Source organism: Chanodichthys erythropterus, chromosome 16 (genome assembly GCF_024489055.1).
Source record: "Chanodichthys erythropterus isolate Z2021 chromosome 16, ASM2448905v1, whole genome shotgun sequence".
NCBI classification, from domain to species: Eukaryota; Metazoa; Chordata; class Actinopteri; order Cypriniformes; family Xenocyprididae; genus Chanodichthys; species Chanodichthys erythropterus.
Genome location: NC_090236.1, coordinates 11,136,182 through 11,191,730, shown reverse-complemented (window position 1 = coordinate 11,191,730; position 55,549 = coordinate 11,136,182). Strand labels below are relative to the sequence as shown.

The 55,549-nt window shown below is 36.4% G+C and overlaps 3 protein-coding genes across 3 annotated transcripts; all 3 read left to right on the top strand.

Annotated features, from left to right (window-relative positions):
• The first annotated feature begins 6,327 nt into the window (after window positions 1-6,327).
• Window positions 6,328-20,699, top strand: ralbp1 (ralA binding protein 1). The gene is made up of 10 exons (XM_067364260.1): window positions 6,328-6,380; window positions 8,340-8,674; window positions 10,853-11,287; window positions 11,978-12,327; window positions 13,505-13,666; window positions 14,929-15,060; window positions 17,495-17,605; window positions 17,974-18,095; window positions 18,277-18,397; window positions 19,853-20,699. The coding sequence occupies exons 2-10, from the start codon at window positions 8,428-8,430 to the stop codon at window positions 20,165-20,167; spliced, it is 1,995 nt and encodes a 664-aa protein (XP_067220361.1). The 5' UTR covers window positions 6,328-6,380; window positions 8,340-8,427; the 3' UTR covers window positions 20,168-20,699.
• A 112-nt stretch (window positions 20,700-20,811) lies between these two features.
• Window positions 20,812-36,344, top strand: rab31 (RAB31, member RAS oncogene family). Its single transcript, XM_067364261.1, has 7 exons — window positions 20,812-23,354; window positions 24,304-24,383; window positions 25,038-25,119; window positions 29,211-29,282; window positions 31,799-31,905; window positions 32,578-32,687; window positions 34,190-36,344. The coding sequence occupies exons 1-7, from the start codon at window positions 23,319-23,321 to the stop codon at window positions 34,285-34,287; spliced, it is 585 nt and encodes a 194-aa protein (XP_067220362.1). The 5' UTR covers window positions 20,812-23,318; the 3' UTR covers window positions 34,288-36,344.
• A 14,044-nt stretch (window positions 36,345-50,388) lies between these two features.
• LOC137003503 (C2 calcium-dependent domain-containing protein 4C) lies at window positions 50,389-54,058 on the top strand. The gene is made up of 2 exons (XM_067363687.1): window positions 50,389-50,481; window positions 52,073-54,058. The coding sequence occupies exon 2, from the start codon at window positions 52,110-52,112 to the stop codon at window positions 53,373-53,375; it is 1,266 nt and encodes a 421-aa protein (XP_067219788.1). The 5' UTR covers window positions 50,389-50,481; window positions 52,073-52,109; the 3' UTR covers window positions 53,376-54,058.
• Window positions 54,059-55,549: the final 1,491 nt, after the last annotated feature.

The following is a 55,549-nucleotide window of genomic DNA, read 5'->3' as shown; positions in this document are numbered from 1 at the left end:
CGCAAAATTTGCTGGTTCACTATTTGTAGATTTTATGGTATACTGGAAAACAATGAAAAGCATTTCATAAATTCTAAAGGTTTTTATTGGCAAAAACATTCACAGAGTTAATATTTACAGTGTTGACACTTTTTCTCCATAACCTCTGCAATTCGCTGTGGCATGCTGGATATCGGCCTGATCCTGACTGATGGCGATCCATTCTTGCCTTTTATTGTTCGTAGTTGATCACAATTTGTGGGCTTCTGCTTGTCCAATCGCCTTTTGAGGATTGTGACCACAGGTTCTCTATGGGATTAAGATCTGGGGAGTTGCCTGGTCACAGATCCAAAATTTCAATGCAATGATCTCCGAGCAACTTCATTATCACTCTTATCTTAAGACATGGTGCTCCATCATGTTGAAAATGCACGGATCATCACCAAATTGCTCCTGGGCTGGGTTGTTGGGAGAAGTTGCTCTTGTATTCATGGCATTGAAAAGCAACCCCACACATGGATGGTCTCATGATGCTTCACTGTTGGCCTCATTGTAACGTTCACCTTTTCTTCTTTCGGAGAGTCGATTTTCCATATATCCCAAAAAGTAGGAAGAAAGTTTCATCAGAGAAAATACCTTTGCACCAGTCTTCTTTTGTCCCATCCTTGTACTCTCTGCAGAATTTCAGTCTGTCCTTGATATTTTCCTTGGAGAGAAGTGGCTTCTTTGCTGCCCTTCTTGACACCGGGTCATTGTCCAAAAGTCTTGGTTTCTCTGTGCGTGCAGATGCACTGACTCCCACCAGCTGTCAATACTGAGCAAGCTCTGCACTGGTGGTGACACGATTTCATAGTTGACTCCTCAGGAGGAGATGGTCCTCTCACATCCTTCATTGTCGTCACTCCTCCTTTTATCCTTCTGGAGCTCCTCCGTGAGACTCGAGGCCGGTGTGGCACGCAGGTGACACTCATTAGCAATCGCGCCACGGGCCTCGCTCCGTTCCCATGGCTTTCGGCCCCGCTTTCCACACAATAGCTCTTTCTTTGTAACCATTGCTAACACAAGAACACAATAATTGGAATCATTTCTTATAATCCAGTCAGGATGACAGAGTGATTTCACCTGACTCGTTCACACTTTCCCATGCACTGATGATATGATTAGTGAAATGATGTTAGCTGGTCATTTTGTGCCAGGGCCAAAAAAAGTAAAATTTGAGATAAAGTTCATTTTTTTGGCCACTGAAGTCTTTTGCAATTATTTAAAATGCATCTGATCAGTCTGCACAATAATCTAGAGTTAAACTTTGCAAAACACAACATTTATGTCACTGCCAATACTTTTGGCCATGGCTATAGAGGAGACTTGTGAGAGCTCTTTTGGGAGAAAACCTCTATGCTCGATCTTGTTGCATTTTCATTGCATTGCATTGCAAGAGATTTCACTTTTATTGCATGAGGTTTGTGTAGACTTGCAGTGTGTATTTACATACTTGAAATCTGCAATAATATAACATGTGTATTGTGCATAGACCTGTGCATTCCTAGAATCCATTATTCTTAACTTGAGGCTTGGCACACAGATAAAGCGAAACCTTAAACTAAATAAGTCTGAACTGTGCAATCAGTGCATGCTTATCCTTTATTTGTCCCAGCTGTTATCACAGAGGATAAGGAAAATATTGGGAACTGCACATACTCATCAGAAAAAAAGAAGAAAGGGTTACATAACTCATGCACAAACTCCAGACATGATTTAGCGGTTATTTATGTTGGCTTGACAAAATCAGCATACTTTTATTGTGCAAATTCTATCTATCTAAATCAACAGCCTAACTTTCGACCACATTTAGCAACACATTAGCAAATAAACAGTTGAACAGCTGAATATTTATATTCATACAGTTTATACAGAAATTAATAATTATTACAGCTGGAGCTCTAACTACAGGATCTATGACAAAGAAAAATTAAGTCTTTGGTAAATCTTATCCAATGATGTTTATTGTCAGCCTATTTACCTATTTAATGAAATGAAGCTAAATTTAACCTAAATAGCAATATTTAAAAATAAATAAATAAATAAATAAAAAAATAAAAAATAAAAAAACGTAGCAAAATGACTAAACATTAAACTGAAATGAAAATGAAAACTAAAAATATGAAAATAAAAACTAATATAAAATATTATTTAAAAATTAAAATAAAAACTAAAATAACAGAATTCTTTATGCCTCCCAGACATGCCTGCAAACAAGCCCGGGGGGACCATGCTGGGAGCTCACATTCAAGGGCAAAGGTCATATTGACTATGTCAAACAGACAGTGAGGCTTTGCGTTTTTCTTTTTTTTTTTTTTTTTTTACCGAATGGTATTAGGATCTTTGATGTTATTGACTACGGGAGTGTGTGTGAGTGGTAAAGGTGGAACGTCTGCAGGTTAAGCAGTTAAAGTCTCACACCGTCTCACAATTCTTTACAAAAATGGTTCCGATAGAATCTACCACAAAAAAAAAAAGGCCAAGAAAACCAATTACCTCGCTGTTCCCAATGCCTGGATGCACAAAAGAGGAATTCAGAGTAAAAAAGAAAAGGACAAAAGGATTTAGATTTTATCTATTTGTGAGTCAAGTGTTGCCTTCATTTTGATGACCAAATGTCCCCATAAAGGATAGTAAAACCTGGGAAACGGATTACTAAACACACTATATAATGTTCTAATGAAAGTCTAAAATGCACAAATGCATTTATTTGAACAAAAATACAATAACAAAAACAGTATTCTATTTGTTTGAATATTTTTAAAAATGTAATTTATTCCTGTGATCATTTTAATATGCTGATTTGCTACTCATGTTGCTAAACATTTCTGATTGTTATCAATGTTGAAATCAGTTGTGCTGCTTCATATTTTTGTGGAAACCGTGACAAACTTTTCTTTTCTTTTTTTTTTTTTTGATGATGATGAAAAGAGTTAAAAAGTACATAATTTATTTAAAATAAAATATTTTATAATAATCCACTACATTTATATAGCGCTTTTCTGGGTACTCAAAGCGCTTTACACTACCGTTCAAACATTTGGGATTGGTAAAAGTTTTAATGTTTTTAAAAGAAGTTTCGTCTGCATTTATTTAATTAAAAATACAGTAAAAATGGTAATATTGTGAAATATTATTACAATTTAAAATAACTGTTTACTATTTGAATATATTTTACAAAGTAATTTATTCCTGTGATCAAAGCTGAATTTTCAACATCATTACTCCAGTCTACAGTGTCACATGATCCTTCAGAAATCACTCTAATATGCCAATTTGCTGCTAGTGTACATATGGAAGGGGGAATCTCCTTAATTACCACCAATGTGCAGCTTCCACCTTGATAATGCGACGGGAGCCATACTGTGCAAGAACGCCCACCACACACCAGCTTATTGGTGGAGAGGAGACAGAGTGATGAAGCCAATCAGTATATGGAGATGATTAGGAGGACATGATGGACAGAGTCCAATGGGCAAATTTGGCCAGGATGCCGGGGTTACATCCCTACTCTTTTCAAAGGACATCCTGGGATTTTTATGACCACAGAGAGTCCGAAGGATGGATTTTGTAAGGTTATAAATGTCCTTACTGTGTTGGCTCAAATCTAAAATCCATGCATCTGTCACCATCTATCCACCCTCATGTTGCTCCAAACTCATGCAACCTTTCCTGTCAAACATGAAAGAATTTATCAAAATCTCAAAGCTGCTCTAATCCATACAAAAATGTATGCTGACAACTGGCTGTCAAGTTTCACTTTTGCCATTCTTTTTTCTTTTCTTTTTTTGTGTGTATTTGCCTTTGGAGATGTCCAGGACCACCAGTGGTTCCCCCTCAAAAAAGGTACATGACGCTCTGTATGAAAACAACAGAAGTCAATGGAATGTCCTCACTATGATAGAAAAAACAAATGTGTGTGTGATCCTGGTATTCTCTAAGTTATGGTGACCAAATGTCCCCAGAAGTATTGTTGGGGAAAGTAACTTTTCCAAGTAATGCATTATAATATTGCATTACTCCCTAAAAAAAAGTAACTCATTGCGTTAGTTACTTTTATGAAAAGTAATGCCTTACATTACTTTTGCGTTACTTATTCTCATCTGGCTGGGCTTGCTTGTTTGTTTTTAACAATAAAAAAGTTATTCTATTTTTGGCAAATAAGGCCCTGTCACACCAAAAGTGAAATGAATAAGCCTCAGGCTGACGGAAATGCAAATTCACACCTGAACAGTAGAAGGTGCAGCTCACTCAATTCAAGTTCGCACTCTTCAACAATAAAAACAAAAAATGAAACACAACTGTGATGTCTGTCTAAAGTCATTTTTGCTCATTAGTATGGTTGAATTAGGTCAATGAAGGTCAGCAGCAAAGACATTGGTTAATAAAGTAGATTAAATACATAAAGTATATTTGTGTTATTTAACATATTTAATTAGTGCAGGTTTGTGTAATTTTCTGAGTTTGCATTTCACTGTTTTTATTCATTTTGAGGAATACTGAATGTTTTTGTGCAAGTTAAATGAGTAAATGTATGTTCATATTTAGTGTAGAACTGCAATAACCATCATGTTCAGACAGCACACACAACACCTCTATGCTTTATTTCTCTCGACATGGGGACAGGTGCATTGCTTTACTACTTGGAAACTGTAATCTGATTACGTAACTTGCATTACTTGTAATGCGTTACCCCCCATAGTAATACCAATAAGCTGGTGGGGACATTTTTTGGTCCCCATGAGGAAACAAGCTTATAAATCATAGAGAATGATCTTTTTTTTTTTTTTTTTTTAATCTAAAATAGCATAAAGTTTTCTGTGATGGGTAATATTAGGGGTAGGGTTAGTTTAGGGGGACAGAAAATATGGAATATCCACATAAAACATGAAAACCCAGCGTGTGTGTGTGTGTGTGTGTGTGTGTGTGTGTGTGTGTGTGTGTGTGTGTGTGTGTGTGTGTGTGTGTGTGTGTGTGTGTGTGTGTGTGGTTTTAGAACAGAAACCATTTTAAACAGCATTGGCAGTCTGCGGATGTAATGCTCTGGCTGTGGCATCAAATAAATCCAATGAAGAAAGAAACAAAAGTTTTAAAATTGAAACAATAACGTTCATATATTTCCAGGTATTTGTTACAATACACACAGTCCTCGTCTCCCACCAGAGCTGTCATGTTTGGCCAAATGCAGTAAAGAAACACACAGATTCTCTGAAAGCGTTTTATTATCATGTGGTTTTATCAAGATAAGGAGGTTCAAAGGTCAAGTAAGATTATTTCAGTCAAAAAACAGTCAACAATTAAATACTTTAATCGAAAGTTAGTTCTATTTTAGGATTGCTTTTACTTGATTAATCATTTTATTTGTTCTATTTCTTTGATGGATATTTTTTTGTATTTAAAGTGTGTTGTTTTCTCTGTTATGTTTTCTTGTAAAGCGCTTTGAGAAAGCAAATTTTAAAGGCGCTATATAAAATAAAGGTATTATTATTATTAGTTAGCTAAAGAAAGTTATAGTTGCATACATTTTGCAGTTTCATTTAGTTTATCTTGATGTACTAAAATAACTAAAACGGAAATAAATAAATAAATACTAATTAAAAACTATATACAAAAACAGTAACTTACAATAATGACAAAACACACACACAAAAAAAACTAAAATGGAAAATATAAAAAATAAAAACGAATTAAAAATAATAATAATAAACTCTATTAGTGTCTCATTTGTATGAAATAAGTCTGGTACCTGTTTTCACTAACTGTAAGCACTGACTCATACAGCTGCATTTATCAGTTAAGCATGTTCTGCTGAGGTTTTATGATGGATGTCATAAAATGTGTCCAAACTCTTATCTGGCATCTTAGATAATGATTCTCAGACCCATAAACAAAATGATAATGCCTGAATCATGAATGTTATTTCATGGCAATCCCTTAAATGACATAACCAGAGGAAGAACAACTAGGAAGGTCTATTTTCTGTTACTAGGGAACAGTTTTTCCCCCATCATAAACATGAATGAACTCACCTAACATTCATTGAGCTGTAACGCTGCACTGCTGGTCTGTTGCTCAACAGCTTCATCTGCTGGCCTCATAGAAAATACTGAAAATAATGTATGGAAGAAAATGTAGAACAAAATCCTTATATCTTCTTTTTTATTTTGTAATATAAATGAATATCCTGATAAATAATGTCAAATTTATCTATATATCAGATTAAAACAAAACAAAAAATTGAGAGAACTCAAACTAGAGCTCCCATAATTCAAGAAGGCTTCAACTGCGCATGCGCGCGTGTCAGATGGGACGTAAACAAGCTAACGTTACAGGAAGTGCAGCTGTTACATTGATCATAGCAGGTTTGTACACGGATTATTTTTCGTAATATATTTATACTTGTTCTCTAATATTTTATTAGTATTATGGCTTATTTTCTCTATTATGCAGTGTATTTGTCTTTTGATAATTTTTAATGTTGAATTTGTACATTAAATTCGAGGTTCGTTAGCAAACATGCTAAGCTATGAATCTCCCTTTACGTACTATTGAATATTTAGTTATTATCATTGTTGTTATTATACGTTTTCTTGGTTGAAAAGCATATTTTAAGTGCGGTTCATTAATTGTTGTTAAGATGTCATATGGTCTGGCTTGTTTTCCATTCAACGAAACAGCTGCTGTCAGGAGAGATTTATTCTGCTCGTCAGTGGAGAAAATCTTTAATTCATAATCTGTCGGAATGCCTTTAAATCATTATGGTTGTGTGAGTTAAATCCGAGTAACGTTAGCTCTTTTGAATGTAATATGATTTCTTTCTTACGGTGCTTTTGGATGTGGCAGGGGCAGGGCCCGCAGATACAATACACTTATATATATATATATATATATATATATATAGTGTCCCACTTTATATTAAATGGCCTTAACTACTATGCACTTACATTTAAATTAATCTCTTGATACAATGCACTTATTGTGCCGAATATGTTTTTATGTTGTACTTATATTTGAAAAACATCTGCATGTAATTACATATGTAATTAATTTCTGTAATTACATTTGTAATTACACTGTTGACCCATCCCTTACACCTTACACCTTACCCCTACCCTTAAACCTACCCATACTACCAAAGCTTTCCCTATACACACACACACACACACACACACACACACACATATATATATATATATATATATATATATATATATATATATATATATATATATATATATATATATATATATATATATGACACTTCAAGAGTGTGGCATAATAAAACCAATCTAAAAGATTATTTATTGTATGATCATGTTACATGCACTTTTTAATTGTCTTAAAATCTTAATATTTTGTTTAAATGAACAACAACAACAAAAACATTCCCTTATGCAGATTTTATACAAAAAAAAAAAACATTTTGTCTGTTGTTCCAAATCTGTATACATTTCTTTGTTCTGTTGGACACAAAGGAAGATATTTTGAAGAATGTTTTTAACTAGGCCACTTTGGGGAAAAAAACTACTATAGAAGTCAAAACGGTTCAGTTTAACACATTCTTCAAAATATCATCCTTTGTGTTCAACAGAACAAAGAAAATTATACAGATTTTGAACAACTTGAGGGTGAGTAAATGATGATACAAATTTCATTTTTGGGTGAACTATACCTTTAATCAAATAAGGTAAGATGACTTTTCATGAAAGATTCTAGCTCAAAGTGCTACTAGTTGGTACTATATTTTAGTGTTTGCAATATGAGACTGAGAGAGTTTATTTAAAGCCTTGTCTAATTTCTGTTTTTGTGCTGTTGTTGGGTCTTTAATAATAATAATTGTTCAATCATTCAATAAATGATCAAACATATTGTTTGATATAAAGAAGAAGGTTTTTTTTTTGACCCCTAAACCCTTTTTATTTTAGTGACATAATTCATAAATCATTTTATAGCACTTTAGAGCATTGCAAAGAGCATTATGGCCGCTAGAGGGCAGTGGCATCTGTGTTAAAGACTTATGCTAGCAGATTTGAACATTTAGTCACACATATAGTCACACAGTTTACAGAATGGGTTTTTAGAGATGTCCTGATCATGTATTTGAAGGTTATCTGTTCATCTGATGTAAGAAAACTGCTGTTTACAAAACAGACTGAAGGGTTCATGTGCTCAAAATGTGTTTCAACAAACAGAGTGTAGATTTTTTTTGTGCAGTTCTTACATTTCATATTCATCAGAAAGTGTCATTTGAAAATGCCATCTTGAAATTGTACTTAAAGTAAGAGAATCTGAAATAACTTGTCTGTTTTTCCCCTTTACAGGTGACATGGAGAGGTAATGCGTCACCAGAGCGAACAGCCAATCCCAGGGCATCGTGCTGCAAGGAGCCAATAGCAGGGCAGCGCAGAGATGACGGAGTGCTTCCTGCCACCCAGTAGCAGCCCTGCGGAACAAAGGAGGGCGGAGCATCCTGGGGGCGTGGCTCGTACCCCGAGCTCCGAAGAGATCAGCCCTACTAAGTTCCCAGGTCTGTACCGTACGGGCGACCCTTCACCCCCTCACGACGGACACCACCATGAGCCGCCTGACGCGGTGTCTGATGACGAGAAGGAGCACAACAAGAAGAAGAACAAGTTTAAGAAGAAGGAGAAACGCAGTAAGATAAACATACACACACTGTATTTACACTCAACAATGACTTATACTGATGCCCACATCTAAATAAAGACTTGAATGTTATTGCATAAAAGAAAGGGAATAGAGAAAGCACAGGCACACTTTTTATACAAAACTTTTAACAAAAAGATCTTTATTTGGTTTGAATATTACAGCATTTGTGACCCTGGACCACAAAACCATTCATAAGTCGCACGGGTATATTTGTAGCAATAACCAACAATATACTGATGGGTCAAAATTATTGATTTTTCTTTTATACCAAAAATCATTAGGATATTAAGCAAAGATCATGTTCCATGAAAATATTTTGTAAGTTTCCTACCGTAAATATATCACAAATGTATTTTTGTGAGTGGATATGCATTGCTAAGGACTTCATTTGGACAACTTCAAATGCGATTTTCTCAATATTTTGATTTTTTTTTTTTTTGCACCCTCAGTTTCCAGATTTGCAAATAGTTGTATCTAGGCCAGATATTGTCATAACAAACCATACATCAATGGAAAGCTTATTTATTCAGCTTTCAGATAATGTATGAGTCTCAATTTAAAAAAATTGACCCTTATAACTGGCTTTGTGGGCCAGGGTCACATTTATTCTTGATTTATTCACATGATTTTAATATTTTATTATTTAATGCAATCATATTCAGACATTTTAAGTGTCTGAATGCCTTTTAGAGCCTCTGTAGATCTTTGCTTTTCAAGTCATTAGATTGTGTTTGAATTTTAGTAGCAAACATGCTGTTAGATACTTATGTTTTGTTTCTGTGAATCAGTTCAAACTGTTGTTTCAGTCAATCAAATCAATATTAGGATTGAGTTATTCATTTGCGTCATCACAATCACAAATGCTACTGTTAATGTTAATTAGCACAAATTTTAATAATTAGCATACTCCTTTTTTAAAACTATACGTGCATAAATATTAATATAAATGAAAATGCGGAAATATATTTCTTTCATGTGCTCATTTGTTCGTGGGAAAAATGCCTGGATAATTTTTAGCAATACATTTTTGGTTGAATTTATGGTTCCTACACTACCATTCAAAAGTTTTTTTTTTAATAATTAATACTTTTATTTAGCAAGGATGCATTAAATTGATCAAAAATTACAGAAAAGAGAATATTTAAATAATTTATTTATCAAAGAGAAAATCCTGATTAAAAAAGGAATTAAATCACAACTTCCACAAAATTATTAAGCAGCACAACTGTTTTCAACATTTAAAATGATAACCATAAATGTTTCTTGAGCAGCAAATCATCATATTAGAATAGTTTCTGAAGGATCATGTGACACTGAAGACTGGAGTAATGATGATTCAGCTTTGATCACAGGAATAAATTACATTTTAAAATATATTCAAATAGAAAACACTTATTTTAAATTGTAATAACATTTCATAATATTACTGTTTTTACTGTAATTTTGATCAAAAAATTGCAGCCTTGGTGAGTAACATAAGAAATCTTAGCAACCCCTTTTGAATGGTACTCTATCTAATATCATCAAAATGCTTTTATAGTTAAATAAACCAGCTGTAGTTTGTAGTATGGACTTCTGCCCTCAATGTGCAAATGTTCCAGTTTCTGTGCAGCTTCAGAGTGAATTCTTTATTTTCACTCTGACACTATATTTAGCCCCCCTACAGCAACCTATTGCACACAAGCAGGAAGTGATGGAGCTTTAAGGACACACCCTGTAGGTGTGTTATAGTGGCTGAGGAGGGGCGTCACAAATACTGTCTGATGGGGTCAGAACTGTGTTAGTTAGCTGCCGAATACTATTCTGCTCAGGGTGAAGTCGGTGTCAGGACAAGGAAATGGATCACTAAAAAAAGAACTGGCATAAGGGGATATTGCTAAATTGTAAGCTGACCTCTTTAGAGCAGTTTTCTGTGCCTTTCTCTCGGTCTTGTTTCGTTCTGCTCTTTTCAGTCTCACCTAACCTTGAGAGAGACAGATGGTGGGACAGTAAATTTTGCACAGCAGTTAATAGGACATATTCTGTTTAGCATCAGGTAGAAAGATGTCCTCTTCTCTTCTCTTCTCTTCTCTTCTCTTCTCTTCTCTTCTCTTCTCTTCTCTTCTCTTCTCTTCTCTTCATTAATTCTCTTTATCTCTTCTTTTTTTATCTCCTCTCCCTGTAGCCGAGGGATACGCTGCTTTCCAGGAGGACAGCTCTGCCGATGAGGCCGAGAGCCCATCTAAGATGAAGCGCTCTAAGGGCATCCACGTCTTCAAGAAGCCCAGTTTCTCCAAGAAGAAAGAAAAGGATTTCAAAGTGAAGGAGAAGGGACCTAAAGAGGAGAAGGCCAAGGACAAGAAGTCCAAAGACCTCACGGCAGCGGACGTCGTGAAACAGTGGAAAGAGAAGAAAAAGAAGAAAAAGCCAAGCACTGAGCCTGAACCTGTCATCACAGAGACAACAACGACATTCCGGCCGATCTTCGGAGCGCCTTTAGGGGAAGCGGTGAGGAGAACGGCGCTGTATGATGGGATACAGCTCCCGGCAATCTTCAGAGAGTGTGTGGACTACATCGAGAGCTACGGCATGAAATGTGAAGGCATCTATCGTGTCTCTGGTATGTCGTGTTGACATATATAACGGAGTATCATCGGCTTAACAGTAGAAACTAATTCCATGTTTTCTTATAATATTACCAAGTGGCAACATATATATTGAAAACAACAGGGGGCCTAACACAGATCCTTGCGGCACTCCTTAATTTACGGATGTTATCTTAGATTTTTCCCCGTTTAAATAGACAAAATGGTCACAGTCTGATAGGTACGATCTGAACCACTTTAATGCATTAATATTTATTATTTATATAATATTTATAATAATATTTATTTATAAGATTTATTATATATACATTTATAATATATACATTATATATACATTTATTTAAAGGAATATTCTGGGTTGTTTTCAAATTTCAAGTCAATTATTACAGATGATAATTTTAACTTCTATCATCACTAGCTCAAAAGTGGGCTTGAATCTCTTTTTGGTCCACTTGTGATAAAAGAGTATTAGTCCACTTTACATTTATGATGTTTAATGCAACACTAGACTCCTGAAATGAAGCGAATGTGATATAAGTCACATGCATAGGTGCACTGGCACTGTTAGGAATATCTGAGCGGACAGTGAACACGTGCCTCAGCAGCTTTTCTTTTGTCTGCTCTTTTCAAAGACATAAAAAGTCAAAATCAAATGTGCCTTGCCGCTTTTGACTGTTGTCTTCACTCTCGTGTTGTTTCTGTAGGTATGAAGTCTAAGGTTGACGAGTTAAAAGCAGCGTACGACCGCGAGGAGTGTCCATGTCTGGAGGAGTATGATCCACACACAGTGGCCAGCCTGTTGAAGCAGTACCTGCGAGAGCTGCCCGATAACCTGCTGGGTAAAGAACTGACCCCACGCTTCGAGGAGGCCTGCGGGCGGCCCAGCGAGGCAGAGAAGCTGCAGGAGTTTCAGAGGCTCCTGGGGGAGGTGCCCACGGGGAGCAGACTCCTCCTGGCCTGGCTCATCACTCACATGGACCATGTCATCGCCCGTGAAATCGACACCAAGATGAACATCCAGAACATCTCTATTGTACTTAATCCCACCGTACAGGTGAGCTTATAATCTTCAGGTGATGTTCTGAACTACAGTTTTAGATGTGATACAGATCATTCTATAGTTTTAGTGGCATGTTCATCTGATAATATATCGAAAATTAAACTAGATATATTGTTCTTTCATTTCATACAAGGTGATGCTAAATAATTGTAACTGATCAATTAGCATTGCTTGCCTGTAGGTCATGGATAGGTGCGTTCGAGACAAGACCAATAAAGTCAAAATTCAGAAAAAACAAAATTATAAAAAATTATAAAAGTTATTATAAAAAATTACTATTATTATTTTAATAAATTTGTTTGTATTATTATATATATATATATATATATATATATATATATATATATATATATATATATATATATATATATTATATAATTCTAATTTAATTACAATTATTTAGACTTGTATGAAATGAAAGAGATTTCATATATTTAGTATATTTTTATATTTATATAAATATATAGTACATACATAATATATTTAGTTTAATTTTTATAATTTTTTTATATAGCGTCATTTTGACCCGCGAAGGAAGTGTTTGTAACTCGGAAAGGTTAAGAGTTTAATATATTTTACTAAATTATATATAATGTGTTAAATCTCTACAAAATATTGCATATGCCTATGGAAGAGCGGTTATCCTAATTGGATTTGATTGAGGTTTTTATTTATTATTATTATTATTATTATTAAATATAATTTAAAACAACATTTCTAGTTTCTTATATTACTCAATAATCTTTCTTCTCAAATGGGTAACATTTTGTAAATTTTCAAGACATATCCAGGTGTGACAAAAAGTGGATATATGTACAGTAAAGATTCTCTGATGGGAAGTTTAGTATAGTAAAATCATAATATACACTCACTCTTACAGTAGAGAGTTCTGGATGTGTTTCTGCTCTCAGATTGAAGGTTGTCCTACTTTAGAGTCTCACAGGGCACATGCAGGATGGAGGTGCCCTCATACTGCTAATGAGGTCTTTGTTTGGGGTCAATTTATTTGAGAGACGACTGCAAATGATTTGGAGAATGGGGGGTGGAACGTTATTTGGCAATAACATCATAAATTCAACTCCCATAAACAGTGGTTCCATATTTTTTTAAGGTTCACGATGACTGCATATGCCTAAATGACACACAATCCATTTTTTGCTCTGGTTTCTAGATCAGTAACCGTGTGCTTTACGTGTTTTTCACACACGTCCGTGAGATGTTCGGTGATGTGGTTCTGAAGCCGGTCGTCCATCCACTGCGTTGGTCCAATATGGCCACCATGCCAACCCTACCTGAGACCCAGGAGAGCATTAAAGAGGAGATCCGCAGACAGGTGAGTCACAGGACTGAAACACACAGAATTTTGCTCTGTACAGTGTATTTTCAAAATCTCTTCAAGCGTGTAAAACCTGTCAACGGGTCACAGTTCACCCCAAAAATTAGGTGGTATTTGTTGTAGTGCTTTTAATTTATGCTTAAAGACATTTAGTACTGAAAGCAATGTACTTAATTTCATTAGATTATCTTCTATCTGGAAGAGGAACCTGTATGACGTTTTGTTTTATGCTTTACATATAATGAATAGTTTTAATGTGTCAAAGGCAAATGTGTCCTTAGAACAAGGAAATGCATGTGATATTCAAAACAGGAGATGAATCCAAACTGTGTGAGTGTGGAGAGACTGGAAACAAAAACAGTTGAAACGGCGTAAACAGCTCTGATGTGTGACTCTATAGCTGCTGTCACATGACTTCAAAAAGGAATGTTATTGCTCAGAGGTTGCTCTTGCATATCTCTGAAAACGTAATGTTTTTTTTTTTAAGTTATGTTTGTTAGAGTTATCAACTTTGTCTCAGATGTTTTTACTAAATTCTGTTGGAGAAATAAGCAGTGACGCAAATGAGTCGTTGGTTTTCATACAGTTAGAATTTAGAGCTATAAAATGTGCATATCACCATATTGGATCGTTAGAAAAAAAATGTATTAGTTCATACTGAAATCTCTAACTTTTGATTGAAACTTGATTACTAATGTGTTTTTCTCAGGAGGAAAGAGACACAGGAAACACAACATGAGAAATACAACATCCCTATTTGCTCCAGGACAACTGAGATTTTAAAGAGATCTTATTTGTAATTTGTAGTGATGCACCTAAATTTCAGAAACCAAAAGTATCCTGCCAAAAAAGCAAATTGTATATAGTTTTAGAAGGCAGAAACAGTGGCGTTTAACTGGCGCCTCTCCGATGGCATGTGTTACATTTGTACTAAATCTGTTAGTGATTTCTCATTTAAAGTGTGTTTGAATAAATCTGTTTTTATTATAGCCTCTGTTTAAATGTTTATATTTCAACTACAAATTGGAGTAGAAACAAAATGCTAGTCTTATGTGCAATTTAAATGTTTGTATACAACTTAGTTTTTATTTGAGCATTGATTATTAGATAAATTAGATTAATTGATTATTAAATAAACTATTTTTGGTTTTGGATTTCAGCTAAATGAAACCTTTAATTTCGGTTTCGGCGTTTCAGTAAAAAGTGATTTTATGTTTGTTCTTACGGGTCTTCACATCTGTCCACGTGTCTTTCTGCAGGAGTTCCTCTTGAACCGTCTGCACAGAGATCTACAGGCTGGTGTGAAGGATCTGTCCAAGGAGGAGAGACTCTGGGAGGTGCAGCGGATCGTCACCGCGCTGAAACGTAAACTCCGCGAGGCCAAGAGACAGGCAAGAGCTGTGGCACTCTGACCCTTGCTTTACTGTACATCAGAACACATAGAATCTCAGAATGAGTTTGACTTAGTAAGAGAAGCATCAAATACAACTGATGAAGGGTTTAAACATAGAACTAGATTTGCGTCACGATTTGCATTAAGAATATTGTTGATGTTTTAGATAAAACTTAGTTAGAACATAGTTAGAAAACTTATGAACCCAAATACAGATAGCAAGAGAGAGATTGGGTAGAAATTAAGGAAATGTACAATATGGAAGAACTGACTTTTATTTTGAGACGTAAAAAGGATCTATTTCAATCTTATTGGGAGAAATGGATGGAGTACTGTAATATAAACAATAATTAATGATTGTTTAAATGTAGACCTATACAAACTCCTGGGCCAAAAAAATGGGCCAAGCCAAAATTGGCAAAATATTTAGTGGTCTTTTAATGTTTTTAAAGGGTTAGTTCACATGAAAATGATGTTATTTATTACTCACCCTCATGTTGTTCTACATACGTAAGACCTTCGTTCATCTTCAGATCACAAATTAAGATATTTTTGATAAATTCTGATGGCTCAGTGAGGACTACATTGCCAGCAGGTTAATTTACACTTTCAAATGCCCAGAAAGCTGCTAAAAACATATTTAAAACACTTCATGTGACTACATTGGTTCAACCTTAATGTTATAAAGCGATGAGAATACTTTTTGTGCACCAAAAAAAAAAAAAGACTTTATTCCACAATATCTAGTGATGGGCAATTTCAAAACACTGCTTCATAAAGCTTTCGAAGCTTTACAAATATTTGTTTCGAAACAGTGATTCGGAGCATGTATCAAACTGCCAAAGTTACGTGAACTATTGAAATTTTGAAACACTCATGATGTAACAAAGCCTCGTTTATTGAAATCACATGACTTTGGCGCTCCGAACCACTGAGTGTTTTGAAATCGGCCATCACTAGATATTGCTGAATAAAGTGATTATTTTGTTTTTTTTGGCACACAAAAAGTATTCTCATCGCTTCATAACATTAAAGTTGAACCACTGTAGTCACAAATGTTTTAAATATGTCTTTAGTAGCTTTTGGGCATCTGAAATTGTTAATTATCTTGCTGGCAATGGAGGTCTCACTGAGCCATCGGATTTCATCAAAACTATCTTAATTTGTGTTCTGAAGATGAATGAAGGTCTTATGGGTGTAGAACGACATGAGGGTGAGTAATAAATGACATAATTTTAATTTTTTGGGTGAACTTACCCTTTAAACATTTCAATCACAAATCACAGCATTGAATGGCTTTTCACAGTGAAGTAGCTCACCTATACCAGCAGTGGTAGAGATGCATTTATTATTATATTTCTTACCCGATTTTCAAAGGCACCGCTCTGGAGCATCACTTCATTCTGTCTTTGATGTTTTTCTGAGACAGCAATGGTTTTTAATTAAGTAGTGCATTTGCTTAAATTCTGCTAATTTCCTGACCAAAAATTTCCGGTTAAGACAAATAAAACAATTTAAGCCATTTTGGGCTTGGCCCATTTTTTGCCCAGGAGTATACTTCAAAAACAGAATGTATACCCTGTGTTCTGTTGTTTTATTTATTTTATTTTGCCCCTATATTTCTTTAATATATTTTTTGTAATAAAAATAATGTTAAAAAAAGAAAGAACGACAGAGATTGAGACTAATGCACTATACTACACTACTATTCAAATGTTTGGGGTCAGTAGGGTTGTTTTTTTTTTTTAAAGAAATTAATACTTTTATTCAGCAAGGATGCATTAAATTGATCAAAAGTGACACTAAAATGTTTATAATATTACAAAAGATTTCTATTTCAAATAAATGCTTTTCTTTTGAAAAAACCTCATCGAAACCTCAGAAAACATTCATCAAAAACACACACACAAAAAAAATTTGACCAAATTTTTATGTTTCCACAAAAATATTAAGCAGCAACTGTTTTCAACATTGATAATAGTTATAAATGTTTCTTAAGCAGCAAATCAGCATATTATGATTCCTAAAGGATCATGTGACACTGAAGACTGGAGTAATGATGCTGAAAATTCAGCTTTGAATCACAGGAATAAATTACATTTTAAAATATATTCACATAGAAAACAGTTATTTTAATTTGTAATAATATATTTCATAATACTACTTTTTTCCTGTATTTTCGATCACATAAATTAAGTCTTGTTGAGCATGGAAGAATTTCAAAAACATAATTCTTAACGACCCAAACTTTGGCACAGTAGTGTATATGAATGAACAGATCACAACTCACAACAAACTTTATAATAGTCCACTTCTCTAAGAAACTGGCCAGTTGAAACATTACACATTATTTTATGCCACATTATTTATCATGCCACACTTCCAGAAACGTCCTGATATGTCATTTCTTCTCTGTCCTCCTGAATCTGTAGGAGTGCGAGACTAAAATTGCACAGGAAATCGCCAGCCTGTCTAAAGAGGACGTATCAAAGGAGGAGATGTCTGAGAACGAGGAGGAAGTCATTAATCTTCTCCTGGCTCAGGTAAGTCCACCTTCTCAGACGCTAATGCCACTTTCACTGCGTTTCTGATGCTGGTTCGACTCTTAGATGGCTCTGACAGATAAACAAATTAGCGGGTCAGTGATAAGCAAATGGTTGCATTGTACTTTGCGTATTACACAGCCATTTGTTACATATGAACCTACAATAAGTAACAGAAAATGTACAGATGACTGCGTGCAAGCAGCATGTGACAAGAGTCTTTTTTCTGTCATGCGGCATGTCCATATTCTACCCTACTGTTGTGCTGCATACTCAAAAGCATGCACCAGCAAAGTGTAGGATGTGAATCAGGATTCAGCTGAAGATTCTTTGTGATGTTTGATTTGTTTCTCTGCCGCCCCCTACAGGAGAACGAGATCCTAACAGAGCAGGAGGAACTGATATCACTGGAGCAGGTGCTGCGGCGGCAAATCGCCACAGAGAAAGAAGAAATTGAACGACTACGTGCGGAGATTGCAGATATACAAAGGTGAGAGTTCACTCACAGGGAAAATGATCAGATATGTTGCTAACTATGATTATTCATGATTGTATTCATGTGATTTCTATAGGAAGCAACATTTTTTTTAATAGTTATGGCTGCTGTACAGCAGATCTGGTCATCATTACTGTTTATCTTCCATTTTCTGCTTGAAATGACACACACACAGCCGTCAGCAGGGCCGCAGTGAAACAGAGGAGTATTCATCAGATAGCGAGAGCGAGAGTGAAGATGAAGAGGAACTGCAGATGATTCTAGAAGACCTGCAGAAACAGAACGAAGAACTAGAGGTGAGAAGATTCACATTTAATTGATCATTTGCTGAGCTCTGCCCGCTTTATTTACTGTTGCTAACTTTAAGCTTTCCTATAGAGTGGTGCAGGGAGGATGTATTTTTGTAGGCCAACTCGTAAGTTAGCATGACCCTGGTTCCCATAAAAAAAAAAACAATAGGATTCTTCCATTGGCTTTTGGATTATTGCAGAAAATAATGTCTTGTGTGTGAAAAGCTTGTAGTTAATGCACGTTTTGTTCATAATGATTATCACAAATGAACACAACATCTATGAATTTTTAATATTATATACCAGGGGTGGCGAACTCCAGTCCTGGAGAGCCTCAGTCCTGCGAAGTTTAGCTCCAACCCTGATTAAAATCTCACCTGCCTATAGCTTTCTAGCAACCCTTCAGACATTGGTTAGCTTGTTCAGGTGTGTTTGATTAGGATTGGAGCTGAACTCTGCAGGACTGTGGGTGAGTAAATTATGAGGAAATTTTAAAGGGATAGTTCACCAAAAAATGAAAATTTGATGTTTATCTGCTTACCCCCAGTGCATCCAAGATTTAGGTGAATTTTTTTCTTCAGTCGAACGCAAATTATGATTTTTAACTGCAACCGCTGCCGTCTGTCAGTCAAATAATAGCAGTAGATGGGAACTTCATCTATAAGAGTGAATAAACCTTGCTTAGACAAATCAAAATGAAACCCTGCGGCTCGTGACAACACATTAATGTCCTAAGACACGAAACGATCGGTTTGTGCGAGAACCCGAACATTATTTATATAATTTTTTACCTCTAATACACCACTATGTCCAACTCCGTTTAGCTTCCTGTTAGTGAGGTCAAAAAACGCGTTGTGATGACGGAAGTGATGTCTCGCCCATATACTTCAATGAGCGCGAGACATCACTTCCGTTGTCAGAGCGCGATCTGACCTCACTAGCCGGAAGCTGAACAAAGTTGGACATAGTGGTGTATTAGAGGTAAAAAATTATATAAATACTGTTCGGTTTCTCGCACAAACCGATCGTTTCGTGTCTTAGGACATTAATGTGCCGTCACGAGCCGCAGGGTTTAATCTGGATTTGTTTATGGAAGTTTTTTCGACTCTTATTGTTCAAGTTCACAATCACTGCTATTATTTGACTGACAGACGGCAGCGGTTGCAGTTAAAAATCATAATTTGTGTTCAACTGAAGAAAAAAAGTCCTCTACATCTTGGATGCACTGGGGGTAAGCAGATAAACATCAAATTTTCATTTTTGGGTGAACTATCCCTTTAATTCTGAAGTGAACTAATCCTATAAGTTACCAACAACCTTTTCATTCAGCCACTTGTTAGAAACCTCCTTCAAGAGAAGTAAAAGCTTTAACAAAACAATAGGATTTGTATGGCTCCAGGGGCCTAAACTACCCATCAAGTCTCATTATGAGAGCTGTATGTTTTTGATTTTTCTCTCCAGAATAAAAACACTCATCTGAATCAGGCCATTCATGAGGAACAGGAGGCCATATTGGAACTGCGTGTTCAACTCCGCCTCCTTCAGAGTCACAAGCTACAGCAGCAGGAGCTCACAGCCCCGCCTTCTGCCGAACAGGCCCCGCCCTGCCAGCCCAGCCCAGAGGAACGATCCAGAGGGGATGAGCCAATCAAACGTGCCGCAGCAGTCGCCATGGAATCCACTGCCTCTACGGTTGCCGCCTCAACCAATGGAAAGCCTGGAAAAGATGCTATGAAGCCATCGCCCAGCAAAGACAAGAGAGAGGCCAACCTGTAAATCATCTGACCCTCACTACATCCATTAAACACTTCACCTGTGCTTGTGTTTGCGTATCACATAACTGTGACATCTTGGGTCAAGGGTCAGCAAGGTGAAGTGAGATGTTCATTACACTGGGAGAAAACTGGACAGCAGAGAACAGAGGCTAGATGTGATCGGACTCAATGTGTGAAACGTAGGTCAGTAGGTCTAAAAAGAGGCGAGTGTAGGAAACATTTCTGATTGGTCATTATCACAATGGACTGAGATTGGTTTCTTTTGACACGTTTAAGTTTGTATGTGAAGTTGCAACAGCACAATCAGATCTTTGTGAGTGCTCGGATTTATCAGATCTGCCCTTTGACCCGTGCCTAAAAGGACAGGGTAATTCTCTTCAGTTTTTTCCCAAACAGTTAAGAGTATTAGGGGTTTTTGTTTAAAAATTCTACGTTTGAAAAAAAGTGAACATCATCTGTCCAGGTCACATTGCACCCCATGATCCAAAGAAAAAAATATTAAATTATTATTAAATTATTATCGGACTATATATATATATATATATATATATATATATATATATATATATATATATATATATATATATATATATATATATATATATAATATAATATAATATAAAATATTGCATTATAAAATTATTAGCATGACAATTAAGCACAATTCATATAATGCTCATTACTGAAATGTGAAAAAGTAATTGATGTATTATTTAAATTAGAAAGTATACATAAGCATTATTTGTTGTAGTGCCTTTATGCAGATTTAAATTTAAACATGATTCAATTATAGTAATTTAGGGGCAAATTGTTCTTAATAGTTATGGAAATAATGCCGTAATGCAAAAAAAAATCTTAATGGTCCTAAAACTAGTTTGTATGAAGCGCCACACATGACATGCAGGAAAAAAAATGTTCCCTCGATTCACTAAATTGTTCCCTCTATTTACCATTTTGTTCCCTTGATTCACTAAATCTTGTGCATGATTTAGTAACTTTTTTTCTTGTGTGTTATGTGCGGGGCTCCATAAGTTTGCATTTTCTTCATGCAAAAATATTTTTCCGTTTCAATTTGGATTATGTAACCTCTGGACATCTTTTCTTATTATTCACCTAAGCATTTCAAGAAACTAAGCCATGAAATGTTAAGCATAATAGGATGTTATGATGCAGCAAATGTAATTGCAACCTGTGTGAAAGCGACAAACATCCGTATCTTCATATGACATTCAATGCAAAAACTGCAATCATCATTTTAGACGCCTGGCTTAGCATGCAATTTTACCTTATTGGTTATTATTAACAAAGACTTCAGTTTTTATTTATGCAGTTTAGCTCATAATTAAATTGCAAATGGGAAAGTATGCCGGGAAGTATCCTGGATGCCTATTACCAATGCGGAAAAAATCATAGTTGGCTGCCAGTTCTCCTGTTGTAGGTCAAGGTCTAGAACCGAGATCAGTGTAAATGAAGTCGTGTGTGTTCTGAAACCACTGTGCCATAGGTGACTGTGTGTGCTGCTGCACAGAAGAATTACTTTGAAGACATTGTAATACAACCAGATTGTATTTTTTACCTATTAAGATATTCAAAAGAATCGGTTTTGAACGTTTATTCTAAATTTCCCTATTTAATAGTCGACATGAATATACATCTAAACTGTAACTGCACTAAAACGTGCAGATGTGCACTTATAGAGCGTTTGTTGTGGAATTGGTAACATTTTTGTTAGTTTCCATACTTTCACGTAATGTCACACTATGTTTTTAAAGACATAATTCATGAAGCACAAGAATATTTTTGATTAACGATGAATTTTGAGGGGTATTATGGGATGCTTTAGTAAGTGTAGGTGATGCGGTGAATCTCGTGAAGAAATGTTTAACCACAAAATCAAAAGAAATACTTTGAAGTATATAAAATGAAGCTTATTTTGACATTATTTGCCATTAGAATGATGAAAAAAAAAAAAGGCTTTGTTTTCTTCCTGCAAAAGGTCTAATTTTTCTTTTGATTCGGGGTGAAATATTAACATTATTTTTTGTGAGATCAACCCAACCGGTCCTGAAGTTTTGGCACAGTTGTTACAGATGTTCTGACACACTGATAGATGTTTTATTGGAAACTTGCACTAGATTGTTACCAATTCTTTTCTTTTTAATACCGTTATTCTGTCAATTTCACTTTATTTTGTGATTATTCTTATTATTATTTTTGTCTAAAGTGCTTGTTGAATGCTACTGGATGATTGTGTATTATTATTCTCTTTCAGATATAACACATTTCTATCCTCTTTTTCCTTTTTGTTTGTTTTCCCCTCTTTTGTGTCATGATGTCAAGTAAGTGAGATGCATTTCAATACTGTATAATTCTATTGACAGACTGATTGTCAACTATATCAGATGGAGAAAAAAAAGCCCCCCCATAAAATGTCTCTGCTAGAATTTATCTCAAAGAGATACATACCTTCTCATCTACTTTTGGAAATGATAGTTTTTCATATTATAGACAAAGCTTTTGTAGCTCATGATCATTGCAAACAGAATGCTGCCGTCTAAATAAAATTATAGGTTGGACAGTAACTCAAGTTTGAAGGCTTTTCAATGCAATTCTGAATTTCAAGGATCAACCTGTTGCTCCTGTGATGAAGGCCATGATGATGCTGGATGACCTCTGGTGTGATTAGTACTATTAACAAAATTATGGACAAAAAAAGAGGTATGTGGTCTAATTTAACACAAGAAACTGTGTAACCACTGTGGGTTCTGTTTGACTTATCAGTGCAAGTTACCAGGCAGAAAACATCAATAATTAAACGACTTCTTTAGAATGATAACATTTTATGCCAGTTATTAATAATGGACAATTATTCAGATCACTCTCGGTTTTATTATTATTAGAATTCGAATTGTTGCTGTTACCTGAGTCTTTTTTACAGTGCCTCTCTCTTTAAGGCGGGGCTAATGTTATCACGTGATGTGAGTGACAGCTTAGCCGAATTTCTCCAGTCGGTTTCCGTTAGATTTGGGAAGGAGATGGTCAGAGTTTGTTTTACAGATGAACAGTCTGCTGTGACCGTGATAGATGAGAGTCGACAAAACAAGACCGGAGACTGCTAGAATAATGCTTCAGCTGCCATAACGTGCTTTACAATGGCCATCAGGGAATTGAAAGTTTGTCTGCTAGGGGTGAGTGTTGAGAATCCTCTGTCTGCGGCTTCATACGCTTCAAAATCCATCGACACAAATAGACTGACTGGAACTGTGATCATTCCTGGTTCCTTTTCTCATAATTAACGCGTAGAGATGTTTTACCGCGTCACGAAGGTCCTCTTTCAGTCATTGTGATTTGCTACCGCAAATAACTTATTTGTATTTAACGAGAGAGTTGGAGCTAAAGCTGGAAGTGTTTTCGCATAAATTCATTCTTTAGGAATGTTTGCGGCCATGACGTCACTGCCTGTTGGATACTGGCCGTGTTCGAAATGGAATTCTGGCGTACTGCATATCGGGCAGAATATAGTGCATGTTGCATACTGTTTAAAATAGAACGCGAAACATAACATGTTGGTTCGTAAGAGCACACTACCATACTATTACTGTGTCTGCAGTATGTATACTGTGCGTAGTATGCAGATTTTCTGTGTACATGGAGTACCAATATGACCTAGTTGTAACTGATTTTCAACATCTCTAAGACTTAATTAAAATGACCCTAAAGTTAAGACGTTTTTAAGCAAAACTGGATTTAAAATGTGTTCTGAGATGATAATGTGATGTAATGAGGTAATGTGACAACAATGTAGCGTACTAAAGTTTGAAACTTTGTCGCATACTGTTGTACATACTTCAAAAGAAAAATAGTATCCAGTACTAGTATACAGTAAGCAGTTAGTATTCCATTTTCCAACAGCCACTAAATATTTCAGGCAGTAATTGTGTACTACACACACACACACACATGTTATATATATATTAGTCTGCATAGTATTGTAGTATGCTATTTTGAAGCCGCACATTACTTTTGAAGCCAACATTACACTTTATCAATGAGACACTCATTTAGACATCAATATTTCATGTATTTGATATTTTATTACTTTATATGTGTTTGTTTTTCTTTTTCTCATAATCACAGGACACTGGTGTCGGGAAATCAAGTATCGTGTGTCGATTTGTTCAAGATCACTTTGACCACAACATCAGTCCAACGATAGGGTAGGGGCACATCTGTTTACTAAAAAATCATGACATAGGGATTTACACATAACTGAGGGGAAGAAATCAGCTCTGTCAGCTTATGTTCAGGACATGACCTCCCTCTTTCTGCTCTGCTTGAGGAATGTGTGTCTAAATATTCCTTTATGAGTCAAACACTCAGGATCCAACACAGAGTCCTGTCTTGTTTTGAACAGCTGATTCAGAGTCAGTTTGGTTAGATTTGTTTACTTCAGAACATGCTGATTTCTCTCTGTTGGGTTAGTCATTACGTTTAGATGAGAGGATATTTTTAGCTTTTCTGTTTTGCAATGTTTGCACTTTACACAGAAACTCTTGCAAGTTTTTTTTCTTCATATATTAGTCACGGTTACTGTGATGTCATTTCCCCTTTGAATGACGTCTGTGTTACATTCAAGTTCAGTTTAGGGTATTGTGTAATTTTTGCTTTTTTTATTATTATTATTCATTGATTTTATATTATACTTTTAATTTATATATGTATATATTATTTTTTTATTTTAAACATTTTTATTATAATGAGATATATATATATATATATATATATATATATATATATATATATATATATATATAAAAATATATATATATATATAAAAATATATATATATATATAAATTGTTTGGTTTTCAGTGCATCATTTTTAACTAAGACCGTCCCCTGTGGAAATGAACTTCACAAGTTTCTGATCTGGGACACCGCAGGGCAAGAACGGGTGAGAATGTTTATTTTGTTTAATTCATTGTATGAATGTTTTATGAAAACTGTGTCTAACCTTGTGGCCTTTTTGGCCAGTATTATATGTGTATGTGCTTTACTCATTTGTGTGTTTGTTCGTTTTTATTTCACCAAAGACACTCTTTTTCTTCCTTAATGTCATAATACTGTAGGGCTTGACCAAAAAAATAATATCTCTGTACTTTTTAGCTAAATGGCAATATATGGTATATATCTCGGTATTTTCTAAATTTTTCTATTTGGATTAAAAAAAAACAAAAAAAACTGTATTTACTTTCACATCCTGCCCAATGTTGCCCAACAAACAGTGTTCATATGGAAGGCTATGAGAACAAATATAGTGAATGTAACAATATAAGCTAATGATATTAGGGATGCACCGATACCATTTTTTAAGGACCGAGTACAAGTGCCAATATTTTTTTATACCAATATAGATGCCTATACATTTATTCATTTCTTTCTTTATTTTATTTATTTTTCCAAGCACAACACAGTGAGACTAATGAATGTAGGACAGTTTTCTTTATTATTACTTTATTATGAGCCCCTGCCACTTTGATCGCGAAAGTGACCTTTGCGGTCGCGACGCGGTGCCCCGCGTTCCCATTTCTCTTCCCCTGGAACGCGATTTCTAACGAGGGAGACACCCCCTGCAGTTTGCAATGTGTGTGTTGTCATCATTAATTTTGAAGTGTTTCCACACCTCTGAGGCTGACATTGTTTCTGCTGCTGACACCGGTGTCTCTGCGTACGGAAAATTCTGTCAGTTCAGTGCTTCCCACAGGTTTGAAATATACTTGCGGCGGTAGCCGGGTGAAAAATCCTATTACCCACGACACAAAAATGGTCTACTACATGTGACAAACAAACAATGTGTGATCTTTAACAGTATTTTTATTTATCGAAATTAATTTTAATTAAATAACTTATTACATTTAATTACATACTAATATTATGCATTATGCATTGTAAATTATGCAAAATTACAGCATTTAAATGGTTCACATTTCCCTATGTTCTCCTTGCTGTCATATAGTGTCTCTCTCAGTGAATGGGACACAGATTTTACTAGTAAAATTTATAAAATGGAGACTACAATAATTTACTATGAATTAAATGGAAATCAAATTAAATACAATTTATTGTGTAACCAAAATACCAATAATGCCCAAAAGAAAAAGCGTGTGACTTTTAATTATAAACAAGCCCAAAATACACCGGGACTCTTATTTTGAAATGTCATACTATTGCAGGCTGATCCTTCAAATTCTTACAATCGTCTAAAACATTTTATATAAAGGCCATAAAGTAGACATTGTAATAATTCATCAACTTGAGTTCATTAGCAATCGCTTGGCACAAATCTGCGCTTTTCATTGATTGAGAATCACACTGAAGCAATCTGAACATAGAGTCTGAAGCGCTGTTGTGCGAGCCTGTAGAAAGCACAACAGCGCCCCCTTGTGACTTTGCAAAATGCAGCGCCCGTTTGAATGTTAGCGGGAGTAAACAGTTCTGACACACACATAACGAGCAGGTACGAAACGACTAGTTAATTGATCGCGGATGGTTTCATAATTTTGCGCGGATATAAAAGTATAAGAGAATAAAAATAATAAAAGCAACAATGTGTCTCCGAATATACTTGGCCGGCCCGCCCAAGTAAAGTCTATGCGTGGGAAGCACTGCAGTTACATCACGTGAGGTATCGGTCAAGTACATGAGCCCGATACCAATTCTAGTATCGGTCTGGGTGCATCCCTACTATATATTATGTGCAAACAAGGGTTAAAATCCCATTCCATTCTAACATTCTAACATTACAATCTAAAAACAGTAAGAATGCTTTTTAAAGCAGAAGTAAAATTCACTAAAGTAAAAAAATGAAAATAAATAAAAACAAAAGCACAGACTAATTATATTTTGATTACCCCATTACAATAGACACTTTACAGTTACTGCTATCATAAAAAAAAAAAACACTTGTAGGTTTAAAATTCTACATTTGGCACATTTATTGTCCAACAACAAAATGTATTGTCAGAATTATTGGCTCTGTCTGTTTGGCACACACCTTTCACTAAAGTCTGTGAGGTTTAGCGGAGACTCGCTTTCATAAGCCTCAACCGCTCTTGACAGCAAAATGGAAATATTTGCTGTACTTTCTAATATTAACAGATGGAGAATATACCTGTGAAATGTTATGCACTGAGGAAAACAGCATATCTCAAACACATTACACAGCACGAGTTTCTGTCAGAGTATCTGACGGGGCAAGCCGCTTTTGAAGCCCTTAAAGGATTAGTCCACTTTCAAATAAACTTTTCCTGATAATTTAATCACCCCCATGTCATCCAAGATGTCCATGTCTTTCTTTCTTCAGTCGAAAAGAAATTAAATTTTTTGATGAAAACATTTCAAGATTTTTCTCCTTATAGTAGACTTCAATGGGCACCAAACAGTGGAAGGCCATAATTAGTTTCACTGCAGCTTCAAATTGTTCAACACGATCCCAGATGAGAAATAAGGGTCTTATCTAGTGAAACCATCACTCATTTTCTGAAAAAAATTGAAAATTATATAATTTTTAACCATAAATGCTCATCTTGAACTAGCTCTCTTCTTCTTCTTCTCCTCTATTAGAATTCCAGCAGTGTAGATGCTGCTAAGCATAATACTGCCCTCCACAGGTCAAAGTTTGAACAAATTTTTATATGCAATATGCTAGTTCAATAGTATATAACAATTAGTTCAAACTTTGACCCGTGAATGGCAGTAATACGCTGGGATTGGATAATCTGGGATCGTGTTGAACAATTTGAAGCTGCAGTAAAACTAATTTTGACCTTCAACTGTTTGGTGCCCATTGAAGTCTACTATAAGGAGAAAAATCCTGAAATGTTTTCATCAAAACCTTTAATTTCTTTTCGACTGAAGAAAGAAAGTCATGGACATCTTGGATGACATGGGGGTGAGTAAATTATCAGGAAAAGTTCATTTAAAAGTGAACTAATCCTTTAATATAAAGCATGTTTCATGTTTGTCTCAGTGAAATATGCACTTTCCACACTCCACTATTTTTCAATTGTGCTCATATCAAACTACTGTATATCGATACAGACTGTTTTGCCTCATTCCATATTGTTTATAATAAAAATATATCAAAATAACGTACAAACTAGATATGCCGCCCAGCCCTATAATACTGCATAACTTTGTCATACAACCACAACACTGAACTTATGAAAATAATAAATGACGTGGCATCAGATTTGAGCTGATAATGCCCACTCCATCCCATGATCCATAGTGTTCATCTCTGTTCTCCACCCTCATCGGATTCCCGTCAGTGTATATGTGACCTTTAATTCCCAACGCAAAGCAATAGTTCACTCAAAAAGGAAAACTTCTGTCATTTACGATTGTAACATCTTGTGTGTGAGTAAATAATGACAGAAGTTTATTTTTGGAAGAACTATCCCTTTAACACAACATTAAAGGATGCAAGACAATTCTAGGTCAGACCTCTGTGTCACATTTGTCATCAGTTAGTATGAGAAATCACATTTCATTTCCAACACACACACACACACACACAGTTTAGAGTTCACTGACTCATTGGGTGTGGTGGAAATGTGTGTGTGTGAGAGTTGGAGAAGGGCTGGCGTGACTTTGTGTTCACGTCTGTATGTTCACTATTAGCTTGTGAGTCTGTTCAGATCGCTCGGAAAATATGTGTCTCCCTTTGAACTCGCTCAGACGTAATTGCTGTCTCTTTCTTTACAGCAAATCTCCTGCATCTGTCTGAACTGAAACCACCAAAGTGATCCTAATATGCTTTATGAAAACATTAATGCTGTTTACAGCAACTACATACTTTTTTTTTTTTAAGAAAATGTGAGTGGTGTTTTCCGGTGCAAACTTTGCCTGAGCAATGGCAGTAGTGGTGTTTGTCTTACTTAACACATACCATTTATGTTAATATAGCCTAGTCATCAAAATAAATGTTACTATCTTTAATTAAAAGCCCCAAATATTGACAGAGTGTATCTTATTTTCCTCCAGTTTCATTCGTTGGCTCCCATGTATTACAGAGGCTCTGCAGCGGCTGTCATTGTTTATGACATCACAAAACTTGTAAGTTGTATTATAGTATGTTTGTGCAATTCATTTCCAAGTTGTTTTCTATTTAAAAAACACATTTAACTGTTTAAGGTGCAATATACTTAAATAATATGCCATTTTGTTTATTTGTTTACAATTTTTTTAGGAAACAATAATTTTGGAAAGAGAAATCACAAATGAGATCTCGCTTGTATATCAGTTGTTTCTCCTAAACAGCAATGAGATTAAATGGAGAACCCCTTGCAGAATCTGTGAAAATGAGAATTATTTTAATAAAATAAGAGGGATGATAAAAATGCATGTTATTTTTTGTTTAGTACTGTCCTAAGTAAGATATTTTACATAAAAGATGTTTGCATTTAGTTCACAAGACAAAACAATATCTGAATTTATTAAAATAATCCCATTCAAAAGTATGTGAAGCATTGATTCTCAATTCTGTGTGTGTCACCTGATGATCCACGACTGTTTTTATGTTTTGTGATGGTTCTTCATGAGTCTCTTGTTTGTCCTGAGCAGTTAAACTGAGCTCTGTTCTTCAGAAAAATCCTCCAGCTCCTGCAGATTCATAAGTTTTCAAGAGTTTTTGCATATTTGAACCCTTTCCAGCAGTGACTGTATGATTTTGAGATCTGTGTTTTCACACTGAGGACAACTGAGGGACTCAAACTCAACTATTAAAAAAGGTTCAAACATTCACTGATGTTTCAGAAGGAAACACGATGCATTAAGAGCCGGGGGGTGAAAACTTTTGAACAGGATGAAGATGTCACAATTTTTCTTATTTTGTTGAAATATCATTGTTTTTCATTTAGTACTGCCCTTCGGAACCAACAGAAGATACTTACATGTTTCCCGGCAGAAAAATTAAGTACAATTTACCTTGATATTTGAATTCAAAAGTTTTTTTAATGTATCGTGTTTCCTTCTGGAGCATCAGTGAATGTTTGAACCTTTTTTAATAGTTGAGTTTGAGTCCCTCAATTGTCCTCAGTGTGAAAAGATGAATCTCAAAATCCTACAGTCACTGCTAGAAAGGGTTCAAATATGCCCATTTTCACAGATTCTGCAAGGGGTTCACATACTTTTTCATGCCACTGTACTAACATTTCCTGATTTTGCTCATGAGAAAAAGACCCCAGTAATCACACGTGTGCCATCAGTAGCTATGTTTCCATCAGAAGTTGTGAATTTAACTTGTGTGCAAAATTGGAATATTGCATAAAACATTTGCAAATAAAGCATTGTTTCCATCCCATGTGTTCAAGAGAAGAAAATAGTAACTTTTTAGGAGATTAGCATGAAATATATGTAATAAAAATGGAAGTTGCTGCAATCGGTAAAGCCACTGTTGTTCTCTAAATGACTTGAGCCTCAGAGCGTGCAGATGAAAAACAATAAACGCTGTCATGTCATCTTGCGTTCGGATGCTGGTGTTTGGGGACGTAATCATGTGAGACACTTCTGGGAGGGAAATCATTCTGATATTTTGGCGCAGTTATTTGAACTTTTGAGATGCTGTGTGTGCAATGAAACCAGTCCACTGGTTATTCCAGCTATCCAGTCACGTCCACAGTTGAGGCAAAGTCATGTGAGATTTTGGTTGTGCATCAAGGGATTTATTCAGTAAATGTGTTTCCATCATAGTATATGTCTTCTTATCAGATAAAAAATGATCCACAATCGATTGAGCGCATACATTTTTTATGTGCATTTTTAGAATTTTTGCATATCTTGGCATTTCTGTCATTTAAAAAAAAAAAAATGTTTTATACGATATACCCCAAATTTGCATAAAATAGGTGGGTGGAAACATAGCTACTGTCTCATACCGTTGCCCGTGTTTCTTCACGACAAACGTCAGAGATCTCAATATGAGAATTTCTCTTAATTCTTCAAAGATCAAATTACCTGAGCTGCTATCAAAATTTTACAGCTCTATACTCTTACTAGATGACAACTGTTGACTCGTTTGTGTCATTTTATCTCAGGAGAAATTTCAGGAGAAACATCTGAGGCAAAGTTGATATTTCAATTACATTTTTGAAATCTCAATTAAAGAATTAGTTTATTCCAAACCTATATAACTTCGAAACACAAATGAAAAGTTTTGTCACTCCATTGAAAGTCCACATAACTAAAACTTTAAAGATACAAAAGGATTATAAAAGGTGTACAGTAGGTAAAACAAATCCACATGAATCAAACAGTTTAATCCAAATCTTTTGAAGAGATGTGATCGCTTTATATGCTAAACAACATATTTAATTTAGGCTTTTATTTACATTTAAACAACGATCGACATGCATACATAGTTCGCATCACATTGGTTACCTTTACTTTCAATGGAGGAATATAAACCTTTCATTGAACCTTTCACAAAGCAGAAACGTTTCATTAGAAATATCTTAATTTGTGTTTCAAAGAGTCTTACAGGTTGGTTGAGTAAATGATGACAGTCTCTGATCAATGAAAAAGCAGCCTATGTTTTTGAGTTGCTTGTTTTGTGATGTGTCTGGTTTCTGCAGGACTCTTTCCAGACGTTAAAGAAGTGGGTAAAGGAGCTGAAGGAACACGGGCCAGAGGATATAGTCGTAGCCATAGCAGGAAATAAGAATGATCTGGGTGACATCAGGTTAATAAAACACTCTTCCTGTCTCTGAGAATGTATTATATTCTCTGGAGTTTCTTTCCAAAACCTCCAGCCACTCATGCTTAGATTTTCATGTCTTAAGCTATACATGTGGTCATTTAACTTGTAGTTGACATGAAATCAAAACTGACCCTATTGACAATCTTAATGTGCATGATTCATAAGAGCATGTTATTTCAAAGAAATAAAATTATAATCTTTCATCAAAATGTAATAACTTGCAATCCAGTCAAATCCTAATGGATAAAATAAAGTAAGGCCCTAAGTTTTCTTCATTAAATATCCTGTTTAACTTTACATTGTGGAAGCAAGATGGTTTGCGAATGTTGTTTCACTTTAGTTGTGATTAGAGTTTATTTTTCAGTCCTGAGAAATGCATGCACCACATCTCAGTGGCAACAAACTTCACCTTCAATTATAGCTTTGCTGAGCTGTTAATTAAGCCATTTCCACCTAATTTTAATCATGCTTAATCACTATTCCCTTATAATTTTCCTGACAGTCAGCCTTTGCGTCTGTATAATAGCTCAACATTTGCTGGCAGTCCATTTAAGACGAACCCCTCTGCAGTTTGTTTCAGTCTTGCCCTTGGTTGGACGCGCCCCTCAAGCTGATTATTTACTCCTATTCAATGTTTGTTTGTTTTTTTTGTAGGGAAGTTCCAACTAAAGAAGCGAAAGATTTTGCAGAGTCCATTGCTGCCATATTTATGGAGACCAGTGCCAGAAATGCAGTTAACATAGAGGAGCTGTTCCAGAAAATCAGTAAGTATTACTAAAACTAGTCAAGTGTCCACGCTACAGCATACCTGAACACTGTCTGCAGCTATAGGGTTTTTTTTTTGTGTTTTTTTTTGTATTTTTGACACTGTATATCATCTTCTCCCTCATTCACTCTCATTTTGCAGCTTTTTACAAAGTGATCTCAAGTTAGTGATTTACTATTCTAATAGAAAAGACACTTAAAGGATTAGTTCACTTCAGAATTCAAATTTCCTGATCATTTCCTCACCCCCATGTCATCCAAGATGTTTATGTCTTTCTTTCTTCAGTCGAAAAGAAATTAAGATTTTTGAGGAAAACATTCCAGGATTTTTCTCCATATCCTGTAGTGGATTTCTACAACTAACAATGGGTTGAAGGTCCAAATGCTGAAAATGCACTGCTTTGCGATTCGCCACGCATTATGTAATCACGTTGAAAGGTCAGGTGTGACGTAGGTGGAAGTACTGTAGGGCGACAAACTCAAACTCACTTTCTTCCAACTTCAAAATCATCCGACATCATTATTTTACCTTTTTTTAAAGGCCGTTTGACTTAATCTTTGCACATTCACTCTGTAAACACTGGATCGCTACTTCCGCCTAAGTTTTGTTTTTTCACAGAATTAATTGAAATTGATTAATCTCTAATTGAACTCTACACTGCTATTATTTTGAACACACCCATTTCAATTAATGATTCAATTACACATAATCAGCAGCATGCATGTCATGACTATTGTGTCTGTTGGTTTTCTATTACTCTACTACATCTATTAGTAAAATATTTGCCATGTAGAAATATAATTTCTATCAAAAACAATGATTGATCTGGTTAGTGATGTTGGACTGCTATTATTTTGAACACAACTGTATATGATGAGAATGGGAATTTGCATAAAAACACACAACTACTCTACTACAATAAGTTTTGTTTTAAATACATTCAAAAGTGAAAGTAAAGGCATTTATATTATCAAAGATTTCTATTTCAAATAAACTGTTCAAAAACATCTGTTTTCAACATTTATAATAATCATAAATGTTTCTTGAGCAGCAAATCATCATATTAGAATGATTTCTGAAGGATCATGTGACACTGAAGACTGGAGTAATGATGCTGAAAATTCAGCTTAAATAGAAATAAATTACATTTTAAAATATATTAAAACAGAAAACATATTTTACATATTATAAAATAGTTTTTTTTTGATCAAATAAGTGCAGCATTGGTGAGCAGAAGAGTCTTTCAAAAACATTAAAAACCTTTTAATAAATTTATGTGCAGAGTTAGTGAAGTTTTTCGTTCTAGTTGTCAGCAATGATGACACAACGCTAATTTTAACTTATTTAATCTTCATCACCTCTGTCACATTTAACATCAGTTTGTATTTTGAAAGATTGAGTTTCATTGTCTGCTAGCTGCCACTGTATTATATAATGCAACGACACGCGCACACTAACTATATGTGGCATAATTGTTCATATTCTCACATCTGTGCGTAGGTCGACAGATCCCTCCGCTGGAGAACACGGACGCCGACAGCCAGGAATCCTTTAAACTGACACGACAGCCTCCTCCCTCCACCAAACGCTGCTGTTAAACATCCGCAAGCCACATGAAGAGGATACAGTCAAATGACTGACAAACATGTATATTACAGTAGGAAACACAGCAATTCTGCAGCTGAACAGTTTTATACCAAGTCGTAATGTTTTCTGAATATTGCAGTGATGCTGAGCAACTTCAGGAGGTGAGTTATCACAACTTGAAAGAATTTTAATATCAAGTCTTTTTAAATGCAACATTGTGTTAAATTTAAATGTTGTCTAGTAGTAGTTAGCGCTATGTTTACACAATAATAAGTGCCTTAGAAATGCCATTTTTATGTTTGAGATTGTCATTTCAAGTTTTAAAAACAAAAGCTTTGATTGGTTATTTCTAATCTGGCTTTATTTGACCACTTACAATGGCATGATAGTGTGATGTAAATGACATAGAGATTTGCAAATATGTTGGTCACACTTTGTATTACAGTGTTCAACACTCCTAAACAGAAAGGTTCTCTATTGCTTCAGTGGTTCCAAAAAGAACCCTTAACATCCATGGAACTTTTACATTCCACAAAAGGTTCTTTATAGTGGAAAAGGGTTTTTCTGATTATTAAAATACTCTTTACACTAAAAAAAATAATGATTCTTTCAAGAACTGTTCACTGAAAGGTTCTTTTGGGGAACCAAAAATGGTTCATCTATGGCAGGGGTCTCCAAACTTGATCCTGGAGGGCCACTGTCCTGCAGAGTTTAGCTCCAACTTTCCTCAACACACCTGCCTGGAAGTTTCTAGTATGCCTAATCAGACCTTGATTAACTAGTTCAGGTGTGTTTAATTGGGGTTGCAACTAAACTCTGCAGGACAGTGGACCGAGTTTGGACACCCCTGTTCTATTGCATTGCTGTGAAAACCCCTTTTGGAACTTTTATTTTCAAGAGTGTATGTTTTTACATACTTCAACTGCATAATACTAGTAAACCACATCCGTTTAACGTCATTTTTTTGTAGTGCTGTGTGTAATTGCACATAGTTATTGTTTTTATTTTAGTAATTCATTAAATGGGCACTGTAAAATGAAGTGTTACCAATTTATTTATCCTGGAAAAGTGAGTTAGTTAATTATAATTTTGGTATTTTTTTTGTATTATTATTCCTTTCATGAACATTTAAAACTCGTGTGAAATATTTACCCCTTTATCAAATGAAAATTTGAATTGTGCCACCAGAGGGCACAATTGGCTTTACTGTGAACAACAGTTTTCTGCTCACCTGTTGCTGTCAGTGGAAAAAAAGGTTGAAAAGACTTTTTCCCCTCTACTAAAATGTCTAACAATGTGTTTTTCAATGGTTTTTAGGAAATGACAAAATTCTGTTAAACAGGTACACTTATTAGCTGATCACTAAATATGTACAACATTGCCCCAAAAAGTTTAAACACTGTGATTCTGCTGTGCTGTCATTAAATTACTTTACTTTAAGCATCCCAACCAACCTCACACAGCAATCTTCGCTGGGACAGGACTATTTGTTTGACTGACAGTGATTCGTCCATTGGTTGGCTCATTATTTTTGCTATTCCATTTGGTGACACTAGTGCTTCAGAAATTACACACTTCACCTTTAAGGCTAAAAGCATAAAAGCAGCGTAATTGTGTGTTCTCTTACGTAATCAGCCTGCCTTGGTGTGGTTGTGGGAGGATTGATTACCTGTCCTGTAGTTTTTCAATTTTGTAATCAGAAGGATCTTTTCTGTCAGCTGGCAAAATCACACATGTATCACATAACATGTAGTAGTTCTAACAGTTTAACAGTTCTAATCATAAAGCATCACATACAATATAACATTTAATATAAGTATATCTATATATTTAGATCTCTTTTCTAAAATAAATGTTAGAATGATTAAAATTTAGTGTGAATTCACGTCGATGCCTTAACCTAACTGGGTGAGATCTGGTGATAATTATCATTTTATACATTTTGTAAATAACGTCATATTTGTACTTTTAAACCTTCCTTTTGTTAGTTAACTTAATTTTTGTTTTATGTGATGTTGTGACAATGGTATCCAACACATTTTGTACCAGATGTCATAAATAAACTACAAATGTTTGCTTAAAATGTTATCGAGTATTTTCTTTGTATTAAATGAAATTATTTTGATTTATGAGTATTGCTACAGATTTGGACAGTGCTGAAGATCTAATTATTTCAGAAGATGAAAAAACAGTACAATTGGATTTTATAAATCCCAAAGGGGCAATTTAGCACACCGGCAGCTACAGCTGTCCAATTTCTTTCTTTTTCTTTTTTTTTTTTTTTTTTTTTTTTTGTTTAAGTGAACTACAGATCTAAACTTTTCTTCATGCTACTGTATTTCAGCAGTAGCTTTTCCTGAGCAAAATATCTGAGTCAGTTAAATGCTCTTTTTTTCTGTGTGGTGTTTGGATACTGGTACCATTTTAACATTTTAATAGTGTTGACAACCATGTTGACTGCAGATGCTTGTTAAAAACAAAAAGAAACCACATTCGGTTTAACCTATAGCAGTCAAAAGTTTGGACACGCTTGACTGAGTTTATGCTTTGCAGGATCTTAAAAACATTTGAAATTAGTTTTGTAGACAACTGTAAACTTAAACTAAAAAATTATCTATGTACACTGCCATTCAAAGTTTGGGATTGGGAAGATTTTTAAATGTTTTTATGTAATTTATTTCTGTAATGCAAAGCTGAATTTCCAGTCTTCAGTGTCACATGATCCTTCACAAATATGCTGATTTGCTGCTCAAGAAACATTTCTGATTATTATCCATGTTGACAACAGTTTTGTGGAAACCTTGATAAATACATCTCTCTTTTTTTTCAGGATTCTTTGATGAAGAGAAAGTTCAAACGAACAGCATTTTCTTGAAAGAGGAATATTTTGTAACATAAATTACTCTAAATATTGATCAATATAATGCATCCTTGCTGAATAGAAGTATTAATATCTCTTTAAAAAAAATCTTCTTGACCCCAAACTTTTGAACAGTAGTGTATGTTTGAATATATGTGTGTATATTGATTTATTATTATTATTATTATTATTATTTTTATGAATGAATTGGACAAAGTAATGAAGGAAGAGAAGCAAATGAGTGTCCAGCATACATGGACGTATCATGACCTTTCTGTAACTTTCGACAGGTACGTCATTCATGGTTTCTTCAAAGCGAGTGGAATCTGGTGATCCTCAGTGTTCGGTCTTCTTCTCTTCACTATTTACGCGTGCTTCACTGGGTCCCAGGCACATGAATTCTTGTATTACTGCGGCACTGACAACACTCAACTATACTTCACGTTAGCACCTTGCTATATGGTTCTGAGTGGTTGCTGGATGGTTGCTTACTGACCCGAGTTAAAGTCTATATGACATTCTGGTCTCTAGATATGGCTCGGCTCCCCTCTTCAAAGTTTATGGGATATCTTTTCCTTTTTTATTATCCGCCAGGTGAAAATGGAAAGTCTAAACCTTAGAAAAGTTATTGCACATGTTGTCAAGCTGTAAAGTTTGAGGTATGTTTTAGCACAAAGTGTATGGCATGAGACATAAGCAGCAGCAAAGATCTTAGGCTTAGTAAGCACCACTAATTAGGACTCTTCTTTACCATCTTGTTTGTCACATCATATAAAGTGAAAATATGATGGCAAAACAAGTATTTTCCTATCCTATCCTTATTTTTAATGTAAGAGCAAGCGGACATGGCCATTTGTAAACTTGATTGTACAATGTTGTCATCTGCTTCATATGAATTTTTATGGCATAATTTGATTTATTCTATAATTTCAATTTAGTATGGCATTATTTAGATTTTTATTTCATCATTTTGATTTAGTATATAATAATTTAGCGCTGTCCTGATTATGATTTCAGTTATTTTGACTTTTCATCTTATGACTTAGAATGCCATTATTTACGTTTCATCTCATAAATTTGAATAAGTTGAAATTAGCATAAAATATACTCATAATTAAAGCTGCAAGCAGCGATGAAAGGGCCCTCGCATCCGGTGGCCATACAGTGAACGGTGGGTGACATGCATGTAAGTGAGTAAATACAGGATAATTATGGCAAAGTCATTACAACGTGCAACACTTCCTGCTGCCAACAGGTGGCGTTTTGACTATTACTCAATATTGGCATGTAGATGTCTTCAGGCTAGGACTATTATCAAACATGAAGCTCGGAGCAGATCGGACATTGTATGCCTGAGTAACAACAACTTCCTGTTTCGTGGCGTTAATCACATACTTGAGCATTTAGTTAAGTGTTGCATGATTTAACATGTTTCTAGCATGTTTGGTACTTCATGGTGTATTTAAAGGATTAGTCCACTTTCAAATAAACTTTTCCTGATAATTTACTCACACCCATGTCATCCAAGATGTTCATGTCTTTCTTTCTTCAGTCGAAAAGAAATTAAGGTTTTTGAAGAAAACATTCCAGGATTATTCTCCCTATAGTGGACTTCAATAGCCTCCAGACGGTTGAAGGTCAAAATTACAGTTTCAGTGCAGCTTCAAAGAGCTTAAAACGATACCAGACGAGGAATAAGGGTCTTATCTAGCAAAATGATCGGTCATTTTCGAAAAAAATACAACTTTATAAACACAAATAAACAGCTTGCACATGCTTCCACTTTCAGTATTGTTGGTACATTTTGCAGAGAAGATTCAAAATACCTCACTTCCTGTTGGGTTTTCAGATTTGGAACCCAGGGACTTTTTGTATGTATTGGGCTGTTACATCTGTCTACCGAATTTCATACCTGTACATGAAACGTAGCGCGAAGGGCGCTTAATTTAAATTTTGTAGGTGCCGCTATCGAGTCATTTTGCCAAATCTAATTCTGAAACCCATATCTGATCCGTGTGCAAAGTTTCATGAGTTTTCAAGCATGATTAGGCTCTCAAAAATGTGATTCATTTCGGAAAAGAAGAATAATTGACAGCAATTACAATAGGGTCCTCAAACCATCGGTGCTCGGGGCCTAATTGTGACTTTTTGTCTCAATTTTTACTCATGTCTTCATGTCTTCGACTTTTCATCTCATTCTTAGTATGTCATTTTGTCATTTAATCTCAGAAATATGTATGTCATCATTTCGACTTCTACCATAATATGCTGTACTTCCACAGTGCAAAATAAGGTGGATAGTTTATTAAAGTTCCATTCCTTTTTAGAATTTGATGGGTTTTACTTTATCTGCCAGGTCAAAGCTTTGTCAAGCACAACTTGACCTGAGGTTCGAGTATTGTTTTGATTAGAAACCTTTGGAAACTCATTGAAAAGGAAAGGAAATGGAACATTTTCTTGCAATTGTCTTGTTTCGGCCAGGAAAATAAAGGCTTTTGTCCTGTGTAAATTACTCCTTAAGCTCCACTAACTCTGGCTGACCCCGCGGATTCTCTCTCGGGTAAAACGCTCGTAATACCCGAGTGACCTTTGTGATAGCCAAAGGTGACGCAGGTGTCCTTGGCCGATGGGTGTTTGTGACAGGTTGACGTTTGGGTATATTACGCTCTTCTCCACGCTTCTCCTTGTGTTTAACAGATCCACGTGCGGACGCCCACTGCTAGCCTGGACTTTCTCACTGAGGAGACAAGTGGGCGATTCAAGAGAGGAGAGCGGAACAAAATAACTTGTGGCCAAATGTCAGTAAATCGTGTAGCCCGCATCACCATGGGAACGAGCTGGGAAGAAACAACAGCAGCGGCGGATGGGGAAGCAGGTTTTCACTCTGTGGTTTCCTGAGATGATCATTTTATTATTCTTTCACGGAGGTTCACAGGGGTTCAGATGTTATTGTCATCCACGCTTTGTGCGCACTGACTCCTTTTCTACCTCACAAAGTAGCTGGAAAATGGCCTATTTTTGTCTGAGCTCTGCTTTTAGTAGAATGTCACTGTTTGAGTTTGATTGTGAGTCTTTGCACGATGGCGTGAATGGATGTTAAAATAGCATTTGTGTGCTTCATGGCAGTAACCATTCAGTTTCTGTGATTGTAGGTCACTGTAGATGTATGTGGAAGCAGCGGCTTCATCCCTCTTCCTCTTCCCAGAGTTCAACTGAGTTCAGTAAGTGTTCAGTAAGTAACTTGGCAGAGATCATTAGACCTGTTGTTTACACTGCTTGTTAAAATATCATACCGTGACATTTTCTCAAACATGTTTGGTGGCACCTGCACTTGTTAAAATAAAGGTTCCCAAATGAGAGAACAAGTTTCTGTGATGCCTAAAGATGAGGATCTATAACCTTTATTTTAATCAGTGTTTTTTGTCTTGAACAACTCAATACTCAAAGACTCCTCATATAAGCCTATAATATTTCATCAGGTACAGTGGGTACGGAAAGTATTCAGACCCCCTTAAATTTTTCACTCTTTGTTATATTGCAGCCATTTGCTAAAATCATTTAAGTTCATTTTTTTCCTCATTAATGTACACACAGCACCCCATATTGACAGAAAAACACAGAATTGTTGACATTTTTGCAGATTTATTAAAAAAGAAAAACTGAAATATCACATGGTCCTAAGTATTCAGACCCTTTGCTCAGTATTTAGTAGAAGCACCCTTTTGAACTAATACAGCCATGAGTCTTTTTGGGAAAGATGCAACAAGTTTTTCACACCTGGATTTGGGGATCCTCTGCCATTCTTCCTTGCAGATCCTCTCCAGTTCTGTCAGGTTGGATGGTAAACGTTGGTGGACGGCCATTTTTAGGTCTCTCCAGAGATGCTCAGTTGGGTTTAAGTCAGGGCTCTGGCTGGGCCATTCAAGAACAGTCACGGAGTTGTTGTGAAGCCACTCCTTCGTTATTTTAGCTGTGTGCTGAGGGTCATCGTCTTGTTGGAAGGTAAACCTTCGGCCCAGTCTGAGGTCCTGAGCACTCTGGAGAAGGTTTTCATCCAGGATATCCCTGTACTTGGCCGCATTCATCTTTCCCTCGATTGCAACCAGTCGTCCTGTCCCTGCAGCTGAAAAACACCCCCACAGCATGATGCTGCCACCACCACGCTTCACTGTTGGGACTGTATTGGACAGGTGATGAGCAGTGCCTGGTTTTCTCCACACATACCGCTTAGAATTAAGGCCAAAAAGTTCTATCTTGGTCTCATCAGACCAGAGAATCTTATTTCTCACCATCTTGGAGTCCTTCAGGTGTTTTTTAACAAACTCCATGTGGGCTTTCATGTGTCTTGCACTGAGGAGAGGCTTCCGTCGGGCCACTCTGCCACAAAGCCCCGACTGGTGGAGGGCTGCAGTGATGGTTGACTTTCTACAACTTTCTCCCATCTCCTGACTGCATCTCTGGAGCTCAGCCACAGTAATCTTTGGGTTCTTCTTTACCTCTCTCAGCAAGGCTCTTCTCCCCCGATAGCTCAGTTTGGCCAGACGGCCAGCTCTAGGAAGGGTTCTGGTCATCCCAAACGTCTTCCATTTAAGGATTATGGAGGCCACTGTGCTCTTAGGAACCTTAAGTGCAGCAGAAATTTTTTTGTAACCTTGGCCAGATCTGTGCCTTGCCACAATTCTGTTTCTGAGCTCTTCAGGCAGTTCCTTTGACCTCATGATTCTCATTTGCTCTGACATGCACTGTGAGCTGTAAAGTCTTATATAGACAGGTTTGTGGCTGTCCTAATCAAGTCCAATCAGTATAATCAAACACAGCTAGACTCAAATGAAGGTGTAAAACCATCTCAAGGATGATCAGAAGAAATGGACAGCACCGGAGTTAAATATATGAGTGTCACAGCAAAGGGTCTGAATACTTAGGACCATGTGATATTTCAGTTTTTCTTTTTTAATAAATCTGCAAACATGTCAACAATTCTGTGTTTTTCTGTCAATATGGGGTGCTGTGTGTACATTGAGGAAAAAAAATAAACTTAAATGATTTTAGCAAATGGCTGCAATATAACAAAGAGTGAAAAAATTAAGGGGGTCTGAATACTTTCTGTACCCACTGTATGCTCGGCTGTAATTATGATAAAGCTGGTTGTTTTCAAACTTTTTATCAACTGGGAGTGTCAATATACATGGAAATATTTGATCTCATCTTATCATCTTTATCTTATTGTTTGTTATATTTATTTGCCTAGTCAATGTCTTTGTGGGTTTTGCTTCTTTTGCTGTTGTTAGGCTGTAAGGACCTTTGAAATAACTGAAATGATGTGGCAAAGTGATATGGAAGTGTTCAAGACCTGACTGGAACTATTATTTCTGAGAAACACTGTTGATATTTGAAATCAATCCTACAGCACACAAGAGTATACAAGAAAGAGTTGGTTGTTCGTCTCCAGCAGCACACCAGGGACCCGTTTCAGAAAGGAGGTTAAGTGAAAACTCTGAGTATGTTAACCCTGAAATGAGAGAAACTCTGGGTTTTCAGTTTCAGAATGGGAGGTATCTCAAATCCGAGAAAGCAGGGTAAGTCGAGTCCGTTATCATGGTCCTTACCTAACCTGGTCAGGAGGAGGTTTTCTTTGGTAAATCCACTTTCTTTCGGTCTCCTCCCCCTTTTTAAAGTGCAAGCAATGTTTAAATACTTAATTCATTCAATCACGCTGCAAAAATGCTTTTCTTAATGAGAATTTTTGTCTTATTTCAAGTGTAAATATCTAAAAAAATCTTTAAATCAAGATGCATTTTCTATATAAGAAAAATTATATAAAAAATTAGTCTTGTTTCCTAAATTAAATGCATTTTACATAAAACAAGTAAAATTATCTGTAGATCAATGCATCTTGATTCAAGAATCTTTAGAAATTTTGACTGGTTGCAGTAGTACATTCATTCATTGCGCATATTTTCATCATGCAGAGACAGTGAAAGTGACAAAACACTTTTGTTCTGGTCAGAACAAAAGTGGCAGACGTGTTACTTACTTGTTCAGATTACTTTTTCTGTTATTTTGATCATACTTCAAAGATGTAGAATCTGTGATTCTGAAGTACACTGGTGTGGTGACTGACAGCAAACATTAGATTCATCCACGCTGAGGAGTCGTGCCGATACACAACCCATGTGATGATGATAATTCTGCAAATAACTGCAATTGCAGGTTTCAAACAGAGATGGCGACAAAGAGGCAAAACTAACAGACTGTAGCTTGAAATGGTAGTTTTCTATATAACATCAGGGATGCAGAGCACATAAGGCCGCTATAAGAGAGGTAAGGAAAGTGTGCCTCGCTCTCATGCTCTTTCTGATAATTTGTGTTTTGTTTTCTGGGCAAAACCCTGTGAGAGTGTTGTGGCAAAAATCAACTCCGACTCTACGGCATAAGAGACAAACACGTCCAATTGTCTTTAAAGCTTTTATTTCTTGCAAGAAAGGTCAGACAGGTCATACAGAAACACAAGTAGCTGCAGAGTGTGAGACCAAGAACGAAAGCTCCCCCTCACTTTTATATTTCTAACCTCCAAGGCCGAAGCCTCTGTCCTTTTACCATATTTGGAACATCTCTTAGTGGCTGTAACTTTCCACACATTGTTAGCACAGACATGCATCTTGCATTTCCCCATACTATATCTTGCTCTTTCTATTTCTAACATCTATGTTAACACTATGTTAAACATTTCCACTTCAGCCAACATCATACCATGTTCCGTAAGCATCATATTTCACAAGAATACAGGTAAAAAGCATATGAAAAATTAACAAGAGCCATCAAAGAGGAGTTTCACAGGACTGCAGGTCAATGGTGTAGCTTAAATGAGGCTAATCTGATAAATGACGTTCACCTGATAACATCTTGCTGCGACCTCTGGAAGTAACCTTATAATTAGAATTTCCTTTAGCATTTCCAGTGTGGTTGGATCCATTGACGACACGCATATTCCCATTCCAAAAATGAAACAGATTACTGTATGGAATGGAAGAGTATATATGCCGTAACGACTACCGCAGCTGTTAAATAAGCACAAATGATTCTTTATTTCCTACAAATACAAAATCAAGAGTTATTCTTTTTCCTGTTGGATTTTAATATTCTACCATTTCCTCTTCATCTGTCAGTGGCGGGGGTGCAGGTCCTCCCCCCATTTTGCAAGCCTCTGTTGGAGTAGAAGTCAAATGTTAATTTCATTACCCTAATTAAGAAATGTAACAGGTTGGATTAGAGAACATTTAATTAAGTAAAAAGAGCATTAGATATGTGGAAAAGGCTGCTGCAAATTTAAACAGACACTGAATGATAATTAATATGTCAAAAGTTTGTAAAGTCATGTAGCCTTCTCCCATGAAATTTTTATGCTTAAAGCTTTACCTGATTAAATTATGTTTTTGCACGCTTAACTCAGAGTTAATCTACTCAAAGTTGATTGAACTAACTCATTTCAGCTGTTCTGAAACCAAAAAGTCATAGTTTCTCATCTCAGGGTAAGTCAAGTTTGAACTTGAAGTTTGAGTTGGTTGAACCTCCTTATGGAAACGGGCCTCGGCTCCAGTCAAACAATGACACTCAAAACTGTCCTGTTGACTATAGCTAACATTACAACAACAGCATATCTTGGTTCTCTCAAACATAGTAAAATCAGTGTTATGTATGGAGCAGAAACAACGCAACCTCTGTGTCTGTTTTCAGGAAAGCATTTCTAATATTAATGCGGGTTCTAAAGCTGTTATCTTTTTCCAGTGATTCCTTTGATTCCTTTGAGCTTTTCTCTTTTGTAATGTCTTTCAGCCATCTCACTTTTTACACTCTTTCTTCAAATCTCCCACTTGCTCACTCTGTCTCCTCCCACGTCATTAGTGAACACGCCCCCTACTGCTGATTGGCTCACTCTTTCTTCTCCCCCCATCATGAATGGACAGACCCCCTACTGCTGATTGGCTCACTCTCTCTCCTCCCCTATCATAAGTGAACACGCCCCCTATTGCTGATTGGCTACAAGTGTGTTGTGCTGCTCAGCCTGATCCACTTACAACAGCGTTTTCTGTACCTTTAACTATGCATTTCTGGAAAATAATTGCACAACTTAGAACGTCCGTCAACCAGAATCAAACACTCAACAGCCCTGTATTATAAATATTCCTTGTTATTAATTTGTGTTAGCTAATGCATTAACAAATGCTAACAGATGAGACCATTTAAAGAAAGTCAATAGGGTTCAATGTTCGGAAAGACCATCATACAGGTTTAAAGCAATATGAGGGTGAGTAAATGATGGCACAAATTAAATTTTTGGGTGAACTACCTCTATAAATGAAGTTCTGTTGCTTCAGCATTCATTTTGCAAAGTGGTTGAAAAAAAAAAACTTTATGAACTCTTGATTCACAAAGTGTAAAAACAATGATATGTCCATATTTGGATGATTCTGATCGTTATATTGAATTGGTCTGAAGCCGTCACCCCTCTCTGTGATGATAGACTTTAGATCTGTAAATACTATCATCACTGCTGAATGGGCCGCAGTTGGAAACCAGCTTTTGTTATACGACAGTTAAAATGACATTATCTCAGATGTGCATAATACTTTCCGCAGATAAAAGTACAATCTATAATTAATACCTGGACCCCTCTATTTTTCCTCAGTGTTTCATAGAAAGGCACTGTGGGTAAAACCACCAATCTGCTTTTGCAAGATCATCTTGGCATTTGTATGCACACAATGAAGACTTTTCAGATGATGGAAAAGAAATGAAAGCATACTTGCGTGACAGTAGCTCAGCCCAAGATGCATCCTGGGAAATTAGAGTGAATGTGATCATCGTGGTACTTTCATAGCCATAATGCTCCTCACCTCTCCAGGCAATTAGTTAATTGCATTTTAATGTTAAGCCCGAACAGCAGATGAGCGACAGACACACAGAAAGAGAGAGAGAGAGAGAGATGGAGGGAGGCTAATAAAACAGCGTACCTGGGGATGCGGTGTTGAAAACAATTTTTGTTTTGTGTTAAAGAGGGGAAACACACATTTCTCTACTCAAGATCATTAAGATGCATGCATTAATTACTCACATGTCATTTTCTGCAGCCTTGGTCGTGCTATAGGTATCTTGATGAATAGTTAATTGTGTAGGTCCCTCTTCTGGAAATTCACTGGGGAAAAAAGACTGGTATTTTTGTCTTTTTTCCAGTAAAAATATCTAAATATTCTTAAATGAAGAAATATTTAGGCTACCTGAGAAGCAGAAAGACTTAAGCTATTCAGTCTTTATGAAAAATGTATCAAAATGAATTGAGTTTAGTCTTAAAACAAGAGCAAATATCTGCAAATGGAGTCAGAAAATTCATCTTTAAGGGGTTATAGGTAAGAATGTTCATGTATTAATTGCTTTTTTATTGCCAAGGTGTGAAAAGCTTGTAGCGAAACTTTAAAAAACAAGACCTTCCCAGACTTCCTAGGTTGTCTATGAAAACCCGTAGACTGATTTTAATGTGAAGGATGTTTTTGCCAGGAAAATCAAAAGGATGTGACGATTAAACGCATGGATTATGCATTATGCTGGAAGAGCCATTCTGTACTGCAATGTCAGTGTCATGCAAAGAAAAAGTATTAATTTAAACTTTAGTCTCAAATATACTTTAGCCTATAATCAAACTATCATAACAGTGTAATTTTAATCACCTCATCTGTCATGTCATGATGCTGGTGCAAACATATCCACATCACTACTATCAGATGCTTTCTTAACTGCTGTTTTCTCACCGCTGTCATTTTTGACATTTTGTGTTTATTTTGTTATTGAGAGGAAAGCGTGCAGCACATAGGTTACATTTTTATCTAAACGTCGCTCTCAGCAGGGTGAATGGATGTTCATTAACAGTATATCACTGCAAAGGTATTTCCAATTTCTCTTTTTCTAAGCAAAGAGTGAAAATGAACGATCATGTTCAGTCTCTTGTGCATTACGTGTGCGCAAGTGCGAGCATGAGCAGTTAGTTGCTGGCTGCAGTTCATCTGACGGCCACTGTTGTCACTAATAACAAGGGTTTCTGACATAGCCCCTTTAATTTAAAGGGAAAACAGAACTTTTTCTCAGTAAACAAAACTTGGTGTGGTATATGTAAGAATGACAGCTTCTGGTGGAAATGGGTACTGCAGTCCAAATTCAAAATATTGTTTGCCCCGCCCCTTCCTCCTCAGACTCTACGCTCACACGGGTTGCCATTTTGAGGACACGCAACAGGAGTGAGCTCAACTGACAGTGGAAGGTGAGGAGTACACTGCAAGTTGATGAGTTGATTTATGATGAGTTGATATCTTACCGTTCATAGAGATTTTTAGATGGATGCTGAGGCTTTTTAGGTCGGGTAGAAGCTGCGATCTCTGACACGTGTTTGTTCACTGGCTTCCAATTTACTGCATATGTTTTCTGCCAACTGGCAAAATTTATTGGGTAAATTGGCAATGTGCGGTCTTGCACAGATCAAAACAAAAACGGACATTCCACACAGAACGCACATTTTAAAGTAAATAACTGGCTGTAGAAATGGTTTTCAGAGAAACAAGTATGTGAAAATGCTTCCTAAATTTCTGCAAACATAGGGTATTATGGTATTATTATGCTCTAGTAGAGTCAAAAATGTACATACAGCACCATTAATAGGCTTTTGCATCTCGAGTAAATTTATCTTGATTAGTTCACCCAAAAATGAAAATTTGATGTTTATCTGCTTACCCCCAGGGTATCCAAGATGTAGGTGTCTTTGTTTCTTCAGTAGAACACAAATGATGATTTTTAACTCCAACCGTTGCTGTCTGTCAGTCAAATAATGCTATGGGAACATCTACAAAAACAGTGAATAAAACTTGCTTAGACAAGTCCAAATTAAACCCTGCGGCTCGTGACGACACATTGATGTCCTAAGACGCGAAACGATCGGTTTGTGTGAGAAACCGAACAGTATTTATATCATTTTTTATCTCTAATACACCACTATGTCCAACGGCATTCATCACTTGATTCGTTTGGTCTGATCGCGCTCTGACAACGGCAGTGATGTCTCGCTCTCATTGAAGTATATGCGCGAGACATCACTGCCGCTGTCAGAGCGCGATCAGACCAAACGAATCGAGTGATGAATGCAGTTGGACATAGTGGTGTATTAGAGGTACAAAAATGATATAAATACTGTTCGGTTTCTCACACAAACCTATCGTTTCGTGTCTTAAGACATCAATGTGTCGTCACGAGCCGCAGGGTTTAATCTGGATTTGTCTAAGCAAGTTTTATTTACTCTTATAGTCCAAGTTCCTGCTGACTTGCATTATACCACTGACAGACGGCAGCGGTTGCAGTTAAAAATCATCATTTGTGTTCTACTGAAGAAACAAAGTCACCTACATCTTGGATGCGCTGAGGGTAAGCAGATAAACATCAAATTTTCATTTTTGGGTGAACAATCCCTTTAAGAATGTTTAGGTACTAGAAAACAAAACAAAAATACTAAGCTAGTCTTTTTTTTGCCAAGTCACTAGTAAATTTCATAAATAATTACAATGAAATGCAGAAAGACTGAAATAGTATATTCTTGAAAAACACTCCAATAGTCGGTTTTATTTACAACTTGGAAAAATAATTTTTACAGTGTATAATGGGGAGATTTTAGTTAAAATGTATTCAGTGGGGATCCATTTGTCAAAAAAAAAAAAAAAACTTTTTATAATTACATAGGCCATAATTATATACAATTATACAATATACTTTTGTATTATAAATTAAAATATCAGCATTAATTATTAGTAAAAAAAAAAGTTGAAAATGCACATGAATTACGTCCATGGATGGAAGCTGTAAATCTGAACGTTTGAGAAAAGATTTGATTTGTGACCTAAAAATTATTTTAGATATCATAATGTTTAGTTTCTTTCTTAACATGTTAGCTATACCTGTACGCTTGTGCGTGCACAGATCAGTAACTCTTTAATCTGCACTGCGAAAAGGCGTGAAGAAAAGGTCTGCTCCAATTAGGTGACTTGGAAAAGTTTTCTGCTTCTGCATATGGGTGTGCGTTTCCACAGCCCTCTCTCTCCAAGTTTCCAGGGAAACAGACGGGCAGATCAGAGAACAGCAAATCAAACACAATTATACATCATCTTCGAGCACTATTTCATTCAAAACGCCTCTCTCTCACACACTCTGCATGGCCAGCTATAATATTCCAGCGGTTGTGAATAATAGACACAAAGGGTTTAATTGATAAGGCGTTTTCAACCTGCCATTTGCAGCCCGCTCGTAGTTATCCATGCATTATGATTTTCCTGACGGAGCAAAGCAGTTTTCCTGCATGGGAAACGCCTGTTTTTGATGATCAGAATGGCATATACTGCAGTATCACTTTTGTTCGCATACTGTGCAATAAAGTAAACTGTATGCCTACGCTTGAAATGAAGTAATACTGTGCGTTATATGGTGTATTGATAAATGAGCACAAATGACAACCACGACTTTTTTTTTTTAATCTGACAAATATTTTAACGTTGCGCAAAAGCGAATTATTTCTAAATTGCTTTAATTTCGGACATGATAACTGAAACCACTGAGGTCATGTGATGACGACGTATAGAACACTACTGTTTGAAATATTGATCATTGCATAATGCTTTTTGTTAACACATATTTAAAAAGAAAAAAAAATGGAGAGAATGCAGTTTATAATGCAATGTTTTGTAAGTAGTAATCTAGTATAACATGCTTCATCTTGTTTTTGTTTTTGTTTTTGCAGTAAAATGTGTGCTAGTATTCATTTCTTAACTTTGCTAAAATGTACTCTTACACAAACTGTTTTAAAGTAACGTACAGTGCTTATTCCATTCCATACATAACAAATATTTTCCATTTTGCATTTTTTTAAATGGTTATATATAGGCCCTATAAGTAGTCTGTTCCATTCCTAACATCGCCAATTTGTATTCTTCAACATTCTATTTTTAAGTAGTATAGGCAGTATACAGTGCTATAAGCAGTACACGCTAGTATTTATTTGCGAACACATACATTGACACGGACTGCGAGTAATTCCAGAGTGGTGCGCGTTACCATACACTCCCCATTGCGCACTCCCATTGGCTGATATGCGCGTGCACGGGGGTTGGAGCGCTATTAAAACCGCGACTGGACGCGCAGTGCAAACAGACAATTCTGTCCTGGAGTACCGGAGACCTGAACGAGGGAGAGACGAACAAGAGCATATGGATTGAAGCAAGGGCATTTACTACTGTACTCTCCGGACCACAAACCACTTCACGTAAGTTCAACTGAGATTCAACAGGTTTTTAATACACGAACAGCTTTGGAAAAGTTTAAATCCATACATAAAGTAACTATATATTGCTGTATCTACTTACATATCCATTTAAAACTAAATATCTGAGTCACAGAAGTGCAATATAAATGACTTCTCATTAGAAATGTGTTGTGGAATGTAGAGATCGCAGACACAGCAGTTTTACCATGTTACATGCATTTAAGATTATCTAGTCAAATAACGTTTTATTTTAAAATCCTATCTCTTAAAAATGTACCACACCCTTAAAAATAAAGGTTCTTTATTGCCAGTAATGTCCATGAAGAACCTTTTTACATCCATGGAACCTTGCAAAAGGTTCATTCGTTATTCTTCACACTAAGAAAGAAGAGGTTCTTTGGGAAACCCAAAACAGTTCTTCTATGGCATTGATGTGGAAAACCCCCTTTTTGAACTTTTATTTTAAGAGTGCATGGTGACTTAAGTTAGTTTTCTACAGTTATTGTTACAAAATAAAAAAAGTGCCATAGTGTTACCATGGTATTCTTGGAAATACCTTGGTTCCTACAAAATTTAAAGGACATCCCATATTAATTTATTAATGTTTTACTGTAGTAACTATGGTATTTTATTAGGAACTATTATTACCATGGTATGTTTTTGTAAGGAGTAGCCTAATCAATCATTATCACTTCACATTTGCATGTAAAGTCTTTCATGTGTGCCAATTTAGACAATGCAGATGTTTGTTAAAATAAGCAAGAGCCTCATTTTATGCACATAATTTACTTTTGAACAGATAAAGTACCCTCTTTGCAGCTCCGTCTCAGTGTTGTGCTTCTGCAGTCACAGCAAATACTGCGCAATCCATATTTCATATCACAATGCGCTGCGGTCTCCACACATTGAACTCAGAAGTGCAGTTGTTGTGCAGAGGACTCTTTTATAGGGGAAAGCTCTATGCGTCAAGTGTATGCAGACATTATCTAATAGAGCAGGGGGGTTCAACATTTACAGACCTACTCGGACCAAGACAAAGCAGAACAGGGACCTCAAAAAAAAAAAAAGGAAAAAAAATTCTGGGTAACACTATACTACTTATTTGGTGTATATATAACTTAAGTTTTACTGAAAACAGAAATATAATTTAATATTGCTTAATTACATGAGATTAAACCATGAAAAAATCAATTTTAGATTAGAACAGGGAGAAATAGCTCTTCATTTATGCATGCATTGTGTTTATTGTCTTTTTGAAAGCATCTGTATACATTTTGCATAATAATAATAAGCTTTGTGGCTTGAATATGTAATGAAAGAATTATACGGAGCGCATGTTGAGCGGCATCTCCACAAGATGACAGTCTACAATTGATAATGGAGAGGGAGACAGGTGTCAGCTGTCTTTAACAATTGCTTTTTAGAGTTAACAATGTGTTAAGATAGTGTCAGAATCTCCCAAGAATCCACTGGGTGACAGTGTACCCAAAGCAGTGAGGAAGGCGGACTGAATTCAGTTTGTATTTGCTTTCATGAATCGCAGGTGTCAGTGTGGGTTTATGATTCTTCGTTTCACTATCTGTGCACACAGGGTGCAATTGCACATCTCTCCCAGACCTCACCGAGAGATGTGGCTGCTGGAAAAGATCCGCGGTTCAGTGGAGGGAAACGTTCTCTGGCAGGGAGACTCGGCGGACAAACAGAGCAAAGCCCCCACCTACTGCAATGTCCTCACCCCTGACAAGATTCCTGACTTCTTTATTCCACCCAAATTGGTGTGCTGCCCACCAGAGGAGGAGACGCCAGAGATGAAGCCAAAAAACGGGCTCCACTCTTCAACATCAGAGCAGACCATATGCTGCAAGACGCCGCAGGGCAGTCCGCGCAGCCCACGCCTCATTAACAAGTTGGCTGGAGACACCAAGAACTTGCTCAAAGCTGCAAACCGCCACATCATCCAGATTGAGAGCGCAGATGACTTGGTGGTTGGGGAAGTGGGTGACCTCAACACGAACGCCGACCCGCAGTCCCAAACGGCCATGTCCCTGCCTTACGTACCCAAAGCACAAACCTCCTACGGTTTCGCCACGCTCATGGAAAGTCCTCACACGAGACGTAAAGAGTCCCTCTTTCACAGCGACCCCACAAGTCCGCTCACCTCACCCAACACCCAACGCAAGTCGCAGGGTAACCACTTAAACCCCAGCGACTGTAACACCTCCCACTCCAACCCCTACCGGTACTTCAGCGGAGGGGAGAGCGACACTTGCTCTTCGGCCGAGTCCTCCCCATTCAACTCCCCTCTACTATCCCGTTCCGCATCCCTCCTCAAGATGTTCACCCACGAAACCCAAGCCAAAGTATCCCGGGCCAAGCGCTCCTTCGCCAGGCACAGTTCTCTCTCCACGGATGAGTGCAGCTCCGTGGAGACCAGCCCGAATATTCAGAGGCGCTTCCGTTGCCCTCCTTCCCCTGCTTTCCGAGGACGGAAATACGGAGGTAACATGGATCGCTTCACGCAGCACACCGTCAACCTCCACAAGGGAGGAACTCTACGCCTCTGCACAGACTACGATATTGACGCCGCCAGGCTTCACGTCCGCGTGCTGGCAGCCGAGGACCTCTACGATAAGCAGTTTGACGTGAAGAGCATCAATTGTTGCGTGGCTCTGTACCTGAACCCGGGAAAGCTCCAGAAACAACGGAGCACCATTATCAAGAACAGCCGCAACCCCGTCTTCAATGAGGACTTCTACTTTGACTCCCTTCCTGTTGCACAGGTGAAAAACCTTGCCATCAAGATGAAGGTTGTCAACAAGGGCACCAGTCTGAAGAGAGACAACCTTCTGGGAGAGAGGGAGGTACCCTTGAAGGATCTGCTTTCTGGAATCTAGAAGTCCAGTTCATCCATCACCTGGGCATGGGACAAATTCCTCAATGCAGTCTTCAACTGACAAGGAAATATTCCAGCTTTGATTCCAAGTACTCAAAGTGATTGGAGTTGTAAAATTCTCCTACGAACTGTGTGCACCTTCCTAATTTGTTTACCAGCAGTGAGAGTGTTTGTATGTACTGTATGTGTGAGATCTTCTGTATATATCTTCTTCATGAGTGTACAGGCATGCTCCGATTGTGTACGTGTGAGTTCCCAGGGTTTGTGTTTGTGTTGAGACCAACGTCTTCTTGATTCCAGACCCTGCTGGGTCTCACTGTTGGAGACACCGATAGATAAAAACAGCTCCCCATCCACGTGGCTATCTCGACGGCAACAGCTCAATTAATGCCAGAACACAAATGCATGCTTCATCAGCCGGTTTGAGCCTTAAAATGATGAGAATGACAAATATATATATTTTCCCCCATATTGCTATAATAACAGTGTTTCACCTTATGCCTCTTTAATTCCACTCTAGGGTTTGAGACTGTGACATTTCTCACTGTAAAACTACTGGACTTTTGCTGTTTTTCTTTTTGAACATTGAGTCTGTGCAGTTAAAAACACCCTTCAGCCTTACTGAGTGACAAGCTGCACACTTTGAGTGACACAAAACTTTAGGGAGGGCGTGATTCATGATTGGACAGAACATATGACATCATCAGGAATGTCATGACATGATTTCTGTAAATAGAAGGCTGTTCTAAATCTGCTTCTGCACCTGAAATGACTCTATACCCTATAAAGTTGACTAAATCATGCACTGTCTGGAGAAAGAGTTCAAGATACTATTGTAAACAAAGAAATACCAAATATTGCCATGGTATTACCATGTTAATTGGACATGCTACTGTGGTAGAGCCATGACTTTGTTTTTGGAGTAACTGCATGGGCTTTTGGGCATGTACTGTATTAATACCAGTTATCACATTTACAATGGTTATATATATAATTATAGTAATCATTCAGAACCGTAGTGTAAAGTATTACGATCTGATACCATCACTTTACCATGGTAATACCATAGTTTTTGGATATGTGCCATGGTAAATCCATGCTTTTGGACCATGGCAATCTTTGAAGTACCATATTTACATGGCAGTCCAAGTTTTTGGATATATACCCTGATTTTACCATGGTATTCTTTGAGGTGCCATGTAAATATCATGGTATGTGAATATGGTATTCATTCAGTGCCATGATACTGTGGATGTCAAAGTATTGCTTTACCATGGTACTATATTTGTAAGGGATATACTAAGCTACACTGAAAAAAGTGTTATATAAAGGCTATGCTAACAACGCTTGCAAAGAAGTTTCTTCAGAAACTTAACGTATGTGTTTACGTTTCTAAAGGACATTTACCATGCCCACTAGTGCCATTTTAGCTTCAATCTCAGGTTAGGGAACATATTGCTTTTTCGTACATGTGCACTTTAATGGAGTATGTTGTTGATTTGCAACAGTTTATGGTGCGTCGTGGGTAACGTTTAGTAAAGTTTAAAATTGTCCAATAAGATTTGGGATATCCCCCAGGAAAAATTTAGTTTTTTCATACACTGTTTATGTTCATAAAGTGTTCAGACGATTATTCTTCTATTTAATATGTGCACAGAGTTTTGGCATGTTTATAGTAGATGTGTGTGTAGATGTTACCAATGGAAGCAGTTGCATGGCAAAATGTTCAAGCCCTCACATTTTCATTTCTATTGTTCTTGAGTCAGATGGTGAACATGTAAGGTATAAGCTCACATCTTTTCTTAACATCCTCCCCCGTATTAGCATTTTTTTTTAGCCTACTATGCTTTAATTTTCATGACAGAGTGCAACAGTGACTGCCCAATTTACCTGTATTTTTCTCCTTTGGGATTTCAAGAAGAAGAAAAAAAGGGTGTTAAATAGTAATGAATCTTGAAAGGTTTATATCATTCTCTATGGAGAAAATGAATGGGATTTTCACCTCCAGAACCTTCTTTTGCACTCAAATACTGTTGATTAAAGTAGAGTTAGATGAATCTGGACTTTAAAATTACTGTTGTATAAGACACTGTAATGCGTCATACGTGGCAAGCTCTTTGTATGACCTAAAGAGTGTCCGGTAATATTCCTGAGAGCTCTTCAATCAGGTTACTG

What these genes read in the sequence shown, in the direction of transcription:
- ralbp1 (XM_067364260.1), top strand. Translation starts at nt 8,428, where the DNA reads ATGACGGAGTGCTTCCTGCCACCCAGTAGCAGCCCTGCGGAACAAAGG. An exon ending in TACTTAATCCCACCGTACAG is followed by an intron (nt 12,328 to 13,504) that starts GTGAGCTTATAA and finishes TCTGGTTTCTAG; the next exon opens with ATCAGTAACCGTGTGCTTTA. An exon ending in AACAGAACGAAGAACTAGAG is followed by an intron (nt 18,398 to 19,852) that starts GTGAGAAGATTC and finishes TTTTCTCTCCAG; the next exon opens with AATAAAAACACTCATCTGAA.
- rab31 (XM_067364261.1), top strand. Translation starts at nt 23,319, where the DNA reads ATGGCCATCAGGGAATTGAAAGTTTGTCTGCTAGGG. An exon ending in TGAAAGTTTGTCTGCTAGGG is followed by an intron (nt 23,355 to 24,303) that starts GTGAGTGTTGAG and finishes TCATAATCACAG; the next exon opens with GACACTGGTGTCGGGAAATC. An exon ending in TTTATGACATCACAAAACTT is followed by an intron (nt 29,283 to 31,798) that starts GTAAGTTGTATT and finishes TGGTTTCTGCAG; the next exon opens with GACTCTTTCCAGACGTTAAA.
- LOC137003503 (XM_067363687.1), top strand. Translation starts at nt 52,110, where the DNA reads ATGTGGCTGCTGGAAAAGATCCGCGGTTCAGTGGAGGGAAACGTTCTC.